Source organism: Gorilla gorilla, chromosome 15 (assembly GCF_029281585.2).
Source record: "Gorilla gorilla gorilla isolate KB3781 chromosome 15, NHGRI_mGorGor1-v2.1_pri, whole genome shotgun sequence".
Classification (NCBI taxonomy): Eukaryota; Metazoa; Chordata; class Mammalia; order Primates; family Hominidae; genus Gorilla; species Gorilla gorilla.
Window position 1 is genome coordinate 44,625,691 of NC_073239.2, and position 72,089 is coordinate 44,697,779.

Below are 72,089 nucleotides of genomic sequence, written 5' to 3' on the forward strand. Positions count from 1 at the left end.
TATTAGTTTCCTCAGGCTACTGTAAAAAATTACCACCAACTGAGTAGGTTAAAAGTATAGAAATTTATTCTCTCACAGTTCTGGAGGCTAGGAGTTCAAAGTAAGGTGTCATCAGGGTCATGGTCTCTGAAGGCTCCAGGGGAGGATCCTTCCTTGTCTTTTCCTAGCTTCTCACAGTTGCCATCAATCCTTGGCATTCTCTGGCTTGTAGTTACATGACTCCAATCTCTTCCTTCATCTTCACATACTTTATCCACTGTGTGTTTTTCTAAATATCCACGTTCTTACAAGCACACTAGTCATTTGATAAGGGCCCATCTGAATCCACTTAACTTGATTGACTAGGCAAGATTTTATTTCCAAGTAATGTCATATTTACAAGTACCGAGAGTTGGGATTTGAACATCTTTTTGGGGAAGACACAATTCAATCCACATTACTCACATCCCAAAGCTCCTTACCATGCACGCATCTCCAGTCTTTTGGTATTCAAAGTGTGATACGCAGACCAGTAGCACCAGCATCCCCTGAAACTTGTAAGAAATATAAACTCTCCAGACCACCTGAATCAGAATCTTTATTTTAATGTGAAACCTAGGTGATTTATATGCAAATTAGAATTTGAGAAGCATACCCCTCAAAACGACCTGCCTACTTTTCTTATTATTTCATCTGCTCTTCCCTCCATATCACTCTGTCATTACTCTGCTTGTGTCATATTGGCCTTTTTGATATTCCTGTAGTGCCTGGACTATTCCTCCCCCAGATATTTGCATGGGTTATTTACTCACCTGCAGCAGATATAAAGATATAGTTATTATATATAGTGATATATAATTATACATATGTTATCACATACATAAAACACAGTGCAGTTGTTCCTGGATAATCTATTTTAAATATACATCCTATCAACCCCATTCTTCTTCCTTGCTTTTTCTAATTCAGAAGTATTTATTTTCACAAATTTTTATCCACAGCTAAATATTACAGTGACTATTCCAAGCATTTTTCTATAAAGAAAGGTGTAGTTTACAGATTTGTTCAAAGTGGAAAAATATTTTCATCAGTAGTCTTTCTTCCCTGGTGTTAGGTTCACCCCTGAATATGTTCTGAACTCTTCCGGAGAGGCAGTCCTTCATCTAAATGTCAGTGGGTGGCAAAATGTTATATTGAAATCTGGATTATTCTGATACAGTGTCACTTCAGAAAGTAGCTTAGTTTCATTTCTGGTTGATCCCCTTTGTTAGAATTAGGAATTTAAAAAAAATCTTTTGTATGTAATGAACTTTATAATAATAATAAATCCTGCCCTGTGTTTGTCATTGGCATTAACCTCTGTCTACACCCTCTAATTCTCTAATTATGGCTCCAGTGGGTATAAAAGGTGAATTATGGTTATTTGGCTCATGCAGCAAATTAATTGGAGAAACTGATGACAAATAGTCTGTGAAGAACTACAAGGTCTTGCCCCATGCTGTCCCATTTTAGTTACCATTTAGTTATGTAGGCATTATACAAATGCCTCAAATTAGGACACCTTTGCTGTCTCAGTAGGTCGAGTGTATGAAAATTTACTTTATGCAGAAGAAATAAATTCTAATTTATTGGTTACCAGAATCTTAATGTATGAAGGTTCTAAGTAAATATTTCATGAATTGATGGTAGCAGAGTTAATTTTTAAATGTTCCAAGCTCCTAGTTTTTTTTTGTTTTGTTTTTACAAAAGCCTTAAAGTTTGGTACTAAGGAAATCAAAGAATCAACTCCCACCATCATGCTTCAGGGAAAGGGAAAAATGTCTACCTTTGGGTCTAATCTGCCTCCCAGGCGAGCCTACAGGTACTAGAACTCTAACTGCAACTATGATGGCACAGGGAAAATGCATGTATGTAATATGCTTGTCGGCTTCAGCAACAACTCATGTATACATACACATTTACTATATGTAAACAGGTCCCGTATAATACTTAAAACACAAGTGTTTGATCTATAAATATTTGATTCTTAGTATTTAAAATGCTTCTAATGTTTTAAAAGACAAAACTCCACCATGATATCACATTGAACATTAAAATTATTCCCACAGCAACACTTATTTCAGAGAAACAATTGAGAAGTCAGTTATCTTAGTCACCACTAAAGCCACCTGGTGAGAAAAGCCTGAACTAAATTTTAAATATTAAAAAATTAAAGAGACATCTAGTGCAGAGTTCAAACCTTTATGTTGAATTGTTTAAGAGTCATTACTGATTTCATGACACTGATAAGTGTTTGAGATGAAATGATTTTTAAAAATGCAGAGAAAATGCTAACAGAATATTATATAGTTCCCCTAAAGATGCTTCTTCTAACCTCCAAGTATTAAATAAGATTGATCTAAATGTTAAGTACATATAAAGTACATATTTGCTAGTCATCTATAAATTTTAAGTACAATTCCAGTGATATACCTGTATCTTTTGGAAGAGAAGAACTAAACCTGCCATTTCTTAGGCTAAGTAGACGATTCATAAGGTCCTTCCCTCCCCATGTATTCCGATTGCCAAGCTTTTGTTCAGTAAGCTCTTGGCATCTAGTGGTTAACCAGTGACAGCAGACAGTAGTGACCAAGAGAGATGGAGAGAACGGTGGTGTAAGACAGTATATAAGGACAGTAAGCCACTGTATTTGTGGAACCACTGCATTTGTGGAACCACTGCATGTCAAAACTCCTTAACACTCTAACAAGGCATTTTTGGTCTTTTAAGATTAAGGCCAGTCCTTACATAAGGGACTCAGTTTCAAACTAAAGTGCATCAAAAAGCAAATTATACTTCACAAACAACTTTAAAGAGGTAGCCACAAACCCAGTTGTTTTAGATTGGCCTTCTAAATGAAGTCAGCACATAGATCCATGTGTGAGTGTCATGGACGTCAGTGATTATGTAACTGTAACTGAAAGAAAAAGGCGCAGCTCTGCAGACACCCAAGAGAAGCTGGCATGTTAATGTGGATGTAGAAGGAATAATGTCCATGGCAACTGATTGGAACACAACTGTCAGCAGCCTCAACACAGGCTAAGACTGGGTTAAGCCCCAGGAGATGCAGAGAATGACTGAGGAAGCTGTGGTCTAAGGGCACAGTACAGAAGGTAGTTTGGAGTGTGCTGTGTTTCCGAGAGCCTTTTAAGTTGGGTGGTTGAGTAAAGGAGGGTGGAGGCAGGCTGTTCTACTCCCAATCCATGGATAAATCTCATTTTCTCAATGTAATACACAGGCTGTTCTTCTATGATTGGCAAACACTATTTGTTCTTATCATGGAAACAGCATATTGCTATCAAGAAACAGGGAAAAGACAGTAAAAAAAATGTGTGGAAAGAATATGGAATACCATGCAGCCATAAAAAATGATGAGTTCATGTCCTTTGTAGGGACATGGATGAAGCTGGAAACCATCATTCTCAGCAAACTATCGCAAGGACAAAAAACCAAACGCCACATGTTCTCACTCATAGGTGGGAATTGAACAATGAGAACACTTGGACACAGGAAGGCGAACATCACACACCAGGGCCTGCTGTGTGGTGGGGGGAGGGGGGAGGGATAGCATTAGGAGATATACCTAATGGAAATGATGAGTTAGTGGGTGCAGCAAACCAACATGGCACTTGTATACATATGCAACAAACCTGCACATTGTGCACATGTACCCTAGAACTTTAAGTATAATAAAAAAAGTGTGGAAAGAATAATATGGGTTTCTAACTGAATGCTTGCTTTTGAAGAGCCCAAAAACAAACAAACAAAAAATTCTAAGAGCAGCAAACATCTACGTCTGTTATATTACTGAATTACTCTTTTTTAAAATCCTTATTTCATAGGAGAGATATTTACAATTTTGAATTACAAGGTTTGAAAAACGTTGAAAATAACCTGAAAGGGGAAAGTTGACCTAAGCCATTTTATTCTCTTAAAAAAACCCCCAACTTTTGTGTAATAGTAATCCCTGAACTGAGTATTTTGAAGGTTTTTCAGATAATCTGATGTGCGAGGTTAGTTTGTTTTACTATTCAGTTGTTTGAAATAGTAGAGCATTATATGACGCTCTTACTGGAGGCTTAATGGTATTAAGAGATTAAAAGCTTTCACATTGTTTGATTTTTACATCTATAAATAAAACAAGTTGTTATCATTTTCTAATATTTAGCTTATATACATTTTTGTGAGAGTTTTGTGGGACTTGGAAAGAGTATGGACCAGCATCAGACACAAATTATTTTTCCATGTTTCTCACTTGAAGTTTCAGATAGCAGCATTTTAATCATGTCTTCCATTAAACCACGATTACACAAAAGCATTTGAGGACACTGAGGACTGGCACTTCTAATTTTGCTTCAGAAACCAGTACTCAAAATGTCTGGTTTGGAGGTTAGTAACACTGCTCTCTTTGTATAATCAGCCATTAAAAAATATTTTTGGGACATTTCTCAGAAGTCTTATCCCCATATTTTTGTTTTGAACACATCTCACCACAAACTCTACCACACCTATGGTTTGCAAACTTTGGGAAATGTCAGTATATGTCATTATCATGGTTATTAGTACTATTATTTGTTAAAAGCCCTTTGAAGGCAATTTATGTGACTTATATATAGTTAGTATTTTAATTTGGACATTCTCCAGTTATATGCAAAGATTAAAACTCGACAGCTTCATTTTATAGAATTGGCATCTTTTATACGGCTATGGGGACTGCTTGGTGTCTATAAATTATTATGTATATTTGTTGGACTGAAATCAAACTTAAAATCTTCCACATTTCAAGTGTTTTTATTCTGAGCAGTACGTACAAAAAATAATGCCATAGTTGTGTCTAATTCTGTATAGTTCAGCACCCTCCACAGGCTGTCAATCTCTGATTTGATCTACTTTTACCAGATTTAACAGATCCTTGAATTTACTTTACTGTCTATACTTCCTTTTTGCTCACATTGGGAATCAGATTAAACATGCATCTACTTCATTGAGGAACTCCAGATTGAGACATGCTGGGATTGACTCCATGGTTAGGGAAGATGGATGAAATGGAAACAAAACAGGAAACATTTGCTTGGCATCTAATAGCAGTTGCTGAGGGTCATTCTGCTCTTGTAGTTGTGCCTGGATCGTTTGTATAAAGGCCACTGTTACCTGTTCTTCAAATTCATTCAGGGGAGGCTAAAGGTTTAAAATTTTGACAATCTGCTGGGTGTTGAGAGAGGCACAAAGGGAGCAGATGGCCTCTGCATCCTCCTGGGTTTTCTTCTTTAATTGCAGGAGCTGGGCTGCTTGGATCAGAGGTTCCATGGTCTGAACTACTCCACTCTGGTGAAGGTTTCTTCCCCAAAGCCACTGCTCAAGCTGACTTATATTGTACCTGAGTTGCATGCCTGTGCTCCAAGAGCAGACGTCCTTCTGCAGGAGCAGGTCATTAAGAGTCACTGCGTTGATCATGTAGAAGAGCTGTTTGAATACCTGCAGGATGATCTCAGGGTCCAAGCCCTGGTCACACATGACTGTATGAAAGGCATTCATCTGGCGGATGATAGCTTCCAGGCGGTATGAGTTATCCCCATCTGCCATGCTGGAGGAGTGCTTCTGGGAGCCAGTGGGCTTCACACCAGATAGACCCTGAATGCTCTCATTTTCCAACATGGGAGAAACTATCATCGGCTGTAACACACCCTCGGCAATTTTAAAGAGCTGCTGGTAGATCTGAATGGAAAAGTCGCTCAGTACCTGACGGTATTCGGTGAGGTCAAAGTTCTTAAGGCAGTGTTCGTTGTGCTTTGCAGTATTCTGAGTCATGAAGCCCTCATTCCCGCTGTACCGCTTCAGACAGTGAAGAAGGTGGCAGGTGTTGGATAACAAGAATGACGTCATCTCAAAGTCATCACTGTGCTTCTTCAGGACTTTCTTAATGCCGTTGGTGGTGGAGGTCATCAGGGAATGCACCTTGAGATCATCGTTGGTTTGGTCCGCGAGCCGGATGCACATGTAGAGGATGTAGGCGGGGAGACAGGGCACTGTGTCCAACAGCATCTGCGGCTTCAAGTCTGTCACCTGGTTGAGGATGAGGAGGGCCTCGCCCTCTTTGTGGCACTCCAACATGCCCTGGAAATCCTTTTCTTTCCACTGAACTGTGACCTGCCTGTTGAATTCATGGCACTTCCTCTCACTCTGGGCCAACGCCTGGGCAGCTTCTTCATGTAAATCTTCAGTTGCTTTTAGAGCTTCCTCTCATTCTTTTCCTCTGACTTTATTTTTCACCACAGAACTTCCTATCGACTAGTATGTTGAATATTTTGCTTATTAACTTTGTTTATTGTCTTCTCCCTCGATTAGAATATTAGCTACTTGAGTACAAGGATTTGAGCCTGTTACATTCACTGCTGAAATTTAGGCTCTGGGAAGATACCCAGCATTCAATAGAGACCACACAATAAATATATGTCAAATAAATGAGTCTGTAAGTTCATCAATTTATTTGCCCATATGCATTAACTTTTGCCCATATACATCCAATAACTCTTGTTATATGAAATCAACTGTACTATTTGCGTCAGGTAATAGTTTAAAAATACATATGTGTGTATATAAATATATACAGAGATCATAGACCTAACTCCATCTATATATGTGTGTATGTGATATATATAAATATATACACACATATATATGACTGACATATATATAAATATATACACACACATATATATAACTGACATATACATAAATACATACACACACATAGATATGACTGATATACATATCTATCTTGTGTAAGTGGAATCAGGCAGTATTCAAACATACTTTCAATTAGTAATGACTATAGTTTAAATAAGAGAAAGTTTAAAGATTCTGATAGTTTAAATAAGAGAAAGCAAACATCACTACTACTAGTATTTGGGGAAAAAGATTACAAATAGAGATATTATGATAAAAGCGTACAATATTTTTTATGTTTGTGCACTTAGATCCATGTTCAAACTTTGGCTCACCTATACATGTATAGCACATTGGAATATGTGTTACAGTATGCCATTTATAAAGACTGAAAATAATAGTTTATGAACATTATCATTTATTTAGCAACATCATAAGCTTGGTTTCAAAAATACCTGAATTACATAGCATAATCCCTGTGCTGGAGAACAGAACAGTAGCTGCCAAGGGTTAGGGTTGGCTGGAAGACGTGATTAGTGAGGGATAACGTGAAAACATGTACTTTCTTTGTGGTGATAGAGCAGTTCTGCATCCAGATAATGGTAATGGTTACATAAATCCACACTTCATAGATCTATACACACACATCACACATACATTCAAACACATCTGTACATGTAAAATCCTTAGAAATATGAATAGTTTCTGAACCTAAGTTAATGGTATGGAAACAATGTCAATTTCCTGATTTTGGCAACGTACTAGGTTAAGTTAGATATAATCATTGGGGAAAGTTGCCTGAAAATAGCATGGTCATTCGTTTTACTTCTTTTTTTAACTTCTTATGAGTCAAATTATTTTAAAACAAAAGGTATTAAGAAAAGACAAAAATTTGAAAGTTCAAAAATCAAAGCCCATATGAATTTGGACATATTATTTGATTTCTTTTGTAGACCTTGATTTCTTCACCTGTAAAAATGGAATAATAGTATGATTCCTATCTCATTATTGTCATGCTTAAATCATACCACTTAAGTAGGTGCCTGTACATATATATATATATATACACACACACATATATCTATATATATGACTGACTTTGACTGACTTAGGTCTATGATTTAAGATGTGGAAATTGGAATTTACCAGAACATTTGTGAATTGATTTGTTCTAATGCTTCACCAACTGTCATGGTAAAGGACACCTTAGCCCAGCTCATAGTATGAAAACACGTAAATGCTTCTATGTGCCCTAAATTTCTCTTGGTTAAGCTTTATACTTTTTTTTTTGTTTATGACACAGAAATATGATCACAAAGCACATGTGTACCACAATACAAATTTCATGTATTTTGTCTCTGTATTATGTTTTCTTTCCATTTATGTCTTTTCAAGCTAACAATTCCTAATCTCCTAATACAGTGAGCCTTTCAAGCACTTACTTCTTTAGATAGTCATGTCCTTTTAACTAGGATCTCACAGATAAAGTTATCAAAGCATGGAAAAGGATGAAGGACTTGACTCCTTCCCCTCTCCATCCCCCACTAAATTCAATTCGTCCCAACCTTGTATTTGTTTTGTTCTCCTGGAAAAGAAAATATAGTCATCACCCTCAATAAATATACAATCTAGTTAGAGAGATATGACTTCAGAGTAGGATTTCTTAGTTTTGATTTTGATTATCTTCCTTTAGATATTTGGAAAGACCAAAATGCTGTATGCTTATGGACTGCAAGCAGTATGAGTGGAAAACAAAAGTAATAAATGTTACTTCTGACTTTATTATAATGTTAGGATGTTAATAGTTAACAATTACTTACTGAAGGAAGATTTAAATTGAATATTTCTAAATGGGAAAAATTTAAAAAGCAGGTGAGTCCATAAATTTTAGGACCCAGAATCTACTGAGCTAAAAACTCAATGAGAGTTAATTCTCTGTTGGTGTTGTAGCAATTCTTGAGGTTATTTGTGAAGACTCACATGAGAGCTAAACAATAAAAGAGGACTGAGACCATTTCAAGGGATGGAGAACACCTTCCTTTCTTGTTCAGATGATGCTCTGAGACACTGCTGTTTATTTTGACTGCCTCTTTTTAAACAAACTTCCACTTAGGAACTTAAAAACCACCTGTAAACCAACAACCACAAAAAAGTGGGGAACTCAGTGTTTAAGCATTATTGTTCACCAGACACAGTACTGGGCACTTACATAAATGGTATGGTTTAAGCATGACAATAATGAGACAGAAATTCTACTATCATTCCATTTTTACAGGTGAAGAAATCAAGGTCTACAAAATAAATCAAATAATATGTTCAAATTCATAAGGGCTTTGATTTTAGAAATTTTAGATTTTTTTGTCTTTGTTTAATACCAATTATTTTTAAATAATTTGACTCACAAGAAGTTAAAAAATAGTAAAAAGAATGACCGTGTTATTTTCAGCCAACTTTCCCCAATAATTATATCTAACTTAACCTAGTACATTGCCAAAATCAGGAAATTGACATTGTTTACATACCATTAACTCAGGTTCAGACCCCATTCATATTTCTAAGGATTTTACATGTACTCTTGTGTAGGTGTGTGTGAGTGTATGTGTGATGTGTGTGTATAGATGTATGAAGTGTGGATTTATGTAACCATCACCATAATCTGGATGCAGAACTGCTCTATCACCACAAAGAAAGTACATGTTTTCATGTTATCCCTCACTAATCACATTCCAACCAACCCTAACCTTTGGCAGCCACTGATCTGTTCTCCAGCACTAGGATTATGCTTTGTAAATCAGGTATTTTTGAAGCCAAAGCTCATGAGGTTGCTAAATAAATAATAATATTTTATAAAATGTTATTTTCAGTTTTTATAAATGGCATACTGTAGCACATATTCAAATGTGCTATACATGTATAGGTGGCAAAGTTTGAACATGGATCTAAGTGCACAAATGTAAAAAATATTGTACACTTTTATCACAATATCCCTATTTGTAATATTTTCCCCCAAAAGCTAGTAGTAGTGATGTTTGCTTTCTCTTATTTAAATTATCCAAATTATAGTCACTACTAATTGAAAGTATGTTTTAATACTGCCTGATTCCACTTATGTAAGATATCTAAAATAGTTAAACTCCTAGAAACAGAGTAGAATACTGGTTGCCAGGGTCTGGAAGGAGGGGAAATGGGGGGTTGCTGTTCAATGGGTATAAAATTCAGTTATAACAGATGAATAAGTTCTAGAGATCTGCTGTCAACAGAGCACCTATAGTTAACAAGATTCTATTGCGCAGTTAAAAATTTATTAAGAGGACATATCTCATGTTAAACATACTTACTTCATTAACAGAAAAAAATGGAATATTTTACACATAAAATTACATATATGCCTGAATTTCACATTTCGTTTCACAAATTGAACTGGTGCTAAAAAGGTATTTTTGTATTAAAAAAACATCTAACTGAAGGAAAAGTTACAAATGAGTGATCATTCATAAATAAAATATAATCCTAGGGAGCGCTGTTTTTCCATTTTGAATACCCTCCACAATTAGTCTTAATAATTATGTTGACTCAATGAAAAATAATGATTTCTCAAGAGGCAATGGAAAATAGAGAATAAGTCCATTCTTGAGAAAATTTATAATTCGTGAAAGTAATTTTTTCATCCTCTTTTCTTATTTAAATCTCAAGTACTCTCTGCCACTCTGTGCTCTTCTTTCTGGGGTAAAATATGCCAGCTATCCACAGTCAGGGCATTCTCTAACCACTCCTCCCTAGAGATGTCTACAGACTTTTACTCAGCTAGACTGTCTTGTTGCCTGTCTTCATAACAACTTCGCAAGACATGTGGACCATTCTCTTAGGCCCTTGCATGGCAGTGCATAATATATTCCATGCTAGTTATCTAATGAAGTTCACTAAATTAACCACATAAAATACTCTTAGATCTAACAGTACAAAAATTTCCAATTATGGGCCGGGCGCGGTGGTTCACGCCTGTAATCCCAGCACTTTGGGAGGCCGAGGCGGGCAGATCACGAGGTCAGGAAATCGAGGCCATCCTGGCTAACACGGTGAAACCCCGTCTCAACCAAACATACAAAAAATTAGCCAGGCGCGGTGGCGGGAACCTGTAGTCTCAGCTACTCACAAGGCTGAGGCAGGAGAATGGCGTGAACCCAGGAGGTGGAGCTTGCGGTGGCCCAGGTTGCGCCACTGCACTCCAACCTGGGCGACAGAGGGAAACTCTGTCTCAAAAAAAAAAAGAAAAAGAAAAAGAAAAAAGAAGAAAATTCCAATTACATCACTCCTTTGAATTACATCATAAGGCTAATTTAAAGAGGGTATCACAAAAATAGAAATGACAGCGACAGAAAATGGTCCCAATTTTCACTGCACTGTTGCTAAGACCACCTTGCCACTCATCATTATAGAATGCCTTTCAGGTAACATAATAAGAGCCATTTTTAAAATGGAACCTTACTATACCCATGTGTGACAGGCAGAGGGACTCTATTATTATTCATAGTTTACAGATGAAGCAGTTAGATTTGCCCCAGGTCACTGGCTTATTAAATGACGGGCTAAGACAGAACCAAGTTTTATTCTCAAAAAGACCATAAAGAAGAGGATTGATCCAAATGAATTATAAAATTTTCTTACAGCCCCAGTAACAATAATAGATAAGCTAATGATTTCTTTAATAAAAATCCGATATGACAAGTAGAATGTGACAGAATCAACATGATCAATTAATCAGATTTGGGTAGTAGTTTGGTAGCTAAATGTTGGATACTCTTGGACATAAAGATGACAATATTTATGACGATAAAGATGACCATTCCACAGTTTGAGAATTTCTACAGAGAGAGAGATGAAGAAAATTTCTGAAGTTATTGAAACTGTGTGAAGATGAATTATTTGGTTGATGAACTGCTATCATTCTAAATGGACTTCACTTTCTGAAAAAATAACGCATAAGGATGAAATATGTATTGAATGAAAATTATATTTTGTTTTTCCATTTTTTACCTAATAAAAAAATCAGAAAAACAGATTTTTTTTAAAAAAAGAAAAGATGACTATAATAGACAATGGAGACTAGTAGAGGCAGTAGGGAGGGCAGCCAGGGTTGAAAAACTACAGGGTACTAAGCTTCATATCTGCATGATGAGATCAGTCATAAACCAAACCTCAGCATGGCACAATATACCCGGGTAACAAACCTGCCTAGACATTTGTGTAAAATGAGATGATTGCAGGGTAGTTTTAAAAGTCATTCCGCTTGTGAAAATATGGAATGTTGTGCACATTATTTCATAGACTTTGTGCTTAGTTAAAGGTCTTAACCAAAAATTCTAAATGATTTTTCCTATAAATAAATATCAATAACATCATTTTAATGGGCTCTATGAAGACTTTATTGTGTGATTGTATCATAATTCAGCAAGTGCCCTATTATTGAACACTTAGACTCTTTCTGATTATTTCCCTTTACAAAAAATGCTATATTATAAATTGTTGTATGTATTTTTAAGTTATGAACTTGTTAGGGCAAAATGTGAATAAATGTAAGGTCTTTGATAAATACTGTCAGAATTTTCTCCATAGAGGATACGATAAAGCATCTTTTCATTTGAAGGAGCAAGAATAACTGCTAAATACTTCTGAGGCTTCCAGTACTTTTTTGGTTTTAAGTTTTGTTGTTGTTTATTTGGTTTTTTGGAGGTTTTCTGTTTTGTTTTATAAGTAGATATAAAAAGAGGCTAAACCGTAATGCTGCTGCCTGTTCTTTTGACAACAATCTTCCACCTGTCCCTGACTGCTGTGTTTAGGGAATCAAAGTTTAGAGCTGAAAAAAATAGGAGGTTGGAGAGTTTAGGACGAAGGCAGTGTAGGGCTGTGTAAATTGCAGAGAAGTCGGAGCCAGAAGACTTGAGAGGCATGCAATTGTGGACGGGCTATGAAATCCGGCAGCCTGCCTTTAAATACCAACTCAGACATTTACTAATCCTATGATCCCAGGCAAATACCATATCCTCTCTTTGGCTCAGTTTCTACATTTTTAAATAGGGATAAAAATAGTGCCTTACTGCCGGGCGCGGTGGCTCACGCCTATAATCCCAGCACTTTGGCAAGCCGAGGCGGAAGGATCACGAAGTCAGGGGATCGAGACCATCCTGGCTAATAAGGCGAAAACCCATCTCTACTAAAAATGCAAAAAATTAGCGGGGCGTGGTGGTGGGCGCCTGTAGTCCCAGCTACTGGGGAGGCTGAGGCAGGAGAATGGCATGAACACGGGAGGCGGAGCTTGCAGTGAGTCGAGATCGCGCCACTGCACTCCAGCCTGTGCGACAGAAGGAGACTCCGTCTCAAAAAAAAAAAAAAAGTGCCTTATTTTCCCAGTGCCTGACTCATATTATTTATTAAATATTAGCCATTCTTTTATTATATAACTAGATTGGAACTGGCAGGTCACCTTACCTTGTGTCTCAATTTCTTCAACTGTAAAATGAAGTAGTTAGACAATGTGAGCATGTGATATCACAACTAGATGTGAAAGTCTATGGTCCTATCAGAACAGCAACAACAACAAACTCACTGGATGCTATCATGCTATCATTAGAGTAGGTTTGGAAATGATCCGAAGCCACCAAAGTGAATATGAAAATAAAGAATTCAAAGCACAGTAGGGGAGAAAAGGAGAGAGGGGAGATAAGAAAAGTCACTTTTACAGATAGATTTTTTACATCTACATTTATCATCTGATACTATAATTATATCAAATGTGTGATTGATTGCATAGGCAATAAAGTTACTATAAAACAGTCATTTGTGCATTGCAAGAAGAGTGGTTGTTTCCAACTTCCTTTTGTAAACCAATAAGTGAATGAGGCAGATCTCAAGTGATTTAGAGATTTTGCTTTGCAAGGTGGAGGATACACCTGGGAAAAAGAATCACAAGTCACAAGTAGACGATGTCCTGTGCTTTTTCTAAAGAGGGTTTTGGGAACTTCAATATTTAAAGGAGAAAGAGGAAGCAGGCAGGAAATTAAAACGGGAGGAAAAGAAGGATAGAGGGAAGGCAGGGAAGCTAATGGCTACATTCTTGTGAGACTCTGATTAGTGCTCAGTGAATCTGTATGTTACAAGTGGCAACAACAGGAGGAAGGAGTCAGTTGTGCATTCATCCTCTCTCTCAGTAAATCTACATTTTACATAAGTTAAAGTAAGCATATGAAATTACAGCTGTTTGGGAACAAAAGGATGGCAGTTTTTGCATGACTCAGGTTCCAAGCTTAATTTTCCTTTGTCATAGTGAGTTTGGGGTCCTGAGATTTTATTTTCCTTTCACACTTTCTACCAATATAAAGCTTCCTCATAGATGCCTTCTTTTTTCAAACATTAACAACCCTCGTGGTTTTCTCTCATTTTAAGTACAGAAAACATAATACTGTACAATAATTTTATCTGTCTTAAATACAAGACTGCTTATGATTTACTTAAAATAAAAAAATGGCTCCACATTTCTGGCTTTTAGTTGGATTATGATTTCAACCAAAAATCAGAGCTTTTTAAATTTGAGTTTGAGTTTCACACACCCAGTAAAGTGGAAATATAGACTTTTTCTTAAGACAGTGTTATGACACTCAAAAGAATCATGGCCAAACTTAATTATCTGTTGCAAACATCATTGCAGTTTTTTACTGAACTATCAGAGACTTTCTTGTGCCTATCACAGTGCATACACTAAATACATATTACAGGGCCAGGCACGGTGGCCCATGCCTATAATCCCAATGCTTCTACAGGCCAAAGCAGGAGCATTGCTTGAGGCCAAGATTTTGACACCTGCCTGGGCAACATAGCACAGCCCCATCTCTAAATTTTTTTTTTTTTAATTAGCCAAGCATGGTGGCAGGTGCCTGTAGACCAAGATACTTGGGAGGCTGAGATGGGAGGATCTATTGAGCCCAGGAGTAAGGTTACAGTGAACTATGATCACACCCCTGCACTTCAGCCTGGGTGACAGAGTAAGACCCTGATTCTAAAAATAAAAAATAAATTAAAAATACATAAATAAATAAATAAGTATTATGGAATCAACAAATAAATAAACTGAAAAAAGGACTGAGTAAAATTACTTAGTAATGAGGCCTTTGTTGTCTGTCCTTATATAAAATAAATCCCCAGGCCCCCACATCCCCCTTACTGTTCTTATTTTTCTCCATACCATTCATAGTCATGTTATAATACATATGTATTTGTTGATGGTCTTTCTCTTACTGGTAGAATGTAAACTCCATGATAGAAGAGACGTTGTTGATGTTTTCCTTTGTATTTTTTTCACTGCTTAATTCCCAGTGCACGCAGTAAGCACACAATAAATATTTACTGTATGGATATTTAAGCAAGTCACTTCCCTCAATTTCTTCAAATTATTTATGTCACTTTGAAGGTAAATCTCTCTTCTATACATCATTTTTCCTTCAATCTCCACTTTTAATATCTGTCACTGGCAAACTTAATAAGTATACTCATTGTTCAGGTCAATAATGAGAAATTTTAAGCACTTTATTAAATATTTATTGAGTGTTCCTCTATAATGGACACTCTACTATACATTTCTGCCTTATTTGTGGAAGGTATTCAATGTAATTATGCCACACACGTAGACTTCCAGATCCTTGTGTCAAACTTACTTTCCTTGGTTTGTTGGAGAACACATACTGTTATGAAGCTCACTTTAAGGCAAATATTTCTTGAAAATACAAAACTGATAGATATATGTATGTAGGTTTCCTTCTTATATGTCTTTTACAAGCAATTAAGTTGTATATCTCCTTTAGTGTTTAATGTGTTTCATCAGATAATGCCCTAGAAGTTTTATCAAATTTTTCTGTCCACCTTTTGAAGGTGTATGAGAGTGAAAAAATGCAGTCTGCTGCTTCACTAATAAAACTAGGACAAATGCCATTCCAACTGAAATATGTGAAACACTTGGTTTTATTAATTTGAAGCATTTTAAACCTCTAAATTTGGAATCGAGTAAAGACATTTCATAGAAAAACTAAAATTTTTTTATTTTTTAATCTTGATAACTTGTAATAGTTTACAGCCACAGTGGCAGCTTTTACATGTGTACATGCATTTAAATACAGTTTCATAAATAGCCATGTGGCAAAATATCTGCCACTAGGCAAAAAAAAAAAAAAAAAAAAAAAAAAAAAAAATCTTTGCCACTAAATGAACATCTTTAAGTAATATTGAAAATAGATGTGAGGTAATTTTTTATCTAAAGTGACTGTAGCCTATATTAAGACATACTCACTGCAACAATTCAAGTTTTAAAATCCTTGTTTTATAACTCAAAAATGTGTCTTTTCCAAAAAACACATCTTTACATTTATTGCTATTGTACATTCATTTGGCAGGAAACAGGGATATTTGATGTCTTGCAATGATAAAACAATCATATTCAATAGAAAATTATCTCACATTCTGCATGACTTTTGAACATTCTATAAGATAATTACATAAGTGAAAAACCAATTTGTAGATATCTGAGTGAGTACAACCATTTAATAAATGTGAATAAAGCATTTCAGAACACTTTAATGTACACTGCATTTTCTGATAGTAAGATTTTAAGTTAAAATAAGATTATACTTTAAAAAGCTTGCCATTTTGAAAAAAAATCATATCACTGTTGGCAATGCCTTTTTCATATTTGAGATGCTAGTCCAACATATTGCATATCCACCTGTTTTTGTTTGATTTTATTGTTATTACATTCATGGTAATACTAAAATACACACACACACACAATTACTTAGGTTTTTTTTCAATAAAAGGCGCAAAGAAAAATGCTGACAATGTTCAGTTGAAATTTTGAAATTGGGTTTTATAATTCTGTCCACACAGCAAAAGCTGAAATGGTCTATGAAGATGTAGTTTTTGAAAGAATGAAGCAAGTAGGAAAACCAACAAAACCAAGTGAAAATTATACAAGGAAACACAATAATAAGTTAACAAAAAAATACACTTTTTCTTCATGTTGACAATATATGATTTATTCCTTTCTAATATTTTCCCATCTCTTATAAATATATAAGCTTGCTTGTTAATACTTTGTCTAACTCTAATTTTTATTATGTTACCAATGTCATTAATACTTTATTTTTCTTTATTTCTCTCGTAAAGTGAGTTCTGAACTTCCTAGTTTGTTTAAACTATCGCAAGGTCAGAAAACCAAACACTGCATATTCTCACTCATAGGTGGGAATTAAACAATGAGAATACTTGGACACAGGCAGGGGAACATCACACACTGGGGCCTGTCATGGGGTGGGGGGCTGGGGGAGGGAGAGCATTAGGAGAAATACCTAATTTAAATGACAAGTTAATGGGTGCAGCAAACCAACACAGCACATGTATACAGATGTAACAAACCTGCACGTTGTGCACATGTACCCTAGAACTTAAAGTATAATAAAAATAAATAAATACATAAATATAATAAAATGAATAAAAAATAAATACAAACATATTAATCATAAGTAAATGAAACATCTGATAATCTCATTATGTCTGGTAGTAATGTCACCTCTGAGTATTTAAATATTCATCTACATATTTCTTTGCTAAATTTCCTTTTATTTCTCCTTTATATTAAACTTTTTTTTAGAGAGCACAACTCCAAAGCATCTTTTATTAATACAGAAAGGTCATATTTAGCAAAAGACACAAGGCAGGGAAGTGTCAGGCCTGAGGCCTGAGCTGTGCTGAGGGAGAAGGAAGCTCCGGACAAGTGCTGGGAAGGGCTGAGTGGTGGGGGCCACAGAAAGTTCCAGTGGGCAACACTGTCGGCAGGTCATGGGTGGGACTCACGGGGACTTCGCTGCTAACTCTTGTTGCCTTGGCGGGGTGGGGTGGGGAGGGGGGTCCTTAGTGCTGCCACCTGGAGTGAGAACCGCCCCTTGGTTCCTGGAGGGCACCCATCAAGGGACACATGACAGGAAGCCCAGGATGGTTAGTGCAATTAGGGATGAAGGCCAGGGAGAAGCAGGTGCTCTGAAGTCCAGACACAGAGGCCTAGGAGCTTCCTGTTAAGTGTGGGCGTTCCGCTCTGTCTCTACCAGGCACTCTGACTAGGGATGGATGATACCTCTCTTCAGGCACTTCGCGGCGCTCTTGCTGCCAGCATAGGTGGGCCGGATCCCTTTGCCCATCTCCCCTGTGACCAACAGCAGTTCCTTTTAGGTGCTCTGGGAGCCCTGGGCACCAGGTGGTTTCATGGCCTGCACACAACCGACGGTAGGTGGTCCAAAGTCTTTAAACAGCGGTCTGAAAGGGGCAGTGGCTCCCGGCCCTGAGCCCGACGGCGACGGGACACTTCCTGTAGAGACCGGAGTGCCTGGCCTAGGGGTGCTGGAGCCGGGGGTGCTGCTGGGGTCAGGGGTGGTAGGTTTGTAGGACATCCCCAACTCCAGGGCGCTGAGGAAGCCAGCAGGCTGCTCTTCGGGGGTTGGCTGCGGGACCGCTCAGCAGCGATCTGATTGGCAAGCGGGCTGCACGCCCCCTGGTAAATCTATAATAAACTTTTTAACTGCAATTTGTATTAATCTAAACACAGTTCAAATATTCTCCATGAAAATTTCACATTTGAGTTGAGACATCCTAAAGTGTAAAATACACAATGGATTTCAAAGATTTCATATGAAAAAAGAATGCAAACTATCTCTAATAATTTTTATATTGATTACATATTGACCCAATATTTTGGATATATATTGGGTTAAATAAAATATACAATTTTTAAAAATTATGCTACATTTTTGTTAAAAAATTTAAATAAACTATATATGAAATTATTTCTTGGGATAGAAAAGGGGACATGATTAAATATTTACTTAAACTTTTTTCAAAAACATATCTTTAAAACACATTTTCAAACACAACAAAAGTATTTTAATTTTGAATAGGTAAAATAAACTTATTCCTGCTGAAATTCAATCATGGCATGATTTCCTTTGTATGCATTTGAGGACTCTGTTTATAACCCAGATAAAAACATAAAACTTTTGAAACTCTTCTAAGAATGTCTAACACAAATTACCTGTATAGATATCACGGCACAGACGATGCTGAGGCCGGACTAACTGAAGAAGAACAGGCTGAAGATGCTGTACTCACACAGAAGCTGGCCCCCAGGTTACCTGCCCTTCATGTACATGGCGATGGTCACCTGTCTCACCAGCAAAGTGAACAACAGGTCGGTGGCAGCCAGCCGCATAACTGTGTAGAAGGTGGTCTCCTGCCCCTTGCGTGACTTGCACAGCACCACGATGGCCACCAGGTTGCCCACCACCCCGAAAATGGACGGTCCCAGGCCGTCCAGCAGATTGGGCTCCAGGCCAAGGACACATTGGCCTGGGAAGGGGTTAACATGACAGTGGCTGGTGGTACGCAGCCCTGGAGTGCGAAGCTGGGTCTGGAGATGGCAGAAGAGAGACAAAGCCACCATGAGTGAAAGGACCACCTGCAGGGCATTAGACCCGCGCCCAGGAAACGGGATGCTAACATGACAAGGGAGGAACTCAATCCCACTCTCTGGATTGCAACCACTTACCAACGGCAGCCACCCAAATCTCCAGGCTCCCTCTGCTCCTGCCAGCAGCACACTCTTGATGATCTTAATATTTATAAACTGAGCTTCCCATTCCTCTTCCTCCTCTCAGCCTATCTCACTCCACTGACAAGACCCATCTCCAGGGAAAGGTAGCTCCCTAGTATTATTCCCGACAGATTCTGAGTTAATAAAATGCACATTGAAACCCTGGAAGACAATTTGGAAAGCGCTCTCTTTCCTCCTTGGCTCCCCTGGCAGCGCCGCATCTCCACGCCCTTTGACCGATGGCCCACATCCCATGTCACGTGTAGCAGCCCCAGTGGTGGGGCCTAAGACAATGAAACCTAAGACTAATTGGTGTACCTGAGGAAGAAGTGAATTCTAAAAGTTAGGAAAACATATTTGGGGGAATAATCAAGGAAAACTTCCGTGGCCTTGTGAGAGACCTAGACATCCAAACAAAAGAAGCACAAATAACACCTGGGAAATTCATCACAAAAAGATCTTAGCCTAGGCACATTGTCACTGGGTTATCCAAAGTTAAGACAAAAGAAAGAATCTTAAGAGCTGTGAGACAGAAGCACTAGGTAACCTATAAAGGAAAACCTATCAAACTAACAGCAGATTTTGCAGCAGAAACCTTAAAAGCTAGATGGGATTGGGGCCCTTTCTTCAGCCTCCTCAAACAAAACAATTATCAGCCAAGAATTCCGTATCCAGCAAAACTAAACATTATATATGAAAGAAAGATACAGTCATTTTCAGACAAACAAATGCTGACAGAATTTGCCATTACCAAACCAGCACTGTAAGAACTGCTAAAAGGAGCTCTAAATCATGAAACAAACCCTGGAAACACATCAAAACAGAACTTCATTAAAGCCTAAATCACACAAGATCTATAAAACAAAAATACAAGTTAAAAAGCAAAAAAAAAAAAAAAACAAAAACAAAGTACAGAGGCAACAGAGAGCATGATGAAAGCAATGGTACCTCACTTTTTAATACTAATGTTGGTTGTAAATGGCTTAAATGCTCCACTTACAAGATACAGAACCACAGAATGGATAAGAACTCACCAACTAACTATCTGCTGCCTTCAGGAGACTCACCTGACACATAACGACCTACATAAACTTAAGGAAAGTGGTAGAAAAAGGCATTTCATGCAAATGGACACCAAAAGCGAGCAGCGGTAGCTATTCTCATATGAGACAAAACAAACTTTAAAGCAACAGTAGCTAAAAGAGACAAAGACAGACAGTATATAATGGTAAAGGTCTCATTCAACAGAAAAACATGACAATCCTAAATATACATGAACCTAACACTGGAGCTCCCAAATTTATAAAACAATCACTAGTAAACATAAGAAATAAGATAGACAGCAACACAATAATAGTGGGGGACTTCATTACTCCACTGACAGCACTAGACAGGTCATCAAGACAGAAAGTCAACAAAGAAACACTGGATTTAAACTATACTTTGGAACAAATGGACTTAACAGATATGTAAGAACACTTCATCCAACAACCACAGAATACACATTCCATTCAACAGCACATGGAATTTTCTCCAAGATAGACCATATGATAGGCCATAAAACGAGTCTCAATAAATTTAAGAAAATTGAAATTGTACCACGCAGTCTCTCAGATCACAGTGGAATAAAACTGAAAATCAACTCCAAAAGGAATCTTCAAAACCATGCAAATACATGGAAATTAAATAACCTGCTCCTGAATGAGCACTGGGTGAAAAACAAAATCAAGATGGAAATGGAAAAAATTTCTTCGAACTGGATGACACAACCTATCAAGACCTCTGGGATACAGCAAAGGCAGTGCTAAGAGGAAAGTTTGTAGCCCTAAACACCTATATCAAAAAGTATGAAAGAGCACAAACAGACAATCTAAGTTCACATCTCAGGGAACTGGAGAAGCAGGAACAAGCCAAACCCAATCCCAGCAAACAAAGGAAATAACCAAGATCAGAGCAGAACTAAATGAAATTGACACAGCAACAACAACAAATACAAAACATGAATAAAACGAAAAGTTGGTTATTTGAAAAGATAAACAAAATCGATAGACCATTATAAGATTAACCAAGAAAAGAAGAGAGGAAATCCAAATAACCTCACTAAGAAATGAAACAGGGGATATTACAACTGACACCACTGAAATATTAAAGATTATTCAAGGGTACTATGAACACCTTTTGGCACATAAACTAGAAAACCCACAAGAGTTGCATAAATTCCTGGAAAAATACAACCCTCCTAGCTTAAATCAGGAAAAAGTAGATACCCCAAGCAGACCAATAAAACAAGCAGCAAGATTGAAATGGTAATTTTAAAATTACCAACAAAAAAAGCCGAGGACCAGACAGATTCACAGCAGAATTCTACCAGACATTCAAAGAATATTTTCTTTCATTCAAAGAAGAAATGATACCAATCCTTTCACACTATTCCACAAGACAGCGAAAGAAGAAACACTCCCTGATTCATTCTATGAAGCCAGCATCACCCTAATACCAAAACCATGAAAGGACATAACCAAAAAAGAAAACTACAGACCAATATCCATGATGAACACAGATGCCAAAATCCTTAACAAAATACTATCTAACTGAATCCAACAACATATCAAAAAGATAATCCACCATGATCAAGTGGGTTTCATACCAGTGACACAGGAATGGTTTAACATATGCAAGTCAATAAATGTGATACACCAAATAAACAGAATTAAAAAAATAACTCACATGATTTTATCAACAGATGCAGAAAAAGCATTCGACAAAATCTAGCATTGCTTTATGATTAAAGCTCTCAGCAAAATACGCATACTAGGGACATACCTTAATGTAATAAAAGCCATCTATGACAGACCCACAGCCAACATAATACTGAATGGGGAAAAGGTGAAAGCATTCCCTTTGAGAACTGGAACATGACAAAGAGCCTACTCTCACCACTCCTCTTCAACATAGTACTGGAAGCCCTAGCCAGAGCAATCAGACAAAAGAAGGAAATAGAGGAAATCCAAATCGGTAAAGAGGAAGTCAAACTGTTACTGGTTGCTGACGATATGATCTTTCGCCTTGAAAACCCTACAGACTCCTCTAGAAAGCTCCTAGAACGGATAAAAGAATTCAGCAAAGTTTCCAGATATGAGATTAATGTACACAAATCAGTAGCTCTTCTATACATCAACAGCTACCAAGCTGAGAATCACATCAAGAACTCAACCCCTTTTACAATAGCTGCAAAAAACAAACGAAAAAAACAAACTAACAAAACTTAGGAATATACCTAGCAAAGTAATCAAAAGACCTCTACAATGAAAATTACAAAACACTGCTGAAAGAAATCATAGATGGAGCCAAGCACGTTGGCGCATGCCTATAATCCCAGCTACTCGGGAAACTGAGGCAGGAGAATCACTTGAACCCTGGAGGCAGAAGTTGTAGTGAGCCGAGATCACACCATTGCACTCCCACCTCAGCAACAAGAGCGAAACTACCTCTGAAAAAATAAAAATAAGAAAGAAAAGAAATCATAGATGACACAAACAAATGGAAACACATCCCCATGCTCATGGATAGGTAGAACCAATATTGTGAAAATTACCATTCTGTTAAAGGCAATCTATGAATTCAATGCAATCCCCATCTGAATACCACCATCATCCCTCACAGAATTACAAAAACAATTCTAAAATTAGTATGGAACCCAAAGAGTGCCATGTAGCCAAACCAAGGCTAAGCAAAAAGAACAAACCTGGAGGCATCACACTACTTGATTTCAAACTGTACAATAAGGCCATAGTTACCAAAACAGCATGGTACTGGTTTAAAAATAGGCACATAGACCAATGGAACAGAAGAGAGAACCCAGAAATTAACCCAAATACTTACAGCCAACTGATCTTCGACAAAGCAAACAAAAACATAAAGTGGGGAAAGGACACCCTTTTCAACACATGACATTGGGATAATTGGCGAGCCACATGTAGGGGAATAAAACTGGATTCTCATCTCCCACCTTATACAAAAATCTACCCAAGATGGATTAAGAACTTAAACCTAATTCCTGAACTGTAAAAATTCTAGAAGATAACACTGGATAAACCCTTCTAGACATTGGCATAGGCAAGGATTTCATGACCAAGAACCCAAATGCAAATGCAATAAAAACAAAGATAAATAGCTGGGACTTAATTAAACTAAAGAGCTTTTGCATGGCAAAAGGAACAGTCAGCAGAGTAAATAGACAAATCGCAGAGTGGGACCCCTGACCCCTGACCCTGACCCCTAACCCCTGACCCTGACCCCTAACCCCTGACCCAAACTCTAACCACTATCCCTAACCCTAACCCCTAACCCAACCCTCACCCTAACCCCTAATCCCTAACCCCTAACATCTCTTAAACCCTAACTCTAAACTTTGACTCCTAACCCCTAACTCTGACCCCAATCCCTATCTCCAACCCCTAACCCTAAACTTAACCCCTAACCCCTAACCCTAACACCAGCCTTAACCCTAGGTTGGTTACTACGTTTGTATTGACTATGTCAATGTTGATTATTATGATCGCTGTCTTTGGACTGCACGGCAGCGAGGGGATTGCGGATCTTATATTAATATTTTCGTATTGAGGCAGTGCACTAGCATTACAGGTGCTTGTTACATGAGCAATGGGGATGTCATACTTTGGGTGTTATGTCTGCGTTAGGAATGCCGCATTTGTCTTCCGAGGCTGCGGTGTGGATCTCGCACTGCGGCCGCCTCGCCTTGGCTGGGGAGAACCTCCGTGGGCAGGATTCAGAGGGGCTTTCGGTTTCCCGTTTTCCACACTGAACCCTTCTAACTGGTCTCTGACCCTGATTATTCAGGGCTGCAGACAGGAAGGATTTTATTCACCGTTGATGCGGCCCCGAGTTGTTCCAAAGCGAGGCAGTGCCCCCAATGTCTGTGCTGAGGAGAACGCTGCTCTGCCTTCGCGGTGTCCCCCGGGTGTGTGCTGAGCAGAACGCAGCTCCGCCCTCGCGGTGCCCCCGGCCCGCCCGCCCGGGTCTGTGCTGAGGAGAACACTGCTCCGCCTTCGCTGTATCTCCGAAGTCTGTGCAGAGGAGAACTCAGCTCCGCCCTCGCGATGCTCTCTCGGTCTGTGCTGAGGAGAAGGCAGCTCCGCCCTCGCAAAGGCAGAGCGCCCTTAGCAAAGGCAGAGAGCCACAGAGCAGGGCAGGTGGCACCAACAGCGCGTCCCTCAGGCCTCCAGCGCACGCATTCCAGCGGCCACCCAGACCATGCTCCGCCGACTGGGCGCCCAAGCTGCAGTCGCCCTCTGTGTGCAGGCAGCAGCTGTCTGGCAACCCCCGAGCCCGCTCGCGCTGCCAGCATCGCAGAACCAGGGCCAGGTGTCCCAGTGGCTGCGGCCAAGCCAGGCACTCTGACCGGCGGCGGCGGCTGCACAGGAGCGAGAACTGAGAACCCGCCGCTCAACCCCACACGGGGTGACTGCTGAGGGCCCATACCAACGGCCCCGATCTCCCTCAGGTGGAGGACTGGGCGGGAGGCACGACCTGGGGGCCCTCAGGCTGGGCGCGCTGGCGATCCCGAGGCCGACCAGGCCATGCACCTCCAGCCCGCCTGGGCACCCAAGCTGCAGCCGCCTTCTGTGTGCAGGCAGCAACCTCCAGGCAATTCCCGAGTCCGCCCTCACTTCCCACATCTCGGAACGAGGGCCAGATGTCCCTGTGGCTGGGGCCAAGCCAGGCGGTCTGCCCTGCAGCAGCTGCACGGGGACGGGAACCGGCCCTCAGCCCTATCCCCCGTGGCTGCAGAGGGCCCTTGGCTAGAGGTGTCCAGCTGTGGCAGAGGAGGAGCCGAGAGAGGGCAGGGTCTGGCGGGCTCTCAGGCCAGGGGCACTAGCAATCCAGAGGCCGCCCAGGCCATGCTCCACCACCTGGGCGCCCAGATACAGGCGCCAGGCAACTCCCAAGCTGGCTGGCGCGCCCAGCCTCGCAGACCCGGGCCTGGATGTCGCCGTGGCTGCGGCCAAGCCAGGCGGTCTGCCCGGCGGCGGCTGCACCGGGGCAGGAACCGACCCTCAGCCCCATCCCCGATGGCTGCGGACGGCCCCTGGAGCAGCCCCGACCTCTCTTCCGAGGAGAAGAGGGGCGGGAGTCACGGCCAGGCAGGCCCTCAGGTGGGAAGGGATGCGCGCCTGCGATTCCGGGACGTACCGCGCCAGCCCAGGAAAACCCGGAAGCCAGCAGCTCCTGTTTCTCTGTGTGATTCTGTGAGGAACCACCAAATTGTTTGCCACGGCAAGTGCATCATTTTCTATTCCTAGCAGCCAGTTCATGAGGGCTCCAATTTCTCCACCTCCTTAGCAACACTGATTTTCTGTGTCGTTGTTATGAAAGCCTTACTAGTGGATGCAAAGTGGCATCTCATTTGGGTTTTGTCTTGCATTTTATTAATGAATAACGGTGTTTAGCATCTTTTCTTGTCCGTCTTAGACATTTGTGTATCTTCTTCGGAGAAATGTCTATTCAAGTCCTTTGCCTATTTTTTAATTGGGATGTTAGAAATTCTGATGTTGAGTTGTGGGATATTAAGCTTTTATCAGACACGCACTTTGATTTTATCAGATACATATTTTCTCACATACTATCGGTTGTCTTTTAACTCCCTTGATAGTATCCTTTGATGCATAAAGGTTTTTTATTTTGATTAAATCTAAGTTACATGTATTTTCTTTTGTTATCTGTGCTTTTCTGTCATATTTCAAAATACGCTTAAAACTCAAAGGTCATAAAGGTTTACCTTGTGTTTTCTTCTAAGAGTTACATACTTTAGTCCTTACATTTAAGTCTTTTATTAATTTAGAATTAATTTTTGTGTATACTGCAAGGTAGGGGTCTAACTTCTCTCTTGTGCACTGACATCCAGCTGTTGAAGAGACTGTTCTTTCCTCCCTTGACTAGACTTGGACAGCTTGTTGAACAGTCATTGACCATATATGTGAGCACTAATTTGTAGGATCTCAAATCTGTTCTATTGTATTGGTCTAAAAGTCTATTAGTCTTATGCCAGTACCACACTCTCTTGATTACTGTAGATTTGTAGTAGGCTGTGAAACTGAAAAATGTGAGTTTTCTAATATTCTTTTTCAAGACTGTTTTGTCTGTCAGATCCTTTGAATTTTTGTATGAATTGTAGAATGAGTTTCTTTCTTTCTGCAGAAATGCCTTTGGGATTTTGATGGTATTGCATTGAATCTGTAGATTACTTTAGATGGTATTGTCATCTTAACAATATTGTCTTACAACCCGTGAACACAGAATGTCTTTCCAGTTATTTCCACTCTCTTTCTTTTTTTTCAGCAAAGTTTTGTGTATACCACCATGGTTAGATTTATGCCTGAATAACTTATTCTTTGATGCTATTATAAATGGAATTTTTAAAATGTTTTCATAGTTCTTTACAACTATATAGAAATATAGCTCATTTGCCTATATTTGTTTTGCATCCTGCCTCTTTTATTAGTTATAATCGGTTTTGTGTTTTATTTGGAGCTTTATACACATAAGATCATGTGTAGATATAATTTTACTTCTGTTTTTTATTTCTAATTTAGATGCCTTTTATTTCTTTGTCTTGCCTAATTGCTCTGGCTAAAATTGCCAGTGGTACGTTGAATACAAGTGGCAAATGCACCATGCTTGTCTTGTTCTAGATGTTAGGAAAACAGCTTTCAGTGTTTCATCATTGATCATGATATTAATTGTTGGGTTTTTGTACATCCTATTGTCATGTTGCAGAAAATCCCTTCTATGCCTAGTTTATTGAGTATTTTTATTATAGAAGGGAGTTGTATTTCATCAATGTTTTCTCTGCATCAATTGAAATAATCACGTGCTTATTCATTTTACTGTTAGAGTATATTACACTGATTGATTTTTTATATGTTGAGCCCCCCCTTGCATTTTGGGGATAAATCTCACAGGGTGATAGTTTACAATCCTTTGATTATACAGTATTGCTGCTAGTATTTTGCTGAGATTTTTGCTTATATATTCATAAGGGATATTGTGCTGTAGTTCTCTTTTTTGTGCTCTCTTTGGCTTTGGTATAAGGACAATGTTGTTATCAAAAAATGAATTAGCAAGTATTCCTTCTTCATATATTATGTCAGAAGAGTTTGAGAAGAAATGGTATTAATTCTTCTTTAAATGTTAGGTTGACTCACCAGTTAATGCAGCTATTTGGTCATAAATGTTTCTTTGTTAATCACTTTCGATTACTAATTCAATCTCCTAGGTTATAGGTCTATTCAGATTTTCTCTTTCTTCTTGAGCCACTTTGGTAGTTTGTGTCTTTCTAGTGATTCGTCCATTTCATCCAGGGCAGCTAATTTGTTGTTAGACAGTTGTTCACAGTATACTCCTGTAATCCTTTTGTATTTCTGTAAAGTTGGTAGTAATGGCTCTGCTTTCATTTATTATTTTAATAATTAGTCTTCCATCTTTTGCTCAGTCAATATAGTGAAAGGCTTGATCTTTCAAATAATCTATGTTTAGTCATTCTACTGCTCTCCAAACTTCTATTTTATTGATTTATGCTCTAATTATGCTCTCTATTATTTCTTTCATACTGCTAGCTTTGGATTTAGTCTTCTTTTGTCTTCTTCCACTGCCGTTAGGTATAGAGTGAGGATGTTGATTTGAGATTTTTCTTAAATGTAGTTGTTTATATCCATACATTTTCCTTTGAACTCTACTTTCACTGCATTTAATAAGTTTTGGTATGTTTTGTTTTTATTTTAATTTATCTCAAGATATTTTAAAATTTTGCTTGTGATTTATTTTTTTCACTCACTGGTAGTTGAAGACTGTATTGTTTAATTTCCACATTTTCGTGAATTTTCCAGTTTTCACTTATTTATCTGTTGTTTCTTCCATTGTGGGTGTAAATTATATTTTGTATCATTTCAAACTTTTAAAAATGATTAGGACATATTTTGTGGACGAAGATATGGCCCATCCTAGAGAACTTCCATATACACTTGAAAGGAATGTATATTCTGCTGTTGTTGGATGGACTGTCCTGTATATGCATATTAGCTCTCAGTGGCTTATACCGTTGTTTAACTCTTGTATTTCTCATGAAGCTTCTGTCTGGTTTTTCTATCCATTAATTAAAATGAGATATTGAAGTGTCCAACTGTGACTATAGAACTGTGGGTTTATCCTTTCAATCCTGTTAATTATTTCAGCTTTACTGAGGTGTAATAGAGAAATAAAAATTGTACATGTGATGCGTTTATATGCACATTCTGAAATGATTACCAAAACGAAGTCAATGAACATGTTAATTACCTCACAGAATAGTTACGTTTTTGTGTGCATGTGTGGGATAAGAAAACTTAACTCTATCCCCTGTGACTGCAGAGTGGCCATTCCAGCTGCTCCAGGCTCCAGCAGAGGAAGACTGGGGCAGGTGGCACCAACAGGGAGGCCCTCAGGCCTGGCGCGCACGCATTCCAGCGGCCACCCAGACCATGCTCCGCCGCCTGGGCGCACAAGCTGCAGTCGCCCTCTGTGTGCAGGCAGCAGCTGCCTGGCAACCCCTGAGCCCGCTTGCGCTCCCAGTCTCGCAGAACCAGGGCCAGGTGTCCCTGTGGCTGTGGCCAAGCCAGGCATTCTGCCCGGCGGTGGCGGCTGCACAGGGGCGAGAACTGAGAACCCGCTGCTCAACCCCACACGGGGTGACTGCCGAGTGCCCATGACAGCGGCCCGATCTCTCTCAGGTGGAGGAGTGGGTGGAAGGCACGGCCTGGGGGCCCTCAGGCTGGGCGCGCTGGAGATCCCGAGGCCGACCAGGCCATGCACCTCCAGCCCGCCTGGGCTCCCAAGCTGCAGCCGCCTTCTGTGTGCAGGCAGCAGCCTCCAGGAACTCCTGAGCCTGCCCGCACTCCTCACATCTCGGAAGCAGGGCCAGATGTCCCTGTGGCTGGGGCCAAGCCAGGCGGTCAGCCCTGCAGCAGCTGCATGGGGGCGGGAAGCGGCCCTCAGCCCCATCCCCAGTGGCTCTAGAGGCCCCCTGGCTAGAGGTCTTGAGCTCTGGCAGAGGAGGAACCAGGCGGGGGCAGGGTCTGGCTTGACCATTTGGAATTACAATACACTTCACTCATCAACCACAGAACATACACTGGAGTATCATCTGCGTGAAGATGAGTATACTGCTCAAAGCGATTTACAGATTCAATGCTTTTCCTATCAAACTACTAATGTCATTTTGCACAAAATAGAAAACATCCAAAATTTATATGGAACCTAAAAGGAGTCTGAATAGCCAAGCCAAAGCAATACTAAGGCTAGAGACATAGGCTAGAGACATCATATTACATGACTTCAAACTATACTAGAAGACTATAGTAATCAAAACAACATGGTACTGGTAGAAAAACAGACACATAGACCAATGGAACAGACTAGAGTACTAGAAACTAAGGCCACATGCCTGCAACCATCACATCTTTAACAAAGTTGACAAAAGTAAGCAATGGGAAAAAGACTTTATTTAATAAATAATGCGGGGATAACTGGCTAGTCATATGCAGAAGAATAAAACTAGACCCCCATATTTAACCAAATACAAAAATTAGCTTAAGATGGATTAAAGAGTTAAATGAAAAATCTCAAGCTATAAAACGCCTGGAAAAAACCTAGGAAATGCTTTTCTTGATAACGGCCTTGGCAAATAATTTATGGCTAAGTCCTCAAAAGCAATTGCAACTAAAACAAAAAATGACAAGTGGGATTTAATTAAACTGAAAAACTTTTGCACAACAAGAGAAACTATCAAGGTAGTAAAGAGATAACCCACAGAATGAAAGAAAATATTCACAAACTACGCATCTAACAGAGGTCTATTATGCAGAACCTATAAGGAACTTAAACAAATCAACAAGCAAGCAGCAAGTAACTCCATTAAAAAGTGGGCAACAGGACATGAACGGACACTTTTCAAAAGAAGACATACACACAAGCACCCAACAAACATATGTAAAAGTGCTCATTGTCATTATTTATTAGAGAAATGCAAATCAAAACCGAAATGAAATACCATTTCACACCGGTCAGAATGGCCTTTTTTGAAAAGTCAAAAGAAAAACAGATATCAGTGAAGATTTAGAGAATAGAGAACACTTATACACTTTCTGAAGGAATGTAAATTAGTTCAGCCAGTGTGGAAAGCAGGTTGGGGATTTCTTAAAGAACTGAGAGTTGATCTACCATTCAATCCAGTAACCCCATTACTGGGTATATACCCAAAAGAAAATAAATATCCTGTCGAAAAGACACATGTAGCTATATTTTTATCACAGCAATATTCACAATCACAAAGACATAGGCTTAATCCAGACATCCATCTGTGGTGGTCTGGATAAAGACTCATGGAATACTATACAGCCAGAAAAAACTCAAAATTATGCCATTTGAAGCAACATGGATGCATTGTTTCCAGCAAACTAATGCAAAAGCAAAAAACAAAATACCGCATGTTCTCTTTCATAAGTGGGAGCTAAATGCTGGGTACACATAGTCATAATACAGAGGGGTGGGAGGGGCCGGGACTGGTGGCTCACGTCTATAATCCCAACACTTTGAGAGGCCAAGGTGAGCGGATCACCTGAGGTCAGGAGTTTGAGACCAGCCTGGCCAACGTGGTGAAACCCCGCTTCTAATGAAAATACAAAAATTAACTGGGCATGGTGGCTGGCGCCTGTAATCCCAGCTACTCGGGGGTCTGAGGCGGAGAGTCGCTTGAACCCGGGAGGCGGAGGTTGTAGTGAGCCAAGATCGCGCCACATCACTCCAGCCTGGGCGACGGAGCAAAACTGTCTCAAAAACAAACAAACAAACAAAAAACAAAGAGGGAGGGGGGAGGGAATACAGACTGATTTAAACTACCGATTGGTTAGTGTCCTCTCTACCTTGCTAATGAATTCATTCATTTAATTCATAATTCATTCATTCAATTCATAATTCAGTTCCCCCTGAGAAAAAATATTCACTTGTCATTAAAATCTCTCTGTATCTTACTGATTTCAGATAGAAGTTAAATTTCACCTTAGTAGACACAAAAGAACTAGTTAAACTGACAAAAACTAATAAACGTTTGCTCAAATTTACTGAGTCATGGGTACTTCATATAATAGTGACATTCTACCAGTTTTAAGTAAAATAAATAAGGAAACAATCTTAACTCCATCGCCTACTGGAAGGGACGTGCCCCCGCTCCCAGGTGAGTGGGGCCCTGCTCTCTGGGCGGGTTGCGCCGCGGTCTCTGGCACCTCTTGTTGGCAGCGTCGCTGTTGCAGGCACAGGGCAGGCATTGGGGGGCGGGCAGCGGGCCAGGCCCGGGCGACTCCTTTGCCAGGGGCTGGGCAGGTGTGGAGAGGGGCGGAGCGGTGCTGCCCTGGGCGAAGGAGCCTCCCGCTCTGGACAGTTCCCCGCCCCTGCCCCAGGAAGGCGCTGCTGGATCTGGGTGGGGAAGGGGAGGGACGAGGGAACACAGGCCAGGCCAGTTGGCCCCTTAGACCTGGGTGATGCAGGAGGGGCTGTGGGAGACCAGAGAGGACCCGAAGCAGAAACCGGGAACTGATACCTCTGGCTGAATATTTGTCCTCTTGCTGAAGTTTGAAAGTCAGTTATTTCATTAAAGTTTAATTTTATTATAAAAATAACAACTATTAAAAATTCCCTGTAGTCACTGGAATGATAAATTTTGGTGCAGTTTCAGCATAACACTCTAATTATTCGAATTGCGGCCATGTTTCAAAATATATGCCATATATTTTTATGGCATCCACCCCTGTGTCTCTGTGTCCCGCATCCGCCTCTGTGTCCCTGCTGGCTCAGGAAACGAGCTTCTTCCTCCTTCCGCAGACTCGAATCAGGCCGTCCTCCCTCCTGCGCCTGAGGCTGTCATGGGGACAACCTGCCCTCGAATAGCCGGAGAACGCCTGGCCTGTGCCCTGGGCTCGGCCTGGTGTCCTGGCTCGTGCCCCTCAGAGCCCTGCACAAAGCAGTGTGACAGGTGTGGAAGGACCCAGCACCAGGAAGCGGTGAGCAGATGGATGCTCCAGGGATGTGGGGCTGCTGGCAGTCAAGAACCCATTGCCAAATTCCATAGCATAATTTTGGATATTTTTCCCTTATATTTTTGTGTAAGGCTTTCAGACTTACATGTTTTGAGTTTCAAAAAGATATGTAATATAAACTACAATTCTGACTTCTATATTTTACATATTGATAGCAAATCTTCATACCATTTTTGTGTTAAAGGGGGCTTTTCCTCTCCATAGTTTGGCCTTTGCACCCTTGTTGAAGGTCATTTTGACCATATATACAAGGTTTTGTGGAGAGAGGGGTCTCTATTATTTTCTATGTCTACATGTCTTGATTTAATACATTTCTTTTTAGATTTTCTCCTTTTTACTTTTTGAGACAGGTTCTCTGTCATCCAGGCTGGGGTGCACTGGTGCGACCATGGCTCACTGCAGCCTTGCTCTCCCAGGCTTAAAAAATCCTCTCACTTCAGCCTCCGGAATAGCTGAGACTACAGGTTCATGTCACATTGCCAGGTTAATTTTAATTTTAAATTTTTTTATAGCGATGGATGTTTTCACTAGGATGTCCAGTGTGGTTTGAACTCCTGGGTTCAAGCAATCCTCCTACCTCAGCCTCACAAAGTGCTGAGGTTACACGTGTAAGCCCATAGAACCTGGCCTCAAAATACCACATTTGAAAAGAGTTCAACAGCACTGCAATTAGTTTTTGATTTAAAAATTGTGAGGGCTCCACAATTGACATTATTTTACAAGTTTAATTGGCTATTTTCGATCTTGAGATTTCATATGTTTTAGAATTTTGTATTTCTGCAAGTAAATATTGTTATGATTTATATAGCTATTGCATTTAATCTGTTGTTGATTTCACTAGTATCGACTTAAGAATATTGTTTTCTAATTTATGAATATGGGATATCTTTTCAATTGTCTAATCTATAAATATAGAATATCTTCCCCATTGTTTGTGACTTTTCTTCAGCAACATCTTTTAACTTCTAGTATACTAGTCTTACATCTCTTTGCTTGTTTATTCCAAAGTATATTCTTCTTAATGCTATTTTCAATGGAATTTTAAAAACTTGGATTGTACCGTGTAATGAAGAGAAATACACTTAATTTTGTATTCTGCAATTTTGCTAAATGCAACTATTAGTTCTAACAGGAATTGTTTTCAGTGTATAGGATTTTTTTGTATATAACATCATATCATAAGTAACAGGTAATTTTACTTCTTCCTTTAGAATGTGGATCTTTTCTTTTTTTCATTGCCTAGTTGTTTTGCCAGGACTTTCACTGCTATTTTTGAATAGATGTGGTAACAGTGAATATCTTGCCTTATTATTAATCTTAGAGGATAAACTTTCCACACTTCAGAATTCAGTATAATATTCGTGATGATTGTTTTTGTTTTTTGTTTTAGTTGTTGTTTTTATTTTTCTGAGATAGGATCTTGCTCTGTCAACCAGGCTGGAGTGCAGTGGCATGATCTGGGCTCACTGCAACCTCCACCTCCTGAGTTCAAGCTATTCTCATGCCTCAGCCTCCCTGGTAGCTGGGACTACAGGCACACACCACAACGTCAAGCTAATGTTAATATTTTTTGTAGAGACAGGGATTCACCATGTTGGTCAGGCTGGTCTGGAACTCCTGACCTAAAATCATCCACCCACCTCAGCCACCCAAACTGCTGGGACTATAGGCAAGAGCTGTTGAACCCAGTTGGTGATGAGTTATTTACATATCTTTTGCTATGTTAGTTTCCTTTTATTTCTAGTTTATTGAGTGTTTTTTTATCTTGAAAAGATGATTAATACTGTCAGTTGACTTTTCTGCATTATTTGAGATGATTGTGTGGTTTATATCTATTACTCTGTTAATATGATTTATTAAATTGATTGATTTAAACTCTCATTCCAATATAGCCAAATAGGAAGAGCTCTGGTCTACAGCTCCCAGTGTGATCAATGCAAGATGGGTGATTTCTGCATTTCCAACTGAGCTACCTGATTCATCTCATTGGGACTGATTGGACAGTGAGTTCATCCCATGGAGGGTGAGCTGAAGCAGGGCAGGGCATCAACTCACCCAGGAAGTGCAAGGGGTTGGGGGATTTTCCTTTACTAGCCAAGGGAAGGCATGACAGACTGTACATGGAAAAACAGGACACTCTTGCCCAAATACTGCACTTTTCGCACAGTCTTAGCAACTGGCAGACTAGGAGATTCTCTCCTGTGCCTGATTCATTGGGTCCCACACCCATAGAGCCTTGCTTACTGCCAGTGCAGCAGTCTGAGATTAACCTTCATGCTGCAGCTGAGCAGATGGAGGTGAATCCACAATTTTTGAGGTTTGAGTAGGTTAACAAAGTGGCCAGGAAGCTTGAACAGGGTAGAGCCACTCACAGCTCAGCAAGGCCTACTGCCTTTATAAACTCCACCTCTGCAGGCAGGGCATAGCTGAATAAAAGGCAGCAGAAACTTCTGCAGACTTAAACCTCCCATCTGACAGCTCTGAAGAGAGCAGTGGTTCTGGCATGGTGTTTGTGCTCTGAGAATGGACATACTGCCTCCTCAAATTGGTCCCTGAACCCCGTGTAGCCTAACTGGGAGACACCTCATAGTAAGGGCCAACAGTCACCTCATACAGGTAGGAGACCCTCTTCAATGAAGCTTCCAGGGAAGGATCAAGCAGCAATATTTGCTGTTCTGCAGCCTTCTCTGTTGATACCCAGGCAAACAGGGTCTGGAGTGGACCTCCAGCAAACTCCAACAGACCTGCAGCTGAGGGACCTGTTAGAAGGAAAACTAACAAACAGAAAGGAATAGCATCAACATAAACAAAAAGGACATCCACACCAAAACCCCATCTGTCGGTTACCAACATCAGATACCAAAGGTAGATAAAACCACAAAGATGGGAAGAAACCAGAGCAGAAAAGCTGAAAATCCTAAAAACCAGAGCACCTCTTTTCTTCCAAAGGACTGCAGCTCCTCACCAGCAATGGAACAAAGCTGGAGGGAGAGTGACTTTGACGACTTGACAGAAGGCGGCTTCAGAAGGCTGGTAATAACAAACTTCTCCAAGCTAAAAGAACATGTTCAAACACATCTCAAGGAAGCTAAAAACCTTGAAAAAAGGTCAGACAATGGATAACTAGAATAAACAGTATAGAGAATACCTTAAATGAACTTATGGAGCTGATAACCATGGCACGAGAACTTTGTGACACATGCACAAGCTTCAATAGCTGATTCAATCCAGTGGAAGAAAGGATATCAGTGATCGAAGATCAAATTAATAAAATAAAGTGAGAAGACAAGTTTAGAGTAAAAAGAGTGAAAAGAAATGAACAAAGCCTCCAGGAAAAATGGGACTATGTGAAAAGACCAAATCTACATTTGCTTGGTGTACCTAAATGTGACAGAGAGAATGGAACCAAGTTGGAAAACACTCCTTAGGATGTTATTCAGGAGAATTTTCCCAATGTAGCAAGGCAGGCCAGCATTCAAATTCAGGAAATACAGACAACATCACAAAGATACTTCTGGATAAGAGCAACCCCAAGATACTAATTGTCAGATTCACCAGGGTTGAAATGAAGGAAAAAATGTTAAGGGCAGCCAGAGAGAAAGGTCGGGTTACCCACAAGGGAAACCCAACAGACTAACAGCAGATCTGTCAGCAGAAACCCTAGAAGTCAGAAGAGAGTGGGGGTCAATATTCAACATTCTTAAAGATAAGAATTTTCAGCCCAGAATTTCATATCCAGCTAAACTAAGCTTCATAAGTGAGGGAGAAATAAAATCCTTTACAGACAAGCAAATGCTGAGAGATTTTGAGACCACCTGGCCTGCCTTAAAAGAGCTCCTGAAGGAAGCACTAAGCATGGAAAGGAACTACCGGTACCAGCCACTGCAAAAAATATGCCAAATTGTAAAGACCATCGATACTATGAAGAAGCTGCATCAATTAACAGGAAGAACAGTGAGCTAACATAACAATGACAGGATCAAATTCACACATAAAAGTATTGACCTTAAATGTAAATGGGCTAAATGACTCAATAAAAAGACATAGACTGTCAAATTGGATAAAGAGTCAAGACCCATCAGTGTGCTGTATTCAGGAGACCCATCTCACATGCAGAGACACACATAGGCTCAAAATAAAGGGATGGAGGAAGATCTACCAAGCAAATGGAAAGCAAAAAAAAAAAAAAAAAAAAAATTAAAATTAAAAAAAAGCAGGGGTTGCAATCCTAGTCTCTGATAAAATAGAATTTAAACCAACAAAGATCAAAAGACACAAAGAAGGCCATTACATAATGGTAAAAGGATCAATTCAGCAAGAAGCGCTAACTACCCTAAATATATATGCACTCAATACAGGAGCACCCAGATTCGTAAAGTAAGTCCTTAGATACCTACAAACAGACTTAGACTCCCACACAATAATAATGGGAGACTTTAACACTCCACTGTCAATATTAGACAGATCAACAAGACAGAAGGTTAACAAGGATACCCAGGATTTGAACTCAGCTCTGCACCAAGTGGACCTAATAGAAATTTACAGAATTCTCCACCCCATATCACCAGAATAAACATTCTTCTCAGCACCACATCGCGCTTATTCTAAAATTGATCACATAATTGGAAGTAAGCACTCCTCATCAAATGTAAAAGAACAGACATCACAACAAACTGTCTCTCAGATCACAGTGCAATCAAATTAGAACTTAGAATTAAGAAACTCACTCAAAATGGCACAAACACATGGAAACAGAACAACCTGTTCCTGAATGGCTACTGGGCAAATAACGAAATGAAGGCAAAAATAAAGATGTTCTTTGAAACCAGTGAGAACAAAGACAAAAAACACCAGAATCTCTGGGACACATCTAAAGCAGTGTGCAGAGGGAAATTTATAGCACTAAATGCCCACAAGAGAAAGGAGGAAAGATCTAAAATCGACAGTCCCACATCACAATTAAAAGAACTAGAGAAACAGGAGCAAACAAATTCAAAAACAAGCAAAAGGCAGGAAAGATCAGAGCAGAACTAAAGGAGATAGAGACACAAAAAACCCTTAAAAAATCAATGAATTTAGGAGCTGGTTTTTTGAAAAGATCAACAAAATTGATAGACCACTAGCAAGACTAATAGAGAAGAAAGAAGACAAGAATCAAGTAGACACAATAAAAAAAGATAAATGGTATATCATCACTGATCCCACAGAAATACAAACTACCATCAGAGAATACTATAAACTCCTCTACACAAATAAACTAGAAAATCTAGAAGAAATGGATAAATTCCTGGACACATACACCCTCCCAAGATTAAACCAGGAAGAAGTTGAATCTCTGAATAGACCAATAACAGGCTCTGAAAATTGAGGCAATAATTAATAGCATACCAACAAAAAAAATCCAGGACCAGATGCATTCACAGCTGAATCCTACCAGAGGTACAAAATGGAGCTGGTACCATTCTTTCTGAAACTATTCCAATCAATAGAAAAAGAGGAAATCCTCCCTAATTCATTTTATGGGACCAGTATCATCCTGATACCAAACCCTGGCAGAGACAAAACAAAAAAAGAGAATTTTAGACCAATATCCTTGATGAACATCGATGTGAAAATCCTCAGTAAAATACTGGCAAATGGAATCCAGCAGCACATCAAAAAGATTATCCACCACGATCAAGTAGTCTTCATCCCTGGAATGCAAGGCTGGTACAACATACACAAATTAATAAATGTAATCCATCATATAAACAGAATCAATGACAAAAACCACATGACTATCTCCATAGATATAGAAAAGGCCTTTGACAAAATTCAACAGTCTTTCCTGTAAAAACTCTCAATAAACTACATATTGATGAAATGTATCTCAAAATAATAACAGCTATTTATGACAAACCCACAGCCAATATCTTACTAAATCAGTAAAACTGGAACCATTCCCTTTCAAAACTGACACAAGACAAGAATGCCCTCTCTCACCTCTCCTATTCAAAATAGTGTTGGAAATCCTGGCCAGGGCAATCAGGCAAGAGAAAGAAACAAAGGTATTCAATTAGGAAGTCAAATTATCTCTGTTTGCAGATGACATGATTGTATATTTAGAAAACCCCATCGTCTCAGCCCAAAATCTCCTTAAGTTGATAAGCAACTTTAGCAAAGTCTCAGGATAAGAAATCAATATGCAAAAATCACAAGAATTTCTATACACCAATAACAGACAAACAGAGAGCCAAATCATGAGTGAGCTCCCATTGACAATTACTACAAAGAGAATAAAATACCTTGGAATACCTCTTACAAGGGATGTGAAGGACCTCTTCAAGGAAAACTACAAATCACTGCTCAACGAAATAAAAGAGGACACAAACAAATGGAAGAACATTCCATGCTCATGGATAGGAATAACCAATATTGTGTAAGTGGTCATACTGCCCTAGGAAATTTACAGATTAAATGCCATCCCCATCAAGCTACGAATGACTTTCTTCACAGAATTAGAAAATACTACTTTAAAGTTCATATGGAACCAAAAAAGAGCCCATATCACCAAGACAATCTATGCAAAAAGAACAAAGTTGGAGGCATCACACTATCTGACTTCAATCTATACTACAAGGCTACAGTAACCAAACAGCATGGTACTGATATCAAAACAGATCTATAGACCAATGTAACAGAACAGAGGCCTCAGAAATAACACCACACATCTACAACCATCTGATCTGTGAAAAACCTGACAAAAACAAGCAATGGAGAAAGGATTCCCTATTTAATAAATGGTTCTGGGAAAACTGGCTAGCCACAGGTAGAAAGCTGAAACTGGATCCCTTCCTTACACCTTATACACAAATTAATTCAACAGGGATTAAAGACTTAAATGTTAGGCCTAAAACCATAAAAACCCTAGAAGAAATCCTAGGCTACATCATTCAGGTCATAGGCATGAACAAAGATTTCATGACTAAAATACCAAAAGCAATGGCAACAAAAGCCAGAATAGACAAATCAGATCTAATTAAACTAAAGCGCTTCTGCACAGTAAGAGAAACTACCAACAGTGTGAATAGACAACCTACAGAATGGGAGAAAATTGTTGGCAATCTATCCATCTGACAAAGGGCTAATATCCAGAATCTACAAAAAACTTAAACAAATTTGCAAGAAAAGAACACCATCAAAAATTGGGCAAAGGATATGGACAGACACTTCTCAAAAGAAGACATCTATGCAGCCAACAGGCACATGAGAAAATGCTCATCATCACTGGTCATCAGAGAAATGCAAATCAAAACCACAGTGAGATACAATCTCACGCCAGTTAGAATGGTGATTATTTGAAAGTTAGGAAACAGATGCTGGAGAGGATGTGGAAAAATAGGAAGGCTTTTACACTGTTGGTGGGATTGCAAATTAGTTCCACCATTGTGGAAGACAGTGTGGCCATTCCTCCAGGATCTAGAACTAGAAATACCATCTGACCCAGCAATCCCATTACTGGGCATATACCCAAAGGATTATAAATCATGCCACTATAAAGACACATGCACATGTATGTTTATTGCAGCACTATTCACAATAGCAAACACTTGGAACCAACCCAAATGTCCATCAATGATAGAACTGATCAAGAAAATGCAGCACGTATACACCATGGAATAGTACACAGCCATAAAAACAGATGAGTTTTTGTCCTTTGTGGGGACTTGGATGAAGCCAGAATCCATCATTTTCAGCAAACTATCACAAGGACAGATAACCAAACACCACATGTTCTCACTCATAGGTGGGAATTTACCAATAAGAACACTTGGACACAAGGCAGGTAACATCACACAATGGGGCCTGTCAGGGGCTGGAGGGCTAGAGGAGAGATAGCAGTAGGATAAATATCTAATGTAAATGATGAGTTGATGGGTGCAGCAAAACAACATGGCACATGTAAACCTATGTAACAAACCTGCATGTTGTCCACATGTACCCTAGAACTTAAAGTATAATAAAAAAATAAAAAACAAATAGATTGATTTACACGTGTTGAACAATACTTTCATTGGAGAGATAACTCCTTCTTCGTCATGGTGTATAATCCTTGCAATATGTTATTGAATTTGGTGTTCTAATGTTCCGAGGAGAATTTTTACATCAATCGTCATCAGGAAAATTGATTTGTAGTTGTATTATTTTTTCTCCTTAGTGTGTTTGTGGGGATTGGTGTTGTGTTAATGCTGGGCTCATAAAATAAGTTGGAAATTGTTTTATCTTTTTCAATTTTCTGAAGTAGTTTAAGAAGGTTTGATGCTAACCCTGCTTTAACATTTTGAAAAAAATATGTATTTAATGAAGTGATCCGGGCCTGGGCTTTTTGACGGGAGGTTGTTGTTACTACTTACATGCCTATTCGGATTGTTTTATGGTTTATTTTTAGTATAATCTGTATTTCTAGACATTTGTCTATTTCTCTTAGCTTATCACAGTTTTTGGCATATACTTGGAAGTAAACTTTTATAATCTCTTCTTTTCCTACTTTTGTGGCATCAGTAGTAACAGCTCCTCTTTTATTTCTGAATTTAATTATTTGAGGTATCTTTCTTTTTCTTTTAATCTGTCAGTTTTCTTAATCTTTTCAATAAAACCAAACTTTAATTGATTTTTCTATGGCTTTTAATTGTTATTTATTTATAACTGCTGAAATTCTTATTCTTTACTGATATTTGGTTACATTTACTAGTTGATTTAGATAGATTTTTTTAAATGTACTCATTTACTACTACAATTGAATACAAGATTTAGATGCATTCAACAATTTTGTTATGATTTGTCTCCAGTTATGTTGAAATTTTCACTGTGATTTCTTCTTTAACCCATAATGTCGTTTAGGAGTTTGTTACTTGATTTTTATGTATTTGCAAATTTTTAAATTTTTCTTCTGGTATTCACTTCTAGTTCCATTCCATTTTAGTTGTAAATGATACTTCGTATGATTTTAATTTTCTTGAATTGATTTCTTCGTGGTCCGATTTGTGATATAGTCTCAAGAATGTTCCATGTGCGCACCAGAAGCATGTGCATTCTATTGTTGAGAAGACCGTTTCTAAAAGTCTGTTGGATTTGGTTGAATCACTCCTTGCTCAATCCTCTGTCTTCATTTGGTCTGCCAGGTTGTCCTCTCCATTATTAAAGTCTCCTATCATTTTGGTGGTGGTCTGTATTCCTCCCTTTATTTTTATTTATAATTTTGTTTTTTACACAGACGAAGTGTTGCTATCTTGCCCAGGTTACTCTCAACTCCTGGGCTCAAGCCATCCTCCTGCCTCAGCCCCCTCCAAGATGCAGGGATTACAAGCAGGCAGGAGCCACGGTACTCAGCCTATTTCTCCTTTTAATTCTGTCATTATTTGTGTTATGTGTTTGGAATAGTTGCTGATACATGTGCATATTTTAATTATGATATCTTCTTGGAGATTTATTTTTATGATATAATGTCCTTGTTTGTCTTTATGACAGTTTTTTGCTGAAATTCTAATCATCTAATGTAAATGTGACCCACTTTGTTCTATTTTGGTTGCTATTTAGGATGATTGGGTTACCATATAGAATATAATTTTCCATCCCTGCACTTTCAGTCCATGTGTATCCTTAAATAAACAGAACGTATTTGATTTTATATTTTTATTTTTATAAACAACTTATAAACAGAATTTATTTGACTTTATATTTTTATTTTTTCTGTGACCTTGTGTCTGTTACTGGAGAATTTAACATTGTTACATATAAGGTTATTATTTGCAGTTAAGGAGTTAATATTGCCATTTTGTTAATTGTATTGTGTTTCTTTTGTAGTTCTTTTATTTATTTATTTTATTTCTTGCTGTCTTCCTTTTTGTCTAATTAATTTTTGTACTAACATGTTTTTATTTCTTTTTCTTTTGTATACATTCTACATGTATTATCTTTGTGATTACTATACAGATTACACGAAACGTCTCAAAGTTATAACAATCTAGTTTAATCTGATGTTATCTCAGTAGCATATAAAAACTGTAGTCTTTTACGTGACTGTCTTTACCAACACACACGTTGTTCTTGATGTTACATATTAGGCCTTTTTATATAATGTATTCTTTAACATACATATAAAATATTTTTGTATATTTTGTGTCAAATTCTATAAGGGAATTAAAATTACTTACCAATATCACAATAATACAGGATGCTATATTTCTCTATATATTTGCTTTACAACAGAGCTTTATAGTATTGTATGGCTTTTTTGATACTCTCATTTTTTAATCTCAAAGGACTTTCTAGCATTTCTTGAAGAACAAACTTAGTGGTCATAAACTCCTTCATAGTGGTCAAAATAAAGGGTATTCAATTAGGGAAAGAAGAAGTCAAATTGTCCCTGTTTGCAGATGACATGATTGTATATCTAGAAAACCCCATGGTCTCAGCCCAAAATCTCCTTAAGCTGATATGCAACTTCGGCAAAGTCTCAGGATAAAAAATCAATATACAAAAATCACAAGCATTCTTATACACCAATAACAGACAAACAGAGAGCCAAATCATGAGTGAACTCCCATTCACAATTGCTTCAGAGAGAATAAAATACTTAGGAATCCAACTTACAAGGTGTGTGAAGGACCTCTTCAAGGATAACTACAAACCACTGCTCAATGAAATAAAAGAGGATACAAACAAATGGAAGAACATTCCATGCCCATGGATAGGAAGAATCAATATCACGAAAATGGCCATATTGCCCAAGGTAATTGATAGATTCAATGCCATCCCCATCAAGCTACCAATGACTTTCTTCACAGAATCGGAAAAAAATACTTTAAAGTTCATATGGAACCAAAAAAGGGCCCACATCGCCAAGCCAATCCTAAGCAAAAAGAACAAAGCTGGGGGCATCACACTACCTGAATTCAAACTATACTCCAAAGCTACAGTAACCAAAACAGCATGGTACTGGTACCAAAACAGAAATACAGACCAATGGAACAGAACAGAGCCCTCAGAAATAATGCTGCTTATCTACAACTAGCTGATCTTTGACATACCTGACAAAAACAAGCAATGGGGAAAGTATTCCCTATTTAATAAAAGATGTTGGGAAAACTGGCTAGCCACATGTAGAAAGCTGAAATTGGGTCCCTTCCTTACACCTTATAAAAAATTAATTCAGGATGGATTAAAGACTTAAATATTAGATCTAAAACCATAAAAACCATAGTAGAAAACCTAGGCAATACCATTCAGGACATAGGCATCGGCAAGGACTTCATATGTAAAACACCAAAAGCAATGGCAACAAAAGCCAAAATTAAGAAATAGGTTCTAATTAAACTAAAGAGCTTCTGCACAGCAAAAGAAACGACCATCAGAGTGAACAGGCAACCTACAGAATGGGGGAAAAATTTTCCAATCTACTCTTCTGACAAAGGGCTAATATCCAGAATCTACAATGAACCCAAACAAATTTACAAGAAAACCCAAACAACCCCATCAAAAAGTGGGCGAAGGATGTGAACAGACACTTCTCAAAAGAAGACATTTATGCAGCCAAAAGACACATGAAAAAATGCTCATCAACACTGGCCGTTAGAGAAATGCAAATCAAAACCACAATGAGATACTATCTCACACCTGTTAGAATGGTTATTGTTAAAAAGTAGGAAACAACAGGTGCTGGAGAGGATGTGGAGAAATAGGAACACTTTTACACTGTTGGTGGGACTGTAAACTAGTTCAATCATTGTGGAAGTCAGTGTGGTGATTCCTCAGGGATGTAGAACTAGAAATACCATTTGACCCAGCCATCCCATTACTGGGTATATACCCAAAGGATTATAAATCATGCTGCTATAAGGTCACATGCACACATATGTTTATTGCAGCACTATTCACAATAGCAAAGACTTGGAAGCAATGCAAATGTCCAACAATGATAGACTGGATTAAGAAAATGTGGCACATATACACCATGGAATACTATGCAACCATAAAAAATTATGAGTTCATGTCCTTTGCAGGAATTTGGAGGAAGCTGGAAACCATCATTCTCAGCAAACTATCACAAAGACACAAAACCAAACATCGCATGTTCTCACTCATAGGTGGGAATTGAACAATGAGAACACATGGACACAGGAAGGGGAACGTCACACACCAGGGCCTGTTGTGGGGTGGAGGGATGGGGGAGGGATAGCATTAGGGATATACCTAAAGCTAAAAGACGAGTTAATGGGTGCAGCACACCAACATGGCACGTGTATACATATGTAACCAACCTGCAGGTTGTGCACATGTACCCTATAACTTAAAGTATAATAAAAAAAACAAGGAAAACAACTAATAAAAACTCTATACTGCCATTCTTTTCAACATTTTGTTGTTTCTCTTCATTCCCTATTTTACAGTCTACGTCTTGGAAATATGTTGTGGTTTTTATTGGTTTATTGTTTACTCTTTCTCTTTGAGATTTTTGCACCCCATAATTACCCTATTATAATATTCAGTGTTTTTACATGTGCTATTGCTAGTGAGTTCTGTACCTTCAGATGATTTCTTATTGCTCACTACCTTTTTTCTTTTAGGTTAAGATATCCCTTTAGCATTTCTTGTAGGACAGGTCTGGTGTTAATGAAATCCCTCAGTTTTTGTTTGTTGGAAAAAGTTCTTTTTTTTTCTGTCAGGTTTAAAGGACGTTTTTGCCAGATATATTATTCTAAAATAAAAGTCTTTTTTTCTTCAGCTTTTTTAGTATGTCATGCCAGTCTCACAGCCTGTAAATTTTCCCCTGAAAAGTATGCTGTCAGATGTATTGGAGTTCCACTGAAAGTTATTTGTTTCTCTTCTCTCGATGCTTTTAGAATCATTTCTTTACCCTTAACCTTTGGGAGTTCTGTTAAGTGCCTTGAGATGGTCTTCTTTGGGTTAAATCTGCTTTATGTTCTGTAACTTTCTGTGACTCGAATGTTGATATCAAATGTTGAGGAATTTTTTAATATTATTTAATATTATTTATTTAAATAAATGTTCAACTCGTCTCTTTTTCTGTCTCCTCTTTAAGGCCAATAACTCTTAGATTTGCTATTTTGAGGCTATTTTTTAAATTCTATAGGCAGGCTTTACTTTTTATTCTTTTTTGTCTCCTCTGACTTTGTGTTTTTAAATAGTCTGGCTTCAAGTTCACTAAATCTATCTTCTCCTTGGTCAATTCTTTTAAGTAATTCTGATCCATTCTTCAGTATGACAATAGCATTTTAACTTCAGAATTTCTGCTTTATTCTTTTTATTTCAATCTCATTGTTAAATTTATCTGATAGAATTTTGAATTCCTTCTCTGTGTTATATTGTACATTTCTTTGAATTACCTCAACCAGTTATTTTGGATTTCCTGTATAAAAGGTCACATATCTCTGTTTTTCCAGGATTTGTCCCTGGTAGTTTATTTAGCTTGTTTGGTGAGGTCATGTTTTCCTGGATGGCCTTGATACTTGTAGATGTTCATCTCTATCTGGGCATTGAAGAATTCAGTCTTTATTGTAGTCTTCACAGTCTGGACTTGTTTGTGCCATTATCTTTGGGAACACTTTCCAGGTATTCAAAGAAACTTGGGTCCCAAACCCAATAGCACAGTAGTTTATGCAAACACGTAGAGGTAGTGCCTTGGTGGCCTTGGATTAACATCAAGAAAAATTCTCTTGATTTATCAAGTAGAGACTCTTGTTCTCTTCCCTTACTTTCTCTCAAATCAGCAGTCTCTCTCTCTGTACTGAGACATGTGGAGCTGGGGTTGGGGTAACATAAGCACTCCTGTGGCCACCACCACTGAGACTGTGCTGGTTCACACCTGAAGTAGGCACAGAACTTGGTCTCACCCAAGGCCCACTGCAACCACTACTTGGCTACCATATAAGTTTATTCAAAGCCTTAGGACTCTGTGATTAATAGTTGGCAAAGGCAGCCAGGTTTGTGTCTCTGCTTATAGGGTGGCTAGTTCCCCTAGCCATGAGTGGGTCCACAGATGCTACTTGGGAGCCAGAGATTAAAGCATAGGATCTTCAAAATTTACCTGCTCTTCTATTTTATTGTAGCTAACCTGGCACTTAGGGAATAAGACAAAGTGTTTTCTACTCTTCCTTCCCCTGTCTGCAGGCAGAAGAGCCTCTTCTATGACTACTAACACTACTGGTCCATGGGGGGTTTCTAACAAATCATCATCACTTTCTCACTTAAAGCCCAAGGACACTAGTTAGCTTGTGATAAATTCTGCAATGCCTGGGACTCGACCTTTGGCCCAGGGCAAGTGCAGAAATGCTGACCAAGAAGACCCTAGGCCTGGACTCAGGGACTCTAAGAATCTGCTTGGTGATCTACCCCACTGTGGTTGAGCTGGTATATCAGGTGCAATGCAGAGTTCCCTTTACTTTCCCCCCTGATTTTCTTAAATAGAAGTCTTTCACTATAGCTACCACAGCTAGAAATGTACTGGGCCACCTGAGGTTAGCACTTCTCAGAGCCCAATGTCCATGGTGTATTACCTGTTTGACACTTTTTTATTCTGGGTACAGGGGTTCTTTAGTCAGCAGGTGATGAATTCTGCCAGGTATTTACTGACATGGCAGCACTGAGTTTAATGTAAAGTCCTCCAGTCACTGTGCTCTCCCTCTCCCAAATTCACAGGTTTCTCTGTGTTGTGTGGCTGCTTCTAGGTGAGGGGTGGGGGAGTGGTGCTGTGAGCACTCCCTTAGCTGCTCTGGCTGCTGTCTCAGTAGACCCCATACTCCCCACCCTCCACATTCCACTGGCTCTGAGCCCAGCTCGGAATATGACTTGCCTAACAATTGAAGTCCTTGTGGCCTAGACTGCCCCTTAAGTTCTCTTAGAGTCCAGTAGCACGTCAATTCATGATGGCAAGACTTGTTAAAAACTCAAGCTCCCAACACTAGAATGGGAGGTTTTCCTCTTTCTAGGGTCAATACAAATGCTCCCCCCATTGGCAGATATCAGCTGAGTACAGTCTGGTTCTGCTCTTCACTGTGACAGGATAGTAATGAGTTTATTGCAAAGCCTCACAAACTATGTGCTCCCTCTTCCAAACATACTATCTCTGCACGATGTATCCACTACTGGTGGTTGAAGAAGAGGTGGCATCCGTGCTTCTAGACGGTCTTTTATTTGTTTGTCTTCTCCAATGTCTGTTTCAGTGATATGAAGGTAATACCAGGTACTGTGATTGCTCACCCGATTTTTGGTCCCTTTGAGAGTGCTTCTTGAATGTAGTGAGTTGTGAAAATTTGGTGTTTTGTGTGGGGAATGAGAATGTAGTCTTCTATTCTGCCCTCTTACTCTGTATCTGCCTTAAATTTTTAGATTCAGGGAGTATATTTGCAGGTTTATTACATGGATATATTGTGTGATGCTGAGCTATATGGGATATTATTGATCCCATCACCAAGGTAGTGAGCATATATTGTGGGATATAATTGATCCCATCACCTAGGCAGTAAGCATAGCACTCATCATTTCTCACCCCCTGCCCTCCTCCTTCTCTCCTTCATCTAATAGTTCCCAGTGTCTGTTGTCATCTTTATATTCATGAGTACCCCATGTTTAGATCCTACTTATAGGCAAGAACATGTGGTATTTGGTTTTCTGTTCCTGTATTAATTTCCCTAGGATAATGGCCTCCAGACATATGCATGTTGCTGCACAGGACATGATTGTATTCTTTTTAATGTGTGCATAGTATTTTATGGTGTATATGTGGCACATATTTCTATCTAATTTATTGATTCACACATAAGTTAATTCCATGCCTGCCCTATTGTGAATAGCAATATGACGCATATACAAGTGCATGTGTGGTTTCTTTTTGTAGAATTTTTAATTTTCTTTTGGATATATACTCAGTAATGGAATTGCTGGTTGAATGGTACTTCTGTTTTAAATTCTTTGAAAAATCTCCTAACTGCTTTTCACAGTGGCTGAACTACTTTACATTCTCACCAACAGAGTATAAGCATTTGATTTTCTCTGAAGTCTAACCAGAATTTGTTATTTTTTTTACTTTTTAATAGTAGGTATTCTGACTAACATGAGATGGTATCTCACATTGATTTGCATTTCTCTGATGATTAGTAATGTTGAACATTAAGAAAACAGCCCCATTAAAACACTGACAACGGACATAAGCAGACACTTCTCAAAAGAAGACGAGCGGGGCACAGTGGCTCACGCCTGTAATCCCAGCACTTTGGGAGGATGGGGTGGGCGGATCACAAGGTCAGGAGATCGAGACCATCCTGGCTAACACGGTGAAACCCTGTCTCTACAAAAAATACAAAAAATTAGCCAGACGTGGTGGCGGGTGCCTGTAGTCCCAGCTACTCCGGAGGCTGAGGCAGGAGAATGGCGTGAACCCGGGAGGCAGAGCTTGCAGTGAGCCAAGATTGCACCACTGCACTCCAGCCTGAGCGACAGAGTGAGACTCTGTCTCAAAAAAAAAAAAAACAAAGATATATAAGTGGGATTCTTATTCTATCACAATATGCTGCCTTTCCTTTGCAAATACAAAATCAAACCATTCAAAAAATCACTTTAATTGTTGGAATTGACAGTATGTTTCCCCTTCTCTATCTCCTTCCCTCTTTTGTGATTTTTTTCTGATCACTATGAATCCACTCAGCAGAGTAACCTCCATTCTTAATCTGTGTGAATTGTGCTGATGAGTTAGTCAGCTCTCTTAAAATCACTAACCAAAAAGTTTTAAATTTCCTAGTTAGTAATACATTTTTAGCATGCCACAGGATACTCTTAGAACAAGGACTTCTTGTTCAGGCATTACAGATTATGATGATTAGTTCTCTGGATTTCTATGAGCTTTGAAATTAAGAGGTAAAAATCTAAAATAAATTGGACTTCATACTATTTATACATTTATTGAGTTTGTTAATTATTCCGTAGGAAAACAGATGAAAGATTTATGTAGAATTCAATTCTGTTTCACCATATTTAGGGTTACAAGAAGGGTATTATATTGATGTAATTGACAGACTGAATTAACCTCAGTCATCACATGTGATTTTTCTAGAGTTTTTTTAATGGTGCTGACATTCTCTTCAATATGTCCATGCCTAGCTTGCGGTTCTGGGGGAGAGAATAGTAGCTAGTACTACCCATCTAAAACATAATGTTCATTAGTTGGAATAATGATGTGATATGATAGTCTTCAAGATGATGCCCTCAATTTCTTTCATCCCTGCATGCACATGCTGCTCTTTACATTGACAGTTAGAGTCGAATCTCCCATTTCTTGAATCTGTGCTAGTCACAATGACTTGCTTTACCAATAGTTTGGAGCAGAAGTCGTATTCTAGGACCTCCCAGGCTAGGTCCTAAGAAGCTTTGTAGTATTTGCCTGTGTGTCTTGGGACCAACTACCACGTTGTGAGGACTCCAGGTAACATGGAGAGGTCAGACAGGTATCTCACTCAGCAGCCAATATGCACTGCCAACCATGTGAGTGACCCGTCTAGGCTCTTTAGCCTAGTTGAGCTTTCAGTGACTTCAGCAGCAGCCAACCAACCTCAACTGCAATAAAGACTCCAAAAGAGAACTTTGGTAGTGCCCGTCAACCCACAAAACCATGATAAATAACGTTATTTAAAATTACTCAACAAATAATAACAATAAAAAATATTAAACAATAAATAATTCCTTAAGTTTTGGAATGGCTTACTATTCAGCAAGAGATAGCTAGAACAAGTACTAAATATTGCACAATACTGAATAAGTGTAAGTTTAGTTGTATAATATACTTCTATATTTTAAAGCCATTGACATTTCTGGAAAGAGTGCAAAAGTGAGCACTGATTAAGTGGTTCCCAAGAGAATTTTTCTGTTGTATCTCAACATCATCATTTACCAATGGGAGCTGTATTTTGTTTTTGGAAAATATACATTTTAAAGTTCATTTTAAAAAATATACTAACAGTTGTTTAGAAAGGCTTATGCTATTTTGAAAAACATTTGAGCAAACCAGAAAAGTATAAACTTTAAGGCTGTAATTATTTTTATATGCTATTTAACCCACAAATCCAAAGTCTGATGACAAATATGTTTATGTAATAATCATATTTGGATAAATAAGTTAAACTAACAGTTTCCTTTTTAAATGATAGGTCTTATAATTGGTATGATGTTGAGATGGCTGCAGTGGATGGGCTCAACACCATAATAATATTTTCTCTTTAATGCTTTTTTAGAACATTAAGTGACAACCGGAGAGTCTAAAACTGGGTTACACAGCAGTAATAAAATCAGAGTGACACTTACTTTGCAGCAGCAGGATTGAAATTCTTGCTGTTGGGGTTGGTGGCAGCAAACTCAATTATGGGTGTCTTCTGCTTCATGCTTAGATGGTGTGTTGGAACATTTCCTGTTTAGAACTTTCTAACACTTCCTAACTGGAGCTGTTTAAAATAGAAACAAACCCCTCTGATTTTGAATTTAGCCTATTTATTGTTATAATTTGTTCATATGTTTCTACTTTTTAGACTGTGGCTTTCTTGTAGACAGAAATTTTATCTTATACCTCTTTTTCTTCAGCAGCGGTGTGCCTGGCACCTAGTTGAATTGTCAGGTTTCTTCGAATAAATAAAGTAAAATTATACTAGAAGTAAACAATTAAATTTATCAATTTTACTCAGAAAATATATAGCTAAGTATGACGTATGAATAAATTCACTCACTTATTCAACAAACATTTTTTAAGTGACTACAGTATGCTATGAGCTAGGAATATGGCAGTAAGCAAATCTCACCTTCTCTCAAACTTCAGTGGATCCAGGAGTCTCTAGAAGTTTAATTCTTGCTCAATCAGCAATTCCTTTTCACTGAAGACTTGAGAAGAATGTTTGAGAAGGCAAGAGTGTGTGAACTCAGCAGATGTTTGTGATGCACCTACTGTGTGCCAGACACTGTAGTGTCACAGGGTCTGCCTGTGTCTCCTAGGAAAGGTGAAAACTAAGGACAATATTTTAAACAAGAAATAATGCCAAGTATGCCACATGATGGAGAGGGAAAGCACTGGGTCCCAAGAGTATAACAAGCACTGAGCCTAGCGTGGGGTCCAGGCGTCTCTGGCATCGTGCCTTCCTAGGTCGTGGTTGTCCCTCCTTGTTGCTCCTGCTGTCTTCTTCAGTTACATCTGTTTCTCTGCATTTCCTCCTTTTACAGTGTGTGGGATGCAGTCATCTCTGAACAGGAATAGGCAACTGTGCACCTGTTACACCGTGCTTGATGCTCTGCATTGATGTACACTGGGCCCAGGTTTCCCTGGTGGACTGCTTGGGCCGTTCTTGTCATCTGGCTCTGAAGTCTTTGTTCACAGAGGTGCACTTGCCAGATGGGGAAGCCAGAGATCTGGGGTCCTCTGATGAGGCCACTCTCACCCTGCTTATCTTCCCTGACATACCTAACAGATGAAGCTCAGGTGGGCAATGCACCTCAGGCCACAGTGTGGACTGTTGTAACCAAGCGAGTTATAGAGGAAAGCCACCCTTTGAGACAAATTAAGGAGTCCTTTATTAGCCAGCGACCGAGAGGCAGCTAACGCTCAAAATTCTCTTGGCCCCGAGGAAGGGGCTGGTTTTGTTTTTATACCGTGGTCTAAATAGGGGAGGCTGGAGTTTAGCTGAAGCAATTTTTACAGAAGCAGAGCTAGAGCTAGCAAACAGTTAAAAAAATTAATTGGTTACAAAAGCAGTTACAAAAAAAAAAAATAAACCATTCCAGGTGCAGGGGCCTAAACTATCACAAAGAGAAAAATACAGGGGTTTTGGGTGCCATTCACCGAGCGCGTCCCCAGGAGCTGCTGGTGCAGCTTGCCTCAATATCTTAATAGTAAGTGCATTCCTGGACGTGCTTTGAGTCAGTTTACACTAGTTATGCAATTAAGGGTGGGAGGTAAAGGGGGCTGCACGTGAAGAAACTAAAATGGAGTCTGTCCAGCTCTCTCTCCGCCAGGAGAGAGTCACTCAGGTTAAAACAAGGTAGGGTATCACAGGACCATGTACAATTATTCAAGCTCCAGCTTCAACTCTCTTTCTTATTGCTCTCTTAGGACAGTATGTTTAGATGGGAGTAAATGAAAGTAATGTTATTAGGGGATAAGATTAAAATCGATCCCACTTGTAAAAAAGGGAGTAGATTATTTGTGAGCTATAATACTTTTTTTAGTGAAGAATCACCTTAAAACTTGGAACCTGGATACAAGATAATTCCTTCATTCTGCAAAAGTTTAGTAACAAACTATATGCCAGGACTGTGATAATTACTAGGGATACATGATTGAATATATAGTATAAGATGCCTTGGAGTGTCAGATAGTTTCATATAAATGTCTCATGCAGTATATAGACAGTGTGGTAAAAAGAGACTACTGAGATGTGCAGAGGACAGACAATAAAAGGTCTTTGAATGGTAGATGAATGTGTTTGGACTTTTCACTCAGGGCTGTTGAAGTTGTTGAAGGTCAGTGGTCTTAGAGTTTTGGTGTTTTCAAGCCCTGCTAAATACTTTGTTTCTAGCTGAAGATTGGCCACCATTACTGATCATCTATTGGCTCTGTCTGATACAGCAATCCCACCGCTGAGTATTTATGCAAAGGAAAAATATCAATGTATCAGAAAGATAACTGTACTTTTATATTTGTTGCAACACTATTCACAGTAGCACACATATAAAATCAACCTAAATGTCCATCAACAAATGATTGGAAAAACAAAATATAGAAAATATACACAATGAAATACTATTCAGGAGTAAAAAACAATAGAATCATAATTTTTGCAGACACATGGATGGAACTGGAGGCCATTGTTGTAAGTGAAGCAAGCCAGACACAGAGTAAACATCATATTTTATCACTCATAAGCGGGTGCTAAAAGATGTGAGGGTATTGATGTAGATAGTGGAATGATAATGGAGACTCAGCAGGGTGAGGGGATGGAAGGGGTGAACAGTGAGAAATTACTTAATGGGTACAATGTGCATTATTCCGGTGATGGATACCTAAAAACCCTGACTTCACCACTATGCCATCCATGCTTACAGCAAAATTGCACTTGGAACCCTTAAATTTATACACAAAAAGTCTTAGACCTCTCTCTCTTCCCTCATAAGACTCAGAGCTCAGTGATCCCCTTGGGTCTCCTCAGCCTGCTGAGTTTTAACTTTCCTACCTAAGGTGATTTTGGGCAGAGACAAGGCAGTGTTTCAGGAAGATATTCTCAGGCACACGCTTCTAAAGAAACATTGGAGAGTATTCTAGTGGCTTGTATCTAGTCACTGCTTTAAGCAAGGAATAAAACATATGTGGCTAAAATTTTAAAAACTATGTTTCCCATTCACCCTTTAGACCTGACAGAAGAGATTTTAGGATTTTAAGGGAACAGCTTTTTCCTGACCCAAAAGGGCACAGTAGTGCAAAGGCCAATGTCACATAGGTACCTTTTCCCCATCTGTAAAATAACTTTCCGATACTATTCCCACAGCTGGAATCAGTACAATGTTTTGACTGAGGTATTGGAAAAGCCTATGAGCTCATTATCATTTGAACATATGAGTAATGTAAAATTTGGCAGAATTTTATTTGAAAGGATTATTTATGCCATTTTTAATTAACTGATTTATATTACGGTTATTTCAAACAACAAAAATCAGGTTATTGTGTCGTAAGCTAGAAATATTTACAATAACACATGGTCTTGATTATCTCACATGATGAATTGAAGATTAAAGCAAAATAATTTAGGGAATTCTGTGACAGTTTCTGTTTCACATTGTTTAATAATGACTTCAAACTCTTATATATATATGGAGAACTCCTGACTAAAGAGAATTTTTTTGTCCATTGTGCTATGTTTCTGTAACTTTTTAAGATCTAGAGGAACACATATTTAGTCTCAGTTGGCCAACTAAATGTTATGGAGTCAGCTTCTGTGTTACGTGCTGAGCATTGAAGGAACGGTGGAGACAAGGCTGCTGCCCTCGCAGAGTCTGCGGAGAACACCTGATGGAGTGTGACAGGGAACATGCTGGGAGCATCCCAGGATGCCAAAAGTGCACACAGACGGAACACCTGCCTTAGAAGTGGGGAGGGTCAGACAAGGAGAGTTGTCAGGAAAAACGAGGAAAATTTAATCTGCAGGAACAGAAACACACTTGAGAAATCCATGTGGAATGAAAAGAGAATGGCTGAGGAGCAGCAGATTGTCAAAAAGGAAATCAAGAAGGAGCAGCCAAAGAGGTGGATGGAGAACCACGAGAAAGAAGGTGACACAGGAAGGGGAATATCACACTCTGGGGACTGTTGTGGGGTGGGGGGAGGGGGGAGGGATAGCATCGGGAGATATACCTAATGCTAGATGACGAGTTAGTGGGTGCGGCACACCAGCATGGCACATGTATACATATGTAAGTAACCTGCACAATGTGCACATGTACCCTAAAACTTAAAAGTATAATAATAAAAAAAATCATAAAAAAAGAAAGAAGGTGACACTGAAGCCAAGGGAAAGAAAGTGTTTCAACATTTCTGGGAAAAAAATTGACATTCTCTGTCTTAACCTTGTTATTTTATGAGTCATATAGCCACATTCCAGGTTCTGAGAAGTCCAGAACTAAAGATGTTTCTTTTAGTTTGCTTAACCCAGCATTTGCCAGAATAATCTGGGCTCAGTGTGAGTGTGTGTGCGTGTGTGTGTGTGTGCGCCTGTGTGTTCCACTAATATCTCTCTGGGGCTAGTGCTCTATACAACATAATTTTTAAAACACTGGTTTTATCCATCTTATTATGTTCAGCTGCAGCAATACTTACAAAGGTCAACTTTGATTTTGTGTCTTAGTTACTAAAGAAAACAAAACAAACTAATGAATAAAGCCCACCTGGCAGTGGCTTCTCACTACCTGTACGATGGAGCCCACCTGTTTTGGCCTGCATGCCCTATGCCGACCTGGCCGTGCTGTCTTCTGCCTGCTGCTTTGCCTCCCCTTTCCTCCTGGAGAAGGTAGAGATGCTCTGAGATTTGGCTCGTCTGGAACATGTGTCCTTCTCCTCATGTGGACCATGTTGTCCTGAGTCCACTTTAATCTCGTTTAAGGGTATAAACCTTTACTTAAAGCTTCTGGTCAGGTCTCACTCTCTATGCTGTCTTCCTGCCACTTCTACAATGTACATACTTTACTGATACATTAATTATGCTATATCAGCCAAGGGTTTTACTTCTATATCATTTTATATCATCATCTTTTTTTCTTAGAGCTTAGTTCACTTATTTATTCAGTCTTTCCACACTATAATTGTATGTCATATAATTTTATATTTATTTTCATTGGTGTTTATATATCTTTTCTGTAAAAATGGAGGCTTTCTAAATAGATCTTCATTAATGTCGAGAGAACAAGGTTTTAAGTCTTGGTCTCAGCCAAAAGGAGTTCCCCGCATTACCAGGAGGGAAAGAAACACTTGCATTGTTGCATTAGATATTCTTACAGAGAAAGAGAACCGTGTGTAATGGAAAATTGCTAACTTTGCCTCGGGGGGACTAGGTTGATTCGGTGAGAAAGTTTCTATTGGTTTAGAAAGCATAGTTCTGAGTTTTCTAGGAGAAGGAGAAAAGTTAGAGTAGGGCATAAGAAGTAATGCCCATATCAAAAAGTTAGAAAGATCTCAAATTAACAACCTAACATCACAACTGAAAGAATTAGAGAAGCAAGAAGAACTCAACTGCAAAGCTTATAGAAGACAAGAAATAACTGCAATCAGAGCTGAACTGAAAGAAATTGAGACAAGAAAAACTGTTCAAAAGATCACTTAATCAAGGTTTTATGAAAAAAATAATAAGATAGGGCACTAGCTAGACTAATAAAGAAGAAAAGAGAAAAGATTCAAATAAACAAAATTAGAAATGATGAAGGGAATGTTACCACTGACACCAGAGAAATAAAAATAACAACCAGCAACTACTATGAACACCTCTACACACACAAAGTAGAAACCCCAGAAGAGATGAATAAATTCCTGGACACATACACTCTCTCAAGACTGAACCAGGAAGAAATTTAGTCTCTGAACAGACTAATTATGAGCTCCAAAAATTGAATCCATAATAAATAGCCTACCAAACCCCCCCCCCAAAAGCCCAGGACCTGATAGATTAACAAATTTTAACAGAGGTACAAAGAAGAGCCAGTACTAGTCCTACTAAAACTATTTCAAGAAATACAGGAGGAGGGACTCTTCCCCAACTTGTTCTATGAGACAAGAATCATCCTGATACCAAAGCCTGGAAGTGACACAACAAAAAAAGAAAACTTCAGGCCAGTATCCTTGATGAACATCCATTCAATAATGTACAACAAAATACTTGCAAACTTAATTTAGCAACACATCAAAAGGCTAATTCACCATAGTGAACTAAGCTTCTTCCCTGGAATGAAAGGTTGGTCCATCATGGGCAAATCAATAAAATGTGATACATAACATAAATAAAACTAAAGATAAGAACCACGTGATTGTCTCAACAGATGCGGAAAAGGCTTTCAGTAAAATTCAACAAAGCTTCATGTTAAAAATTCTCAATAAATGAAGTATCGAAAGAACATACCTCAAAATAATAAAGGCCACCTATGACAAACTCACAGCCAACATTCTACTAAATGGGCAAAATCTGGACGCATTCTCCTTGAAACCCACACAAGACAAGGATGCCCTCTCTCACTACTCCTATTCAACATGGTATTAGAAGTCCTTTCTGGAGCAATCAGACAAGAGAAAGAAATGAAGCATATTTAAATAGAAAGGGAAGTCCAACTATCTCTGTTTGCAGACAACATAATTCTCTATCTAAACCCTATAGTTGTGACCCAAAAGCTCTTTAAGCTGATAAACAACTTCCACAAAGTTTCAGGACACAAAATCAATGTACGAAATTTGCTAGCATTCCTATACACCAAGAAGAGTCAAACTAAGAGCCAAATCAGAGAGGCAATTTTATTCACAATTTCCACAAAAAGAATAAAACATGTACGAATACAGCTAACCAGGGAGTTGAAAAATCTCTACAATGAAAATTACAAAACACTGCTCAAATAAGTCAGAGAAGACATAAACAAATGAAAAATCATTCCATGTTAATGGAGAGAAAGAATTAATATAATTTAAATGGTTGTACCGCCTAAAGCTATTCCTATTAAACTACCAATGACATGATTCATGGAAGTAGAAAAAAGCTATTTAGAAATTCATATAGAACGAAGAAAGAATCTAAGTAGCTAAGGCAATCCTAAGTAAAAAGAACAAAGCTTGAGGCATCACATTACCCGACTTCAAACTATACTATAGCAGTATGGTAACCAAAGCAGCATGGTACTAGTACAAAAACAGACACATCCACCAATGGAACAGAATAGAGAAGTTAGAAATAAGACCACATACCTACAGCTATCTAATCTTTGACAAAGCTGGCAAAAACAAGCAATGGGGAAAAGATTCCCTATTCAATAAATAATGCTGGAATAACTGGCTAGCAGTATGCAGAAGATTGAAGTTGGACTTCTTCCTTATGCCATATGCAGAAATCAACCCAAGATGGGTTAAATACTTAAATGTAAAACCCAAAACTATAAAAGCCCTGGAAGGCAACCTAGGCAATACCATCCTGGACATAGAAACAGGCAAAGATTTCATGATAAAGACACCAAAAACAACAAATACAACTATTGACAAGTGGGATCTAATTAAACTTAAAAGCTTCCGCTCAGCAAAAGAAATTATCAATAGAGTGAACAGACAACATATAGAATGAGAAAAAAATATTTACAAACTATGTATCTGACAAAGATCTAATATTCAATATAAGGAACTTAAATTTACAAGAGAAAAACAAAAACCCCTATTAAAAAGTGGCCAAAGCCCTGACTTATGAATGGCACTTCTGGACCCAGCCAGGGACTGAGGGATCTCACTGCCCTAAAGAAAACAACACAGGACTGTCTGGCTTTGCCACCTGCTAATTGTAGAGACCAAAGGCCTTGAGTGAACATAGGCAGTCGTCAGAAAGTGCATGCAGCAGAACTTGAGCAAGACCCTGTGCTGTGCTAGCTTCAGGTCTGATCCAAGGCAGTCATAGTGGTGGTGGCCAGGGGTGCTTGTGTCTTTCTTCTCCCAGCTTTAGGTGGCTTAGAATAGAGAGAAAACTCTGTATCTTTGAGAGAAAATAAGGGTACGGAAAAAGTCTCTGGCTAGTAATCCAGAAAATTCTCCTGGATCTTGTTGAAGGCTGTCAAGGTGGTACTTCTCTGAGTCTGGAAGAATTACCGCATTATTGGGTATAAGGTGCCCCATAAAGCAGATATGGCTTAGATCACAACCCCCAACTCTTTTCAAATATGTGAAAAGCCTTCCCAAGAAAGACAGCTACAAATAAGCACAGATAGTGAATACTACAATAAATACTCACCTATACTCTTTTTAAATTTTATTTTTTAAACCTCTCATATGGTGCTACATGCCCAAGATTTTAATGTCCAGACACTGAAGAACATCTACTAGCATCAACACCATCCAGGAAGACATGACCTCACCAAGTGAACTAAATAAGGTACCAGGGACAAATCCTGGAGAAAAAGAGATATGTGACCTTTCAGACAGAGAATTCAAAATAGCAGTATTAAAAAAAAAAAAACTGAAAGAAATTTAAGGTAACACAGTAAAGAAATTCCAAATTTTATCAGCTAAACTCAACAAAGAGATTGAAATAGTTACAGCGAATTAAGCAGAAATTCTGGAGCTGAACAATGCAGTTGGCATGCTGAAGAATGTATTAGAGCCATGTAATAGCAGAATGGATCAAGCAGAGAAGACAGGCTCTTTAAAAATACATAGAAGAGACAAAAGAAACAGAATAAAAACAACAAATCATGCCTACAGGATCTAGAAAATAACCTCACAAAGACAGATCTAAGAGTTATTGGTTTTAAAGAAGATGTAGAGAAAGAGGCAGGGGAGGATCTAGAAAATCGCGTCACAAAGACAAATCTAAGACAGACCCAAGCCGCGTCCTGTGAGCAGGCTCGGCGCCATTGCTTCCGCCACAGGGCAGAAGCACTCTACAACTTTCAGGGCCCACAGCACCAAGAGGATAGGAGGAGCCAACAAAGGAATGACGCTGGGAAACGCACACCCAAAGCAACCAACCAATCCAAGTAAAAACATGTCTCAGGTCTCCGTTGGTTTTCCCACTTGGGCAGCCCTGCCCCACTGTTCCAGCCAGGCCCAGGTACCCTCGACCCTACCCTCGCCAAGGGGGCCTCTATCTACCAGAGCAGAGCCTCCCTCTCCAAGGCTCTGTTGCTCCCCCTCTCTAGCTCTCTCACCTTCTCCCTTTCTCTATTTCCCTGTCCACCTTGCCTACTCTCTCTCTCAATCTCCCCAGTTCTTCTCTGTCTTTCTCTCGATCGCTGTTTCTCACTCTCCTTCCGTTTCTATCTCTCCATCTCTCTGTCCCTTGTTCTTCTTCAAGCTGTCTCTGTCTTTGTGTGTCTGTGTGTGTGCTTGTGTTCCCGCGCGTGCGCCCGTGTGTGTCTGTGTGTTTGGGAGTGGGTTTGCTAGTGACTGTGGTGGGGTGTGTCTGGATGTCCGTCAGAACCTTTGTGCCGGGATCAGGCTGCCAACTCTTGGCCAGCGCTTGGGTGTCACAGTTGCCGTAATAGTTTCACACACACAGGTGTGTGGATCTCGTTTATTTTCATGTAGACAAGGAGAGCAAAACCACAGAGAAAAGAAATGTCCCATGCATCAGGTCCTGACGAAGAATTCCTGTTTCCTGAAAAATGGGGAGTCTCCAATATAGCCTATTTGAAAACTGGAAAGGAGAGCACCGACACGATGCTGGTCTTCCATGTATTCCTGGAAGTTTCTGTGGCCCCACAGAGGTCGGGAAACAAACAGTCAACATGATCACACTTTCTGGGGTGCAGAGACTCGTCCTGGGCGCACTCTCTGGCATGCCCTAGTGAGATGAACACAGAACCTCAGAAGGAAATGCAGAAATCACCCGTCTTCTGCGTCGCTCACACTGGGAGCTGTAGACTGGAGCTGTTCCTATTCGGACATCATCCGGAGAACCTTCCTTGTGATGTGTGCATTCATCTCACAGAGTTGAACATTTCTTTTGATTGAGCAGTTTTAAAACACTGTTTTTGTAGAATCTGCAAGTGGATATTTGGAGCGATTTGGGGCCTATTGTGGAAAAGGAAATTTCTTCACATAAAAACTACACAGAAGCATTATGAGGAACTTCTTTGTGATGTGAGCCTTCATCTCACAGAGTTGACATATTCTTCTGATTGAGCAGTTTTGAAACACTCTATTTGTAGAATCTGCAAGTGGATATTTGGAGAGCTTTGAGGCCTATTGTGACAAAGCAAATATCTTCACATAAAAACTACAAAGAAGCATTCTGAGAAACTATTTTGTGATGTGTGCATTCATTTCACAGAGGTGAAACTTCCCTTTGATTGAGCCGTTTTGAAACACTCTTTTGTAGCATCTGCAAGTCGATATTTGCAGCCCTTTAAGGCCTAGTGTGGAAAAGGAAATATCTTCACATAAAAACTACACAGAAGCATTCTGAGAAACGTCTTTGTGATGTGTGCATTCATCTCACAGAGTTGAACATTTTTTTGATTGAGCAGTTTTGAATCTCTCTTCTTGCAGAATCTGCAGGTGGATATTTGGAGCCCTTTGAGGCCTACTGTGGAAAAGCAAATAACTTCACATAAAAACTACACAGAAGCTCCCTGAGAAACTTCTTTGGGATGTTTGTATCCAAGTCACAGAGTTGAACCTATCTTTTGATTCAGCAGTTTGAATCTCTCTTTTTGCAGACTCTGCAATTGGATACTTGGAGCCCTTTGAGGCCTATGGTTGAAAAGGAAATATCTTCAAATAAAAACTACACAGAAACATTCTGAGAAACTTCGTTGTGATGTGTGCATTCATCTCACAGGGTTGAACCTATCTTATGATTAAGCAGTTTAGAAACACTCTTTTTGTAGAATCCGCAAGTGGAAAATTGGAGCGCTTTGAGGCTGACCGTAGAAAAGCAAATATCTTCACATAAAAACTACACAGAAGCATTCAGAGAAACTTCCTTGTGATGTATGCATTCAACTCACAGAGTTGAACCTATCTTTGATTGAGCTGTTTTGAATCACTCTTTTTGCAGAATCTGCAGGTAGATATTTGGACCCTTGGAGGCTTACTGTGGAAAAGGAAATATCTTCACATAAAAACTATACAGAAACATTCTGAGAAACTACTTTGGGATACATGCATTCAACTCACAGAGTTGAACCTATCTTTTGATTGAGCAGTTTTGAATCTCTCTTTTTGCAGAATCTGCAAGCGGATATTTGGAAGCCTTTGCAGCCTAAGGTGGAAAAGGATATATCCTCAAATAAAAACTACACAGAAGGATCCTGAGAAACTTCTTTGTGATGTGTGCATTCATCTCAGAGAGTTGAACCTTTCTTTTGATTCAGCTGTTTTGATACACTTTTTGTAGAATCTGTAAGTGGATAATTGGAGCCCTTTGAGGCCTATTGTCGAAAAAGAAATATCTTCACATAAAAACTACTCAGAAACAATCTGAGAAACTTCTTTGTGATGTGTACATTCAATTCAAAGAGGTGAACCTATCTTTTGATGGACCAGTTTAGAATCTCTCTTTTTGTAGAATGTGCAAGTGGATATTTGGAGCCCTTTGTGCCCTATGGTAAAAAAGGAAATATCTTCATATAAAAACTACACAGAAGCATTCTCAGATACTACTTCATGATGTGTGCATTCAACTCACAGAGTTGAACCTGTCTTTTGATTGAGCAGTTTTGAATCTCTCTTTTTGTAGAATCTGCAAGTGGATATTTGGAGCGCTGTGAGGTCTACTGTAAAAAATCAAATATGTTCACATGAAAACTACAAAAAAGCATTTTGAGAAACTTCTTTGTGATGTGTGTGCTCAACTCACAGAGTTGAACCTATCTTTTAACTGAGCAGTTTTGAATCTCTCTTTTTGCAGTATCTGCAAGTGGATAATTGGAGTGCTTTCAGGTCTAACGTGGAAAAGCAAATATCTTCACACAAAAACTACACAGAAGCATTCTGAGAAACTTCTCTGTGATGTGTGCATTCATCTCACAGAGTTGAACCTTTATTTTCATTGAGCAGTTTTGAAACTCTTTTTGTAGGATCTGCAGGGGATATTTGGAGCCCCTAGAGGCCTATTGTGGAAAAGGAAATATCTTCTCATAAAAACTACACAGAAGCATTCAGAGAAACTTCTTTGTGATGTGTGCATTCATCTCACAGAGTTGAACATTTCGTTTTATTGAGCAGTTTTGAAACACTCTTTTTGTAGAATCTGCAAGTGGTTAATTGGAGCCCTTTGTGGCGTATTGTGGAAAAAGAAATATCTTCACATAAAAACTACTCAGAAGCATTCTGAGAAACTTCTTTGTGATGTGTGCATTCAACTCACAGAGTTGAACCTATCTTTTGATTATGCAGTTTAGAATCTCTCTCTTTGTAGAATCTGCAAGTGGCTATTTGGAGCCTTTTGGGCCCTAGGGTGGTAAAGGACATATCTTCAAATAAAAACCACACAGAATAATTCTGAGAAAGTTCTACATGATGTGTGCATTAAACTCACAGAGTTGAACCTATATTTTGATAGAGCAGTTTTGAATCTCTCTTTTTGTAGAATCTGCAAGTGGATATTTGCAGCCCTGTGAGGCCTACTGTGGAAAATCAAATATGTTCACATAAAAAAAAAAACTCAGAAGCATTCTGAGAAACTTCTTTGTGATGTGTGCATTCAACTCCCAACACTGAACTACCTTTTGACTGAGCAGTTTTGAATCTCTCTTTTTGCAGAATCTGAAAGTGGATATTTGGAGAGCTTTGAGGACTATTTTGGAAAAGCAAATAACTTCAAATTAAAACTACACAGAAGCATTCTGAGAAACTTCTTTGTGAGGTGTGCATTCAACTCACAGAGTTGAACTTATCTTCTCATTGAGAAGTTTAGAATCTCTCTTTTTGTAGAATCTGCAAGTGGATATTTGGAGCGCTTTGAGGCCTACCGTGGAAAAGCAACTATCTTCAGATAAAAACTACACAGAAGCATTATGAGAAACTTCTTTGTGATGTGTGCATTCATCTCACAGAGTTGAACCTTTCTTTTGATTGAGCAGTTTTGAATCTGTCTTTTTGCAGAATCGGCAGGTTTATATTTGGAGCCTTTGAGGTCTACTGTGTGAAAGCAAATATCTTCACTTAAAGACTACACAGAAGCATTCTGAGAAAATCCTTTGGGATGTGTGAATTCATCTCACAGAGTTGAACTTTTCTTTTGATTTAGCAGTTTTGAAACACTCTTTTGTGGAATCTGCAAGTGGATAATTGGAGCCCTTTGAGGCCTATTGTGGAAAAGCAAATATCTTCACATAAAAACTACTCAGAAGCATTCTGAGAAACTTATTTGTGATGTGAGCATTGAACTCACAGAGTTGAACCTACCTTTTGATTGAGCAGTTTAGAATCTCTCTTTTTGTAGAATTTGTAAGTGGATATTTGGAACCCTTTGCACCCTGAGGTGGAAAAGGAAATATCTTCAAACAAAAAATTCACAGAAGCATTCTCAGAAACTACTTCGTGATGTGCGCATTCAACTCACAGAGCTGAACATATCTTTTGATTAAGCAGTTTTGAATCTCTCTTTTGCAGAATCTGCTAGTGGATATTTGGAGCACTGTGAGGCCTATTGTTGAAAATCAAATATGTTTACATAAAAACTACACAGAAACATTCTGAGAAACTTCTTTGTGATTGGTGCATTTATCTAACAGTTGAACATTTCTTTTGACTGAGCAGTTTTGAATTTCTCCTTTTGCAGAATCTGCAAGTGGATATTTGGAGAGCTTTGAGACCTATTGTGGAAAAGGAAATATCTTCACCTAAAAACTACACAGAAGTATTCTGACAAACTTCTTTGTAAGGTGTGTATTAACTCACAGAGTTGAACATATCTTCTGATTGAGAAGTTTTGAATCTCTCTTTTTGTAGAATCTGCAAGTTGATATTCGGAGCCATCTGCGCCCCATGGTGGAAAAGGAAATATCCTCAAATAAAAACTACACAGAAGCATTCAGAGAAACTTCTTTGTGAGGTATGCACTCACCTCACAGAGTTGAATGTAAGTTTTGATTGAGCAGTTTTGAATCTCTCTTTTTGCAGAATCGGCAGGTTTATATTTGAAGCCTTTGAGGCATACTGTGCAAAAGCAAATATCTCACTTAAAGACTGCACAGAAGCATTCTGAGAAAATCCTTTGGGATGTGTGAATTCTCCTCACAGGGTGGAATCTATCTTTTGATTGAGCAGTTTTAAATCTGTCTTTTTGCAGAATCTGCAAGTGGATATTTGGAGCCCTTTGCGGCCTATGTTGGAAAAGGAAATATCTTCAAATAAAAACTACACAGAAACATTCTGAGAAACTTCTTTGTAATGTGTGCATTCATCTCACAGGGTTGAGCCTATCTTATGATTCAGCGGTTTTGAAACACTCTTTTTGTAGAATCTGCATGTGGATATTTGGAGCGCTTTCAGGCCTATCGTGGAATAGCAAATATCTTCAGATAAATAAAACAGAGAAGCATTCTGAGAAACTGCTTTGTGATGTGTGCATTCAACTCACACAGTTGAAACCTTCTTCTGATTGAGCAGTTTTGAAACACACTTATTGTAGAATCTGCAAGTGGATATGTGGAGACCTTTGAGGCCTACTGTGAAAAAGAAATATCTTCACATAAAAACTACAAAGAAGCATTCTCAGAAACTTATTTGTGATGTGTGCATTCAACTCACAGAGTTGAGCCTTTCTTTTGATGGAACAGTTTTGAAACACTCTTTTTGTAGTATCTGCAAGTGGATATTTGGAGCCCTTTGTGCTCTATGTTGGAAAAGGAAATATCTTCAAATAAAAACTACACAGAAGCATTCAGAGAAACTTCTTTGTGATGTGTGCATTCAACTCACAGAGTTGAAATTATCTTTTGATTGAGCAGTTTTGAATCTCTCTTTTTGCAGAATCTGCAAGTGGATATTTGGAGCCCTTTGTGGCCTATGGTGGAAAAGGAAATATCTTCAAATAAAAACTGCACGGAAACATTGCAAGAAACTTCTTTGTTATGTGTTCATTCATCTCACAGGGTTGAACTTATCTTATAATTCAGCAATTTTGGAACACTGTTTTTGTATTGTCTGCAAGTGGATATTTGGAGCGCATTAGGCCTAGCATGGAAAAGCTAATATCTTCAGATAAAAACTACATAGAAGCATTCTGAGAAACTTCTTTATGATGCGTGCATTCATCTCGCAAAGTTGAACCTTTCTTTTGATTGAGCAGTTTTGAAACACTCTTTTTCTATTATCTTCAATTGGATATTTGGAGCCCCTTGAGGCCTATAGTGGAAAAGGAAATATCTTCCCATAAAAACTACACAGAAGCATTCTGAGAAACTTCTTTGTGATATATGCATTCATCTCACAGAGTTGAACTTTACTTTTGATTAGGCAGTTTTGAAGCTCTGTTTTTGTAGAATCTGCAAGTGGATAATAGGAGCCCTTTGAGGCCTATTGTGGAAAAGGAAATATCTTCACATAAAAAACTACTCAGAAGCATTCTGAGAAACTACTTTGAGACGTGTGTGTTCAACTCACAGAGTTCAACCTATCTTTCAATTGAACAGCTTAGACTCTCTCTTTTTGTAGAATCTGCAAGGGAATATTTGGGGCCGTTTGTGCCCTATGGTGGAAAAGGAAATATCTTCAAATAAAAACTACACAGAAGCATTCTCAGAAACTTCTTCATGATGTGTGCATTCAACTCACAGATTTGAACCTATCTTTTGATTGAGCAGTTTTGAATCTCTCTTATAGATTCTGCAAGTGGATATTTGGAGCGCCGTGAGGCCTATTGTGGAAAATCAAATATATTCACATAAAAACAACACAGAAGCATTCTGAGAAACTTATTTGTGATGTGTGCATTCAACTCACATAGTTGAACCTATCTTTTGATTGAGTAGTTTTGAATCTCTCTTTTTGCAGAATCTGCAAGTGGATGTTTGGAGAGCTTTCAGGCCTACTGTGGAAAAGGAAATATTTTCACATAAAAACTACACAGAACCATTCTGAGAAACTTCTTTGTGTCATGTGCATTCAACTCACAGAGTTGAGCATATGTCCTCTTTGAGCAGTTTTGCGTCTCTCTTTTTGTAGAATGTGCAAGTGGATATTTGGAGCCCATTGTGTCCTATGGTGGAAAAGGAAATATCTTCAGATAAATACTACACAGAAGAATTCTGAAAAACTTCTTTGTGATATGTGCATTTATCTCACAGGTTTGAACCTACCGTTTTATTGAGCAGTTTTGAAACACTGTTTTTGTAGGATCTGCAAGTGGATATTTGGAGGGAATTTAGGCCTACCGTGGAAAAGCATATATCTACAAACAAAAACTAAACAGAAGCATTCTGAGAAACTTCTTAGTGATGTGTGCATTCATCTCACAGAGTTGAAACTTTCCTTTGATTGAGCAGTTTTGAAACACTCTTTTTGTAGAATCTGCAACTGGATATTTGGAGCCTTCTGGGGAATATTGTGGAAAAGGAAATATCTTCACACAAAAACTACACAGAAGCATTCTGAGAAACTTCTTTATGAGGAGTCCATTCAACCCACAGAGTTAAACTTTTCTTCTCATTGAGCAGTTTTGAATCTCTCTATTTGTAGAATCTGCAAGTGGATATTTGCTGCCCTTTGAGGCATACTGAGGAAAAGCAAATATCTTCATATAAAAACTACACAGAAGCATTCTGAGAAACTTCTTTGGGATGTGTGCATTCAACTCACAGAGTTGAACCTATCTTTTGATTGAGCAGTTTTGAATCTCTCTTTTGGCAGAAACTGCATGTAGATATTTGGAGCCATTTGCAGCCTTTGGTGGAAAAAGAAATATTTTCAAATAAAAACTAAACAGAAACATACTGAGAAACTTCTTTGTGATGTGTGCATTCATCTCACAGGGTTGAAACTATCTTATGATTGAGCAGTTTTGAAACACTCTTTTTGTAGAATCAGCAAGTGGATATTTGGAGCGCTTTGAGGCCCACTGTGGAAAAGCAAATATCTTCAGATAAAAGCTACACAGAAGCATTCTGAGAAACTTCTTTGTGATGTTTGCATTCATCTCACAAAGTTGAACCTTACTTTTGATTCAGCAGTTTTGAAAGACTCTTTTTGTAGAATCTGCAAGTGGATATTTGGAGCCCTTTGAGGGCTATTGTGGAAAAGTAAATATCTTCACATAAAAACTACTCAGAAGCATTCTGATAAACTTCTTTGTGATGTATGCATTCAACTCACAGACTTGAACCTATCTTATGATTGAGCAGTTTTGAATCCCTCTTTTTGCAGAATCTGCAACTGGATATTTTGAGCGCCTTAAGGCCTACCATGGAAAAGCAAATATCTTCAGATTAAAACTACACAGAAGCATTCAGAAAAACTTCTTTTTGATGTTTGCATTCATCTCACAGAGTTAAAACTTTCTCTTGATTGAGAAGTTTTGAAACACTCTTTTTGTAGAATCTGCAAGTGGATATTTGGAGCCCTTTGAGGCCTGTTGTGGAAAAGGAAATATCTTCCCATGAAAACTACATAGAAGCATTCTGAGAAACTTCTTTGGGATGTGTGCATTCAACTCACAAGAGTTGAACCTATCTTTTGATTGAGCATTTTTGAATCTCTCTTTTCGCAGAATCTGCAAGTGTATGTTTGCAAAGCTTTGTGGCCTATTGTGGAAAAGGAAATATCTTCACATAAAAACTACACATAAATATTCTGGGAAAGTTCTTTGTGGTGTGTGCATTCATCTGATAGAGTTGAAACTTTCTTTTGATTGAGCAGTTTTGAAACACTCTTTTTGTACAATCTGCTAGTGGATAATAGGAGCCCTTTGAGGACTATTGTGGAAAAGGAAATATCTTCAAATAAAAACTACACAGAAGCATTCTGATAAACTTCTTTCTGATGTGTTCATTCAACTCACAGAGTTGAACCTATATTTTGATTGAGCAGTTTAGAAGCTCTCTTTTTGCAGAATCTGCAAGTGGATGTTTGGAGAGCTTTGAAACCTATTATGGAAAAGGAAATATCTTCACATAAAAACTACACAGAAGCATTCTGAGAAACTTTTCTGTGAGGTGTGCACTCAACCCACAGAGTTTAACTTATTTTCTCATTGAGCAGTTTTGAATCTCTCTTTTTATAAAATCTGCAGGTAGATATTTGGAGCTCTTTGAGCCCCATGGTGGAAAAGGAAATATCTTCAAATAAAAACTACACAGAAGCATTCATAGAAACTTCTTTGTGATGTATGCATTCAACTCACAGAGTTGAAACTATCTTATTATTGAGCAGTTTTTAATCTCTCTTTTTGCAGAATCTGCAACTGGATATTTGGAGCGCTTTGAGGCCTACTGTGGAAAAGCAAATATTTTCAGATAAAAGCTACACAGAAGCTTTCTGAGAAACTTTTTTGCGATGTGTGCATTCAACTCACAGAGTTGAAACTTTCTTTTGATTGAGCAGATTTGAAACACTCTTTTTGTAGATACTGTAAGTTGATATTTGGAGCCCTTTGAGGCCTATTGTGGAAAAGGAAATATCTTCACATAAAAACTACATAGAACCATTCTGAGATACTTCTTTTTGATGTTTGCATTCATCTCACAGTGTTGAAAATTTCTTTTGATTGAGCAGTTTTGAAACACTTTTTTTGTAGAACCTGCAAGTGGATAATTGGAGCCCTTTGACGGCTAAGGTGGAAAAGGAAATATCTTCAAATAAGAACTACAAAGAAACATTCTCAGAAACTTATTTGTGATGTGTGCATTCAACTCACAGGGCTGAACATATCTTTTGATTTAGCAGTTTTGAATTTCTCTTTTTGTAGAATTTGCAAGTGGATATTTGGAGCGCTGTGAGACCTACTGTGGGAAATGAAATATGTTCACATAAAAACTACTCAGAAGCATTCTGAGAAACTTCTTTGTGATGTGTGCATTTATCTCACAGAGTTGAACCTTTCTTTTGATTGAGCAATTTTGAAACACTCTTTTTGTAGAATCTGTAAGTGGATATTTAGAGCACTTTGAGGACTATTGTGGATAAGGAAATATCTTCACATAAAAACTACACAGAAGCATTCTGAGAAACTTCCTTGGGATGTGTGCATTCATCTCACAGAGTTGAAATTTTCTTTTTATTGAGCAGTTTTGAAACACTCTTTTGTACAATCTGCGAGTGGATATTAGGAGACATTTGAGGCCTGTTGTGGAAAGGAAAGATCTTCACATAAAAACTACACAGAAGCATTCTGAGAAATTTTTTTGTGAGCTGTGCTTTAAACTCACAGAGTTGAACTTATCTTCTCATTGAGCAGTTTTGAATCTTTCTTTTTGTAGAATCTTCAAGTGGATATTTGGAACCCTTTGCACTTTATGGTGGAAATGGAAATATCTTCAAATAAAAACTACACAGAAGCATTCAGAGGAACTTCTTTGTGATGTATGCCTTCAACTCACAGAGTTGAACCTATCTTTTGATTGAGCAGTTTAGAATCTCTCTTTTTGCAGAATCTGCAGGTGAATATTTGGAGCCCTTTGTGGCCTACAGTGGAAAACCAAGTATCTTCACATAAAAACTCCACAGAAGCATTGTGTGAAACTTCTTTGGGATGTGTGCATTCAACTCACAGAGTTGAACCTATCTTTTGATTCAGCAGTTTTGAATATCTCTTTTTGCAGAATCTGCAAGTGGAAATTTGGAGGCCTTTGTGGCCTATGTTGGAAAAGGAAATATCTTCAAATAAAAACTCCACACAAACATTCTGAGAAACTTCTTTGTGATGTGTGCATTCATCTCACAGGGTTAAACCTATCTTATGATTGAGCAGTTCTGAAACACTCTTTTTGTTGAATCTGCAAGTGGACCTTTGCAGGGCTTTGAGGCCTACCATGGAAAAGCAAATATCTTCAGATAAAAACTACACAGAAGCATTCTGAGAAACTACTTGGTGATGTGTGCATTCATCTCACAGAGTTGAAATTTTCTTTGGATTGAGCAATTTTGAAACACTCTTTTTGTAGAATCTGCAAGTGGATAATTGGAAACCTTTGAGGACTAACGTGGAAAAGGAAATATCTTCACATAGAAACTACTCAGAAGCATTCTGTGAAACTGCTTTGTGATGTGTGCATTCAACTCACAGATTTGAACCTATCTTTTGATTGAGCACTTTAGAATCTCTCTTTTTGTAGAATCTGCAAGTGGATAACTGGAGTCCTTTCCGCCCTATGGTGGAAAAAGGAATATCTTCAAATAAAAACTGTACAGAAGCATTCTCAGTAACTTCTTCGTAATGTGTGCATTAAACTCACAGAGTTCAACCTTTCTTTTCATTGAGATGGTTTGAATCTCTCTTTTTGAAGAATCGGCAAGTGGATATTTGGATCGCAGTGAGGCTTACTGTGGAAAATCAAATATGTTCACATAAAAACTACACAGAATCTTTCTGAGAAACTTCTTTGTGATGTGTACATTCATCTCACAGGGTTGAACCTATCTTATGATTGAGCAGTTTTGGATCATTCTTTATGTAGAATCTGCAAGTGTATATTTGGAGTGCTTTGAGACCTACCGTGGAAAAGCCAATATCTTCAGATAAAAACTACACAGAAGCATTCTGAGAAACTGCTTTATGATATGTGCATTCATCTCACAGAGTTGAACCTTTCTTTTGATTGAGCAGTTTTGAAACACTCTTTTTGTAGAATCTGCAAGTGGATATTTCGTGTGCTTTGAGTCCTACTGTGGAAAGGGAAATATCTTCACAAAAAAAATACTCAGAGGAATTCTGAGAAACTTCTTTGTGATGTGTGCATTCAACTCACAGAGTTGAACCTATCTTTAGATTGAGCAGTTTAGAATCTCTCTTTTTGCAGTATCTGCAAGTGGATATTTGGAGCCCTTTGCGGCTTGTGGTGGAGAATAAAATATCTTCACACAAAAACTAATCGGAAGCATTCTTAGAAACTTGTTTTTGATGTGCTCATTCAACTCACAGAGTCGAACCTATCTTTTCATTAAGCAGTTTAAAATCTCTCCTTTGCAGAATCTGCAAGTGGATATTTGAAGCCCCTTGCGGCCTATGGTGGATAAGGAAATATCTTCAAATAAAAACTACACAGAGACATTCTCAGAAACTTCTTTCTGATGTGTACATTTATCTCACGGGGTTGAAACTATCTTATGACAGAGCAGTTTTGACACACTCTTTTTGTAGAATCTGCAAGTGGATATTTGGAGCCCTTTG

At 38.7% G+C, this 72,089-nt stretch overlaps 2 protein-coding genes and 2 pseudogenes across 2 annotated transcripts; 2 read left to right on the plus strand and 2 right to left on the minus strand.

Annotated features, from left to right (window-relative positions):
- Positions 1 to 4,977: 4,977 nt before the first annotated feature.
- LOC129526569 (unconventional myosin-Vb-like) lies at positions 4,978 to 9,388 on the minus strand. Its single transcript, XM_055361174.1, is given in 2 exon segments — positions 4,978 to 6,255; positions 9,335 to 9,388. Coding segments are annotated over 2 exon segments (1,332 nt in total).
- An 8,347-nt stretch (positions 9,389 to 17,735) lies between these two features.
- On the minus strand, positions 17,736 to 18,167 carry LOC115933403 (cyclin-dependent kinase 2-associated protein 2-like; annotated as a pseudogene).
- A 6,796-nt stretch (positions 18,168 to 24,963) lies between these two features.
- Positions 24,964 to 25,686, plus strand: LOC129526554 (uncharacterized). The gene has a single exon (XM_055361158.2). The coding sequence runs from the start codon at positions 24,964 to 24,966 to the stop codon at positions 25,684 to 25,686; it is 723 nt and encodes a 240-aa protein (XP_055217133.2).
- A 3,020-nt stretch (positions 25,687 to 28,706) lies between these two features.
- On the plus strand, positions 28,707 to 29,502 carry LOC129526570 (uncharacterized; annotated as a pseudogene).
- The last annotated feature ends 42,587 nt before the right edge of the window (positions 29,503 to 72,089 follow it).

Bases quoted from the DNA above. Each gene is read 5' to 3' on its own strand.
- LOC129526554 (XM_055361158.2), top strand. From the start codon at position 24,964: ATGCACCTCCAGCCCGCCTGGGCACCCAAGCTGCAGCCGCCTTCTGTG.